The sequence below is a fragment of the Anastrepha ludens genome, chromosome Y (genome assembly GCF_028408465.1).
Source record: "Anastrepha ludens isolate Willacy chromosome Y, idAnaLude1.1, whole genome shotgun sequence".
In the NCBI taxonomy this organism is placed as follows: Eukaryota; Metazoa; Arthropoda; class Insecta; order Diptera; family Tephritidae; genus Anastrepha; species Anastrepha ludens.
This window is the reverse complement of record NC_071504.1, coordinates 5893342-5965430: the sequence shown is the minus strand read 5'-3', so window position 1 is coordinate 5965430 and position 72089 is coordinate 5893342. Positions and strand designations below refer to the sequence as shown.

Below are 72089 nucleotides of genomic sequence, written 5' to 3'. Positions count from 1 at the left end.
TGGTAGGGAGCGAGAAATTCTATCGTTTCTAAAAGAGAGGAACATTCAATTTCCTAATTGATCTAATCTCTAATTGTTTTGGATTAATTAGAAGTAGGCGGGATTTGTATGGTGGGGCAGGGTCAGAGAAATTTAGGGAAGAGAGAGCATACTTTTGTACTCGTTTAAGTCTGTCTGTAGATAATTGGTGGAAAGGCCACCAAATAAAAACGGTATATTTCAATGTAGATCGAACAAATAAACTAAATAGCAACTTCTACCTATATACTCATCAAGTTGGTCTCCCTGCCGCAGGGAAGAGGCTTAAATGGTTTTACGTTTTATACCCATTTCGTAGGGGCTAACTCTCCACGAACTAATAATGAAGCTCACCATGCGGAGATTAACGTACCAATGTTCCTTTGTTACCTCCTATCAAGTATTCTCCTTGTCCTTCTATTACTTAACCAGGTGGTAGGTATAAAATGCTCTTTATACTTTCTCACATGTAGCGGCTAAACAAGGATTTGTCCACAAGAGGTAACCCACTTTGTTCTTTTTATAGAATATGTTCTTATTAATGAGCTTGAAGTGAGTGACATCATCAGAGCAGAACACTGTAACACGCGTTACATGCCGTTGATATCCAGGCATGCCCGTTATGATGCATACCAGATGGATCAAATTCGTGCAACTGTACTTTGGCACTATTATAAGCATTAAGTATTTTTATTATACTACGGAAAATTGGTTATATTACACTTCCAGGAGGAAGACAAAGATTTCTCTTTATTTCAAGCATTTCCCATTTTGGAAGCGAAACCTTTACTTGAAAACCTTTATTAATATATAATGCCAGGTTGAATCTTGTACAAAAACATTCTTCAGCGTCATCAACAGGTTTACTTGGACCTCGCACCCACCTTTCTTCGTTTACGCTTCAACTTTCGCATACACTTCTTATGCCAGTTAGCTCTCATTTTTATTTCTTCACGCGAGGACGATTTAAGAGAGATGAATCATTTGTATTGCTCTATGTAATTGGAGTTTGTAATTCTTTTATATACATATCCTAAATCCCTAAACACTACTCCTACGCGAGCGGGGCCACGGGTTAAAGCTAGTTACTCTTATATGTAAGAATTTACCTGTTATGCAAAAAAAAAACACACACTAGTAGCCATCGGAAGCAAAGCAGCACGGCAGTAGCAAACCACTTCATTTAGTATTTTTACAAAATTTTTACATTGGATTTTATTCGTTTTAGTCACATTTTATTAGCTTTTTGTAATCAGTAAAGAAAACTTTCTTTTGATCGTTGGCACTGTGACCCTGTTGTTTTTTCATTTTGATTTGTTTTTCTTGAACCTTGCCTGCGATTGAATTTTTTGATGTCCTCGAACCATTTTGTTGATATTTCTTTTGATAACATGTTTTAATTAATAAATTTTTACAACGTGGTTGTTCCACTTAACAATATTTATAAAATGCGATAATAGTTCGAAGAAACAGGACACTTTTATAACGCGGTATTTACTATTACGTTTTTGTTATATCCGGAATTATTTGCAATTCCATTTTTGTAATCAACTCCTCCTTCCGCGTTTGTGTTTTGCTGCATTTTAAACAAATTAAACATTTCTTAAGCACATTACGACGCTGACATGAGTCAAACGAGTCAGGAATTACGGAAAGTAGGTGGTAAAAAAATACCCTACAGGAATGATATAAAAGAATTAACAATTTCCAAGAATAGTTTGCGCAAAGTAACGCAAACTATGACGCTTTCAAACATCATGCACTCATGTATGCGTATGCTGCACGAAATATATTTATACTAGCGGACCCGACAGACTTCGTTCTGTCAAATAGATTTTGAATGTGGCAGTTTATATTTCGACCTTAAGATGTTTTTACTCTGCTGACCCTCACACACCGCCCTATGGTGATGTCTCGGGAGGCCAATCAAATATATAGCTCTTACATTTTTTGACTTTTCAATTTGGTCGGGTTCACGATATTATCACTTTTGTGTAAATGCATTAGATCCTCCAACGCGAACACGCACACACACGAAAGCGCAATATTTGTATGGGAAAAATAAGGAGGTCAAATTCTCTGTGATTATTTTCGAAGCACCGAACGATGTCATTTGAAAACAGGAACTATACGTTTGAATTTTTTTCAAAAAAATGCCTTGATAATGGTGTTGTTCCCGATACAAATGAACGTAATGGTTCAGGGGGAAGTTTTAATTCCGGTAGTTTAACTTTTCCACCGGAACAACAAAGACTATCGGTTTCATTTTGAAATTTCAGTGCCTTACAATGTTTGCAAACATTAGGCATGGTTCCAATTACAACAGAATTGTGCAAACTATAGTCATACAAATGATTATATGCAAACGCTGCTCTGTTGCGATTTTGTACAATTGACCTATGTCTCCTAATACGCTGATTCATGTTCGTATTTTGTTGACCTTGCACTGCACGATTTCTTCTCATTCTTTCACGATCATTATTATTACTTGTTTCCCGTTTTTCATTCGAATGAGCAGAACGTGATCTGTCCATACGTTGTCTACTTTGCTCATTATGCTGACTTCGTTGCTCTGCAGTCTCTTCATTTCGTTCGGCATTTTTAAAAATCGTCGAAAACCACACTTTCAAAATGTTCACCTGTTCGCTATAAGGAACATTAAAAAGCATCAATAAATACTATAATAACGAAAATATTGAATAGTACATTAATGTAATCTCACAAAGCAACAGCGAAGATAATTCACAGCAAATATGTATGTATTGTTGTCGATGCACACACTAATAAATTTTTGTTCAACGTGAATTCAATTCAACCTAAATGAAATGTCATATATTTTTGTGAAAATACAATAACGAAAAATTCAAAAAAAATTGTATACATAAAATGAATGTCGATTCGAAACTTACTATAATCTAAGAATCGAGCAAGTTTTGTTTTGTACAATATTTTGATTTTTTCTTTTTTTTATATGAAGAAAATATTTAAAAGAAATTTTTTTTTGCTAAAAACCTTCCCCTAGTGGATCCTTATAATATGAAAAAAGAACGAATAAAATTGGCCTCGTATCAGCCCAAAAAAATGCGTACAAACGAACATCATTTCATTTTTATATATATAGATATACATTTTTTATACATATATTTTTATAGAATATGTTCTATTAATGAGCTTGAAGTGAGTGGCATCATCAAAGCAGAACATTGTAACATGCGCTCTCCATAATAATATCTGCCGTTGATATCCAGGCATGCCCGTTATGATGCATACCAGATGGATCAAATTCGAGCAACTGTACTTTAGCACTATTATAAGCATTAAGTATTTTTATTACTACGGAAAATTGGTTATATTACACTTCTATCACAAATGAGGAATTACAATTTCACCACACCTGTCTACAACGGTTCTTATATTGTTTGTTTACCTTCTGTTAAGTGCTGACTTTTTGTGAAAGAACGTGGTTTAATATTATATTATATGTAGGAATCATAGCAACCCATGATTGTAAGAATCATAGCAAGCCATGTAGCTACATTTTGTTCAACCCTTATTCTTAGTTTTCATATGTATAGTTAGTTGAAATAAAGCAACCGTAGCAAATTCACGTGCGGATATATAAAGGTAACATAACCTTACGTTATATTGATAAAAATGTCCGAAATAAAAATCTTGAAAACAAATAAAAATAATGAAATGTTGGGTATTTCTATTATTTAGAAAGAATAACAAAACAAAGGACATATAATTGGCCCAAAAAAGTAAAATAATGCGGACTAGAAAAAATGTATTATATGCCCTTGAAGGCGAGTTTTTTGTCTTAGCAGATTGGGGACAAAATCTTCATTGGAAATGCTGAGTAGCAGTGACTGCTGGGCTGTTGATGGAACTTTCCATGTTGTTCCTCGCGTTATAAGGCAACTTTTTTCCATACATGGCAGAGTACATGGCGAAATCGTGCCTCTCGTTTTTTGTTTGATGAGCAAAAAAACGTTGAAGTCATATGTCACTGTTTTTAACGAGTTGCTGACGATTGCAGGTAACCATGAACTAAATTTATGCCCTCAGCGTATAATTTGCGATTTCGAAATGGGTATCATATCGGCAATTAAGCAATGTTTCCCAAATACTGATTTACGTGGCTGTTTGTTCCATTTTGGACAACTAATATGGCGAAAGGTTCAGAAGGAGAGGTAATTAAATCCTATTTTATGGTTGTGTATGTATATTAAGTAATAATATGTTCTTTTTATGTATAGATTGGCTCAAAAATATGGGACTTCGGTGGAATTCGCACTGCAAGTCCGAATGATTAAAAGCTTAGCTTTCGTACCGCCAAGCGAAATACCGAATTACTTTCAAACATTACTTAATAACTGCGATGATGAAAGTGTAAAAAATTTACTAGTTTGGTTTGATAAAAATTATATTAATATAAATAATAATAGGACTATGAATAAGTTCGTTACGGTTTTACAACAGATGGCGTAACTTGATTATTATTCCATCGATCCACATTTCCAAACATTCATTGGAGAGCTACTGTCGTAAGGCACAAACGTCAGTATAAGTTTTTTATTTGAAGCGTAAACAACAATATTTTTACCACACTTGAAAATGTCGAATTTCGTGCCAAATAATGTGTTTTTGCGGGGAATTCTTCTTCATTATTTTAATATGAAGAAAAAAGCAGCCGAAAGTCATCGTATCTTGGTGGAAGTTTATGGTGAGCATGCTCTATCTGAGCGAACGTGCCAGAAGTGGTTTGCACGCTTTAAAAGTGGTGATTTTGGCTTGGAAGACGAAGAACGCGAGGGTGCGCCGCCAAAGTTCATGGATACCGAATTGGAGGAATTGCTCGATCAAGATCCGGCTCAAACGCAAGAAGAGGTTGCAAAAACTTTGGGAGTTGATCAATCAACCATTTCCAAACGTTTAACAGCCATGGGAATGATCCGAAAGGTAGGCCATTGGGTGCCGTATGAATTGAAGCCAAGAGACGTTGAACGCCGTTTTATGGCATGCGAACAACTGCTTCAACGGCACAAAAGAAAGGGTTTTTTGCATCGAATTGTGACTGGCGATGAAAAGTGGGTCCATTACGACAATCCAAAACGTCGGGCAACGTATGGATACCCTGGCCATGCTTCAACATCGACGTCGGCGCAGAATATTCATGGCCTGAAGGTTATGCTGTGTATCTGGTGGGACCAGCTGGGTGTTGTGTATTATGAGCTACTGAAACCGAATGAAACGATTACGGGGGATGTCTACCGACGACAATTGATGCGTTTGAGCCGAGCACTGCGAGAAAAACGGCCGCAATACGCCGATAGACACGACAAAGTTATTTTGCAACATGACAATGCTCGGCCACATGTTGCACAAGTGGTCAAAACACACTTAGAAACGCTCAAATGGGATGTCCTACCCCACCCGCCGTATAGTCCAGACCTTGCGCCATCCGATTACTATCTCTTCCGATCGATGCAACATGGCCTGGCTGACCAGCACTTCCGTAATTACGATGAAGTCAAAAAATGGATCGATTCGTGGATTGCGGCAAAACCGACCGAATTTTTCACAAAGGGAATCCGTGAATTGCCAGAAAGATGGGAAAAAGTAGTAGTAAGCGATGGACAATATTTTGAATATTAAATTTGTAACCATTTTACGTCAATAAAGTTTCAAATTTCGAAAAAAAACCGCACGAACTTATTCATAGTCCTATTAATAATTCCAAATATTCTCCCGGGTTTTGGTCAGTGCATGACCATAATGCATCGCAAACAGAAACGTTTCCTAGAACACAAAACAATATTGAAGCGTGGCATCGCCGGTTGAAAGTTATTGTTGGAAGAAGAAACTCGCAATTTTACCATCTTGTGCTAAGTTTGCAAAAGGAACTTATTTTAGCGAAAACTCAAATATCAAGAAAAGAAAATGGAGAAAGAGTTAGAAGAAAAAGGAAAATAATTAAGAAAAAGAAACAGCTGCGAAGAATTATTAAGAAAAGATTAAGTCACATATAATTTAAAAAGAATTGCAAAAGATATTGTAATTGGCTAAACTAAAATATTGTTATCGCTTAAACATACCTATATGTATATTTATGAATTAAATGTTTAGTTTGTTACTTCTTGTATGACGAAAATCACAAAACTTGAATAAAGCAGAATTTTTCGCATTAAACATGCAGAATTTTGAAAAAGCAGAATTTTAGAAAGCAGAATTTTAAAAAAGCAGAATTTTATTGCAATTTACAGAATTTTGTCACCCAGAATTTTGTAATACAGAATAATGACACGCTCCCGTTCTGTATTCGTACATTTTTTTTTTTTTTTTGTTTTTTTTTTTTTATTGAAACGTTATAAAATTTGTATACATTTCATGGTATTACGCCTAGCATAAGCTAACAAGTAACATTATTCTATCCTTAACATTGAAATTTAAAAACAATTATAAATATTTTACAAACAATTTTACAGCGTTGGCGACTAAATCTCGTGGCTTAGTTCTTCGAAGTCTTCTTGTGCAGACTGTTTTGGTAAGCTCTGCGGCCTCCGGGTTTATGTGCTCTTTCAGCCTAGTTTCATGGTTACTTGCAAGAATTTGGATTATATCAGCGACTTTTTTCACCGACAGATCCTTGTGCAGGTCGTGATTTCGCACATACCAAGGTGCGTTGACCATGTCTCTGAGAATCTTATTCTGCAGGCGTTGTACAGCTTCAATGTTTGATTTAGTGGTACATCCCCATAATTGAATGCCGTATGTCCATACCGGCTTAACTACTTGGTTGTATATTAATAATTTATTCTGTATTGACAATGTAGACTTTCTGCCAATTAACCATTTCATTTTTTTAATTTTTAAGTTGATTTCAGTTGCTTTAATTTTGACATGTTCTTTCCATTTGAGCTTTGCATCCAAAGTCATACCCAAGTATTTTGCTGTATTACTATATGGAACAGTAGCAGATGATATTTTCACTGGGTTATAGGCTATTTTCTTGTTTGTAAAGTCTACGTGAACAGACTTGCTTTCATTTAGTTTGATTCTCCAGTTTTCAGTCCATGCGACAACTTCGTCTATCGATGCCTGTAACTTTCTAGTTGATTCATTTGCGTTATTTCCATAGGCTAAGATACACGTGCCATCAGCAAAAGTGGCTATCTTACTTGTATTTGAAACAGGTAGATCTGCAGTATAGAGCAAATACAGTACTGGCCCAAGAATGCTGCCTTGTGGTACACCAGCTTCAATTTTTTTAATGTTTGAGTATGCTTGTCTTTGTTTCACTCTAAAATATCTGTCTGTGAGATATGATTCCAATAGCAAAGTATATTGATATGGGAGCATCGCTCTGAGCTTACGGATTAGACCTTCGTGCCACACTTTATCAAACGCCTGTGCGATATCAAGGAATATTGCTGAACACACTTGATTGTTTTCTATGGCCTCTTCTATGATGTGTACTATACGATGTATCTGATCTATCGTTGAATGTTTTTCTCGAAATCCAAATTGGTGAGATGGTATTAATTGTTTATTAGAAATTATATAGTTTAATTGTTTGGAAAATAGTTTTTCAAATAGCTTTCCGATGGCTGGGAGTAATGCTATTGGGCGGTAAGATGTGACTTCGTTGGGATTTTTCCCTGGCTTTGGGATCATTTTAATTTCAGAAATTTTCCAATGCATTGGTATGTATTTAAATTCAATGCATGCATTCATTATTAAAGTGAGTTTGATTAGCGCTTTGTAAGATAAGTTCTTTAGCACTTCGGCTGTGATTAAGTCAAATCCTGGACTTTTCTTTTGTTTTAGTTTGGAGATCTCATTTGCTACCTCATCAGTGGTAAAACTTGTAATTTCAACAGATTCTTGCACAGTATGGGGAAACAAAGTGTAATTTATCGTTTCAAATGGCTTAAAAATTTTTTGGAGGTGTTGTGCAAATAACTCAGCTTTTTCCGAATCGGTTTTTGCCCAAGGTTGGTTGCTATTTGGCTGTTTAATTGGGGGATTATGTTGAATTGGTCTTTTCATATGTGCCGTAGTCCGCCATAGAGAGTAATCAGAGGTTTTATCTGCAGATAGGTTTTGTAGCTTTATATTTAAAGTTCTGTTTTTATTTTCTTGAATAGCATATTTCACTGTTTTGGTGAGGTTGTTTAATTGTGTTTTAAGTGATGGAGACCTAATCGACTGCCACTTTTTTCTGATTTTTCTTTTTTCCTTTATGAGTTCAATTATATTCGAAGGATATCTTTGGCGATTAATTTTTTGGACTCTTACAGGTGTACTTAACCAAGCAGCTTTTTGTATCTGTGCTGACAGCTTTATTGTTTCCTTCTCAATTTCGTCAACATTATCGATTTCATTTGTCGTGTTTACATATGTGTCTAGTTTAGTCTTGAAGTATTGCCAATCTGTATATTTATTTGAAAGGAGCAGGTTACTTTCATTGATTTTTGGTTCACCATCAAGAATCATGAATATAGGTGAATGATCTGAATTAAGATCTAAACCATCCTCCAGCGTTATGATGTTGTATGGTAGTTGTTTGACTACGAAAAAATCAATCAAATCTGGAGTCTTATTAATGTCTGTTGGCCAGTATGTTGGATTGCCAGTTGAGAATATTTCACAACCACATTGTTGTGCCGCTTTCCACAGTTCGCGACCTTTAGTTGTCGTTAGGCGAGATCCCCAGTTAATGTGCTTTGCATTGAAATCGCCTCCCATAACGAATCTTCCTTTATGTTTATTTAAAAGTTGTGTGTATTCTGTAGACTTTATGTTATGTCTCGGCGGACTATATACTGCTGTTACCGACAGTTGGTAATTGCAAAACTTGATTCCAACTGTTGTCGCTTGAAACTCAGTGGAGCTGATCTTTTCTTCTTCGAAATGTTCAATCGAATTCTTAATAATAATTGCGCTACATCCTCTTGCGTTGTTTAGAGGATGATTTGAGCAATACATTATAAATCCGTTGAATGTAGAGTCCATTTGGGTGGTCAAATGAGTTTCAGATACTAAACAAATATCAATTCTTTTTTGATTAAGTACAAGCTCAAGTTCATTTTTCTGCTTTAAGATTCCATTCGCGTTCCATGCCATTATCTTTAAACTTTTTCTTATTGTGTTTTTAGACATTTATAATTTGCTCAAGTTTTTCAACGCGATTCAGTAGATCCTGGTTTAAGGTTAACTGCTTTTCAATTTTAAGTAAAATTTGTGTCAATATATCTTTATCTGTCGTATTTTCCTTTTGGGCTGCTACGTCTGCATATGTTTGTTTACCCGGTATTAGTGTTGGTTTCTTAGTCGTTCTTGGTTCTACAGAGTGTTTTGGCATAGCTAATGCTTGACGTATTGCTGTTGGGGGTTTTTTGCCAGTTTCTTCTTTGTGTTTAACTCCGCTTTTGTTACGGAGCTTTTGCAACTCCTTGGCAACATGACATCCTCTGTAGCTTGCTGGGTGGTTTTGCCCGCAGTTGCAGCATTTTGGTGGTTCTTTGTCTGGTTTCTTGCATTCAAGAGTTGAATGATTACCAGCGCACTTAACACATTTTGGAGGCTTGCAACAATAGTTCTTGGTGTGCATAAAACCCTGGCAGGACTTGCATTGGGGAATTAAGCTAGATAATTTTAATGGCTCAATTTTTACGATTGTGTTGAGTATGTTTTTAATCTCATAGACCTTTTTTATGTCTTCATTTGGGTCAAAACAGAGATATTCGTACATAAAATTCCATTTCCATCTATATTTGCTGACAATGAATTTTCAAATGTTTTTGGAGGCGGAAAATCGTTCTTGAGTAAAGCGGAAGGTGTCTCTACTGTCGCTGTTAAACTAGTTGAAGGTATAGTTTTTGAAGAATACGCTGATCCAGTTGATATTAACGGTATTAAATCGGCCCCACCTGCCAATTGAAGATAAGTCTGCTGTTGGATTTGGATAAATGTCTTTAGTACTTTTCGAGTATTTAGTGGCCTTTTTTTGATTTTTTCGGATCCTGCGAATTAAAATTTAGATCGCTTGTTGAATCTTTCGCAGTGTCATTACACACTGGCAAAAATAAGTCCTCCACATGGGGAAAATTTAATGGAGGAGTTGTTAACTGATGTTGGTTTTGATTTAACTCTTTGGAAAGTAGTTCACTCGAAGTATTAAACACCGATCGTAGTGGATACTCGACGGAGTCGTCAGAGAGTTCAATTGGGTCATCATTATTTAGTATACGTACGGAAGCAGAAGATGCTGCTAAAGTTTTATTAGGTGATGCATTTTGAGAATATATGTCGCCGACCAAAGATGAGTTTTCAGTTTTTGGTTTAGGAGATTTAATACTATTTCTTTCATTTGATTTCTGACCTTCGCCTGGGTTCAACGACGAATGCATATCAGGTGTGCTCCAGTTATCAAAATTCTTTAATATCCTATCACCGATTGCAGATGGTTGCTGAAGTTTAAAAATATTTGAACTATCTCTTTCAAGTTTTCTGATACTGGCTTTAGACTCATGCGAAATTAGTTTCATTGATTCTGGCACAAAAGGAGGTACATTGCAGTAGCTACGTTCTCCGCTTGGTTGCGACAGAAGCAAATCTAGTGATTTTCTAGTGCTTTCTGACTCTATGGAATGCAAAGTTAAATTCGTTTGATAAATAAATCAATATAAATTCAATTAGAAATTAAAAGGTTGTTTTGTAATAATAACTTGAATTAGTTTGATTGGCAGGAGGCATCTGGGGAGCTGATCGCTTTTTGCTAGTAGGCGATTTGTATGTAGGTGCAAGTTTAGCAGGAATTACTTTACCAACTTCTTTATCCGTTTCCATCAAGGTTTCTTAAACGCTTCTAGCGGTTGTAAAACAATATCCATGCGCATCAGTTTCTTATTTATAGTGTTAACTTCTTCCTTTGTTGGAACTCCAGCTTCTTGTTTTAATATGTTTTTTTCACTCGTCGACATATTCAAGGATTGATTTTTCACTTTATTTTTTTTGCGCTCTTTTCGGTATTCTGTGACATTTGTGGACAAATTTCTGGGAACTATGCCTTCTACATGTGGTAAATTTAGAATATTATACTCTTTTCTAGTGCAGAGTTCCATTCTGTTAGGCATAAAATTCGCAGTTTCTAAATTCCCAAGCGGAAATGGATATGCGTATTTGGCAGATTTTATCCCTTTAATTTTCTTTAACTGCGCCATTTGACTTGGGTTATTAGGTGATACCACCGCTTGTTTCAGCGAATTTTTGCTTCCTGGCTTACGACCTCGCTTTTTAGGTTTATTAACTTCGTCAAGCTGCGGTGGTGAATTATTCAATACACAAGGCATCATAACCTCTCAGAAGCTACTACTATTAATATTGCTTGCCAAATATATAGCTCTACCATGATCGCAGTTAATAGGCATGTTTGGAGATTTTTCCAATCCCTCAGGAGAAACCGAATTTATCGCCAGACGTCAAGCGATTCAATAATGTTGGAGATGGCGTTATAGTGGTTCCGCAAGGCAAATTGATAAATTGGCTCTCATTCCCACCATAAAGCTGGGCCGAAGCCATGCAATTCGTATTTGGAGATAATGGTTTTTGAGGTTTCTGCTTAGAAATTTTCTTAAAGATATTTAGTTTATTTTTATCTAGTTCTGCTGACAATTTCATTCCTGGAAATGCTTTCTTATCATGACCCAGAGACACATTTACAGGTATTTGCACATTATCAAGAACGCCATCATGGATGAGATTGGAAACAGCATCAAAACGGTTATCTTTCATCAAAGTTTTCGGAAGGGCCACTGATGACATAAGTGCCAATTCTAGTTTTGATATACAAGTTTGAGCTTTGCAATTTGTAACTAGTGGCGGAGGTAAACATTCTTTCATAGATGGAGTAGCACTGTTGCTTTTAGAAGTCGATAATAATAAAGCTTGAAGATCTGGGCGATTAAATTTGGCTGCCAAAGGATTTGACAGGGGTTAACAAGGGGGTACTTTGTTAAGAATGTGTTGCTATTAGAGACACCGGGAATTGGTGGTTTACCAACATTGATGGGTACTTTTGCTGGGAGGAAAATATATTTAATATGCAAAAGGAGTAAATGAAGACCTTTTCTATATTACTGGAAAAATATAAATTTATTTATTAGCAGCGAATTGCGCAATTAAATTAGCTAATCATTCTCCTTGTCTTTTCATCATATCGTTAAGATGAAAATAATTAAACAAAGCAAAAACACCGAAATATTCCACCAAAATAATTTCTATGAAGAAAAACCTTTCACAACAGTATTGATAGCTGATTGTCAGTTTTGCAGGTATCCGCCATATGTGAACGGGTATATTAATTTTGTTGATTTATTGGTAACACTGGTTTACAGCCAAAATGCACCAGAGACGCCGTTATGAAATTCCTATGTAAAATCACCGTCTGATTCCGAAAATCAAGGTTATTTTTTATTCTATGGTAACGTTTTCGAGATATTTACGAATTACCGTTATTTCAAAAAAAAAAAAAATTCGGCCCACTTAATCATATATATCTCGAAAACGAATTGAGGGATTCCAAAACCGTTTAAAGCTTTTAAAAGGTAATAAAATTTGCTATAAACTGTGTGTAAAACACTTTTTGCTAAGCCCTGCAGATTCAAAGATAACGAACTATCATAACGGATTTTTTAAATTTTTTTTGTAAAAATATAAAAAAATTTGTACTTTGAGAGAAAGGATCTTTAAAACTTTTTATTTTTTCGTATAGTTTTTGTTTTCACTCTAAGCTCTGTTTTATTACAAAAAAAATAAACTTTGATTCAACAAAATCGATGTACTAGTACAAAAGTTACAAGCATTCAAGTAAATATATCCATATAGTAAAACTTAAGTTCCCTACAAATAATAGCATATGTACATATGATTCTGTCTTAACTCTATGATCTTATTTTATAATTGAAAAAGTTATATGTCTTGTTTTGACGTTTATTTATATAAGGATCGGTTTCTCTTATGAGAAACCAACAGTAGTCACCCATCATAGCGACATCCCAGAATCCTTGATACCGACTTTCAATCATTTTCATTTGCTGGTGAAACCTTTCGCCATGCTTGTCACTTTCGTCGCCAAGATTTTGCGCGAAAAAATTTAAATGGGAGTGCAGAAAATGAATTTTTAAAGACATATCTACTCCTGAAAGAAAATTAAAAAGGGAATTAGATAAATACATAAGTGACACATTAGCATATAATTTTCTTAGGCTGGATTAATCTTCCAATTCAGAACAAATTTTGGTCGTTCTTGTTTGTTCGGAGCAGGGCAATAAATTCAGATTAAGGGCTATATATTCTGCTTTCAAATTTTTTGTTTAGTTTTAAAGTTAACTGAGAAAACGGTCTTATATGTGTTTTTTATTTACCCATTTCCGCATAGTTTTTGATTAAATCGTTCACTATCAGCTCGAAGTTAGGACTTTTGTGTTTGCCTAAAAAAGAAGTAACGACCTTTTCAAAAGAGTCCCACGCCGCTGCCTCCACTGGTGACAATAGTTCTTTGAAATGGGTATTGCCCATTATTTTCCTTATTTGCGACCCCACAAAAATCCCTTCCTTTATTTTTGCTTCTGAAATCTGTGGAAAGATTGTTTTCAAATAATGAAAAGCTTCGTCTTCTTTGTCCAAAGCCTTGACAAATGAAACTGGAGCCGGAACTAAAGTTAAATTTGATTCTGGCAATGTAGCTTCGTTGAATTTAGTTCTGGTAATGACACTGTAGATACGCTCGCATAGGTTACTTTTCTTGACTTTCCAACCCCAAATACTTTTGTAGTACAAATATAGCAGCCCGTTGAATGGCAAGTTGGTTCCGTCCACTCCATTGGTGTAATAAATTTCATATGTCGCCTAAATAGATAGTTTAAGAAATTAGTCAGATATGCATTAAAAGAGAGAAAACTCCTAATTTTTACGATGTACCTTTTGGTTCCGATTGCCGAAAATATCAATTCGACTCGAGATGTGGTGCACACAGTATTCGGTGTCCATGGTTTTTCATTGTTTCTAGGCTCAATTCCATAACACTTATGGTATGCAAATTTCAAAGGATTTGAAAACACACGTCGCATCCTTTTAACGATAAATTCCCCGCAGATGAAACAAAACATATCTGGATCATTTTTACACTCAAACTCTCACGCCCTTTTATTCATATTATATTTTTAAGTAAATGACGGATTATAAACTGTAATTATAAAGTGAACAGTATCCGGCGATCCTTGCAGAAATTATGAAGGAACGAGGCACATGTACTATTATTTATACCTATGTAAGTATAATTCAGCTAAAAATGCAAGCCTACCTATACAAAAAGGTTCCCTAGTTATACATAGAAAACACTACCTGCCTTAAACATATGAACTTGCTTGAAATGTATCTGAGTTTGAGATAACGACACTAACAATTTTTTGTATCTAATAACCCTTCCAAAATCTACATGTGACTAACTGACATGCGAATACTAACACATATTACCAGTAGGGTACTTAAGTATTAAATGGATATATTTACTTGAATATTTGTAACTTTTGTATTAGTCAATCGATTTTATTGAATCAAAGTTTATTTTTTTTGTAATAAAACAGAGCTTAGAGTGAAAATAAAAAAAATACGAAAAAATAAAAAGTTTTAAAGATCCTTCCTCTCAAAGTACAAATTTTTTTATATTTTTACAAAAAAAATTTAAAAAATCCGTTATGATAGTTCGTTATCTTTGAATCTGCAGGGCCTAGCAAAAAGTGTTTTACACACAGTTTATAGCAAATTTTATTACCTTTTAAAAGCTTTAAACGGTTTTGGAATCCCTCAATTCGTTTTCGAGATATATATGATTAAGTGGGCCGAATTTTTTTTTTTTTTGAAATAACGGTAATTCGTAAATATCTCGAAAACGTTACCATAGAATAAAAAATAACCTTGATTTTCGAAATCAGACGGTGATTTTACATAGGAATTTCATAACGGCGTCTCTGGTGCAGAAAAAAAGTTGAAATTTGTGATCCAGTGTAATTAATGCATATGTGAACGTATTTTAAGCTCTCTGGAACCTTTCATTTTTAAATATCACAGTAATCGTTCTTAAGGAGTAAACTCCAGTCGCGTGTCGGAGCTGACACACACACCTCTTTTTTTTAAATAGACTTTTAATAAGTTCACATATAAGTAGATGATCTACTTTTTCGTGCTTTGCTCCCAATCCGTAATTAAAAATTTCTCTCCAAAATCTGAGATTATAAAATAATCCATACTGTGTTTTTTGTGGAATAGATCATTATTTCTACGAGTGTAAAGAAAAACGTTAAAGTAAAAATTGAATAAAATAGATGCCGGCATAGAAAATAGGTTTGTAGGCATAATTCTAATAAAATGTTTATTAAGTATTATTAACCGTACATTCATTTAACAGAAAAAAGCGTATGCCCATAAAGGTGAGTCCTCTTATTACTTACTATAAAATGTAATATCGAATTTTGAATGCGTATCCAACTGTTTATTATTACCAGCCAATTGCACAATTAAATTAACTATTCCTTCTCCTTGTAGTTTCTTCATATCGTTAATAATAATTAAACAAACCAAAAGCTCCCAAATATTCCACCAAAATAATTTCTATGAAGAAAAACCTTTCACAACAGTATTGACAGTCAATTGTATTGACAGGATTGTCAATTTTGCAGGTAATCTGCCATATGTGAACGGGTAGATTAATTTTGTGGATTTATTGCTAATTACTGCATATGTGAACGTAATTTTTGTTAGAGAACTACTGCAGTGGTAGAATTATATGAAAGAAATATAGTTTGAATTCATCGAAGAGCGTCTGACGTATTCATAAAAAGCTATAAGTTCTTCCATTTGTGGAACAACATCAAGAAGCACAAATAGGAGGACAAAGTCGGTCAAACACCTAACAGAAGTTTACGTGCCAATTATTTATTTATTTTTAATTAAATTTTTAAGTAAAAAATTTCACTTGGCCGTGATTAAATATATGATTTTAGTATTGAGCCACTAAGGCCTCTTCTTTTCGCCAAGAGTTAGCAAGTGGCGAATAGATAAGTAACTGGTATAAAAGAACATTTGCATACATATTGGGTACGCGGGAATAAAGCTACCTTAAATTACATGTGTTTGTAAGGTAGTGTGTTATACTAATCTAATGAGATATGACCATACTCGCTAACGGCGAATCATGCTCGATAACTTTGTTGTTGCTTTCGCATGGAAATTTTTCGTTAAGTTAATCGAGCTAGAGATAGCGATCGAGAAATTGGCGAATGACATAATGATCAGGAACGGTTAATTTTTCAACAGCTAAGTAATTGATGTGTGAAAATTAAAAAAAATACTCACTTAAGAAATAATATTTAACGTATGTTTTTAATTATTAAAACAAAATACTTTTGCAAAATTTTCTAAATATATCTTTATTATTAGACTCGTTTTTTACGTTGCAGAAAAGCTGAAAATATAACTATTTCCATACATTTGTTGAGGAACCACTAAGTGTGATGTCTTTTGGTTGATAAAGGTATTAATAGGATGTTAAAGGAAAATATCAAAAGAAGATATAACCGATCCGGATGGAAAATATTTTTATATTGTGTCATTAACATCCATCCGGCAACTTAAATTTAGTTACACTTTACAATATAAGCAATCACAATGTACAAAATTGAAAGTTAGTTCATGCCGCACTTGAAAATGTGAAATAAAACAATATTGGTTCAGCAAGTGAGGGTTGTTCCGTCATTTTGTTTATAAAAATAAAACTATGCAATTTGGTTTATAAACGAATTTATATTAAATTTATTTATTTAAACTAATCGTGCGGAAGGTAAAGCAAATACAAAAAATACGTGGCGACGGATATGATATGATAAGTACATTGTTTTTCTTAAAAGCTTTCCTAGTGTGAGCATAGAATGCAATGCGTAAAGGCCTTTGCTTTTGTTTCGATAGTGAAATTACTAACGGCCATGATAACGGTTAATGGGAGAAATGTTTTTGAGAGATGATGATCCACAAATGGAGGGACCTACAGTTTGAAGCCGACTTCGAACTGCAGATAGTTTTATTTTTTCTTCATTTTGGTGTTTCGCCGAGATTCGAACATACGTTTTCTCTGAATTCTAAATGGTAGTCACGCACCAACCCATTCTGTTACAGCGGCCGCCGGTTACTGACTACATACTACAAAAATATCGTTTTCCAAATCTAAATTACAATTTAATTGAGCAGATATAGCAAAATATAGTTTCGATAATGTAAAACCTAATACGAGAGAATTCGACATCTTATTGAGGCCATGCAGAGTGCGAGCTGTAGGAACATTGCAGGTATAATTGGTTCTGAACCTATTCAAATATAATGGATATTTATTGCCTAAAGACCTGGTAGGGAGCGAGAAATTCTATCGTTTCTAAAAGAGAGGAACATTCAATTTCCTAATTGATCTAATCTCTAATTGTTTTGGATTAATTAGAAGTAGGCGGGATTTGTATGGTGGGGCAGGGTCAGAGAAATTCAGGGAAGAGAGAGCATACTTTTGTACTCGTTTAAGTCTGTCTGTAGATAATTGGTGGAAAGGTCACCAAATAAAAACGGTATGTTTCAATGTAGATCGAACAAATGAACTAAATAGCAACTTCTACCTATATACTCATCAAGTTGGTCTCCCTGCCGCAGGGAAGAGGCTTAAATGGTTTTACGTTTTAGACCCATTTCGTAGGGGCTAACTCTCCACGAACTAATAATAAAGTTCACCATGCGGAGATTAACGTACCAATGTTCCTTTGTTATCTCCTATCAAGTCTTCTCCTTGTCCTTCTATTACTTAACCAGGTGGTAGGTATAAAATGCTCTTTATACTTTCTCACATGTAGCGGCTAAACAAGGATTTGTCCACACGAGGTAACCCACTTTGTTCTTTTTATAGAATACATATGTTCTTATTAATGAGCTTGAAGTGAGTGGCATCATTAAAGCAGAACATTGTAACACGCGTTACATGCCAGATGGATCAAATTCGTGCAACTGTACTTTGGCACTATTATAAGCATTAAGTATTTTTATTACTACGGAAAATTGGTTATATTACACTTCCAGGAGGAAGACAAAGATTTCTCTTTATTTCAAGCATTTCCCATTTTGGAAGCGAAACCTTTACTTGAAAACCTTTATTATAATGCCAGGTTGAATCTTGTACAAAAACATTCTTCAGCGTCATCAACAGGTTTACTTGGACCTCGCACCCACCTTTCTTCGCTTACGCTTCAACTTTCGCATACACTTCTTATGCCAGTTAGCTCTCATTTTTATTTCTTCACGCGAGGACGATTTAAGAGAGATGAATCATTTGTATTGCTCTATGTAATTGGAGTTTGTAATTCTTTTATATACATATCCTAAATCCCTAAAAACTACTCCTACGCGAGCGGGGCCACGGGTTAAAGCTAGTTACTCTTATATGTAAGAATTTACCTGTTATGCAAAAAAAAAAACACACTAGTAGCCATCGGAAGCAAAGCAGCACGGCAGTAGCAAACCACTTCATTTAGTATTTTTACAAAATTTTTACATTGGATTTTATTCGTTTTAGTCACATTTTATTAGCTTTTTGTAATCAGTAAAGAAAACTTTCTTTTGATCGTTGGCACTGTGACCCTGTTGCTTTTTCATTTTGATTTGTTTTTCTTGAACCTTGCCTGCGATTGAATTTTTTGATGTCCTCGAACCATTTTGTTAATATTTCTTTTGATAACATGTTTTAATTAATAAATTTTTACAACGTGGTTGTTCCACTTAACAATATTTATAAAATGCGATAATAGTTCGAAGAAACAGGGCACTTTTATAACGCGGTATTTACTATTACGTTTTTGTTATATCCGGAATTATTTGCAATTCCATTTTTGTAATCAACTCCTCCTTCCGCGTTTGTGTTTTGCTGCATTTTAAACAAATTAAACATTTCTTAAGCACATTATTTTTTCACCGAACCGACGCTGACATGAGTCAAACGAGTCAGGAATTACGGAGAGTAAGTGGTAAAAAAATACCCTACAGGAATGATATAAAAGAATTAACAATTTCCAAGAATAGTTTGCGCAAAGTAACGCAAACTATGACGCTTTCAAACATCATGCACTCATGTATGCGTATGCTGCACGAAATATATTTATATATACATTTTTTATACATATATTTTTATAGAATATGTTCTATTAATGAGCTTGAAGTGAGTGGCATCATCAAAGCAGAACATTGTAACATGCGCTCTCCATAATAATATCTGCCGTTGATATCCAGGCATGCCCGTTATGATGCATACCAGATGGATCAAATTCGAGCAACTGTACTTTAGCACTATTATAAGCATTAAGTATTTTTATTACTACGGAAAATTGGTTATATTACACTTCTATCACAAATGAGGAATTACAATTTCACCACACCTGTCTACAACGGTTCTTATATTGTTTGTTTACCTTCTGTTAAGTGCTGACTTTTTGTGAAAGAACGTGGTTTAATATTATATTATATGTAGGAATCATAGCAACCCATGATTGTAAGAATCATAGCAAGCCATGTAGCTACATTTTGTTCAACCCTTATTCTTAGTTTTCATATGTATAGTTAGTTGAAATAAAGCAACCGTAGCAAATTCACGTGCGGATATATAAAGGTAACATAACCTTACGTTATATTGATAAAAATGTCCGAAATAAAAATCTTGAAAACAAATAAAAATAATGAAATGTTGGGTATTTCTATTATTTAGAAAGAATAACAAAACAAAGGACATATAATTGGCCCAAAAAAGTAAAATAATGCGGACTAGAAAAAATGTATTATATGCCCTTGAAGGCGAGTTTTTTGTCTTAGCAGATTGGGGACAAAATCTTCATTGGAAATGCTGAGTAGCAGTGACTGCTGGGCTGTTGATGGAACTTTCCATGTTGTTCCTCGCGTTATAAGGCAACTTTTTTCCATACATGGCAGAGTACATGGCGAAATCGTGCCTCTCGTTTTTTGCTTGATGAGCAAAAAAACGTTGAAGTCATATGTCACTGTTTTTAACGAGTTGCTGACGATTGCAGGTAACCATGAACTAAATTTATGCCCTCAGCGTATAATTTGCGATTTCGAAATGGGTATCATATCGGCAATTAAGCAATGTTTCCCAAATACTGATTTACGCGGCTGTTTGTTCCATTTTGGACAACTAATATGGCGAAAGGTTCAGAAGAAGAGGTAATTAAAGCCTATTTTATGGTTGTGTATGTATACTAAGTAATAATATGTTCTTTTTATGTATAGATTGGCTCAAAAATATGGGACTTCGGTGGAATTCGCACAGCAAGTCCGAATGATTAAAAGCTTAGCTTTCGTACCGCCAAGCGAAATACCGAATTACTTTCAAACATTACTTAATAACTGCGATGATGAAAGTGTAAAAAATTTACTAGTTTGGTTTGATAAAAATTATATTAATATAATATAAATAATAATAATTCCAAATATTCTCCCGGGTTTTGGTCAGTGCATGACCATAATGCATCGCAAACAGAAACGTTTCCTAGAACACAAAACAATATTGAAGCGTGGCATCGCCGGCTGAAAGTTATTGTTGGAAGAAGAAACTCGCAATTTTACCATCTTGTGCTAAGTTTGCAAAAGGAACTTATTTTAGCGAAAACTCAAATATCAAGAAAAGAAAATGGAGAAAGAGTTAGAAGAAAAAGGAAAATAATTAAGAAAAAGAAACAGCTGCGAAGAATTATTAAGAAAAGATTAAGTCACATATAATTTAAAAAGAATTGCAAAAAATATTGTAATTGGCTAACCTAAAATATTGTTATCGCTTAAACATACCTATATGTATATTTATGAATTAAATGTTTAGTTTGTTACTTCTTGTATGACGAAAATCACAAAACTTGAGTAAAGCAGAATTTTTCGCATTAAACATGCAGAATTTTGAAAAAGCAGAATTTTAAAAAAGCAGAATTTTATTGCAATTTACAGAATTTTGTCACCCAGAATTTTGTAATACAGAATAATGACACGCTCCCGTTCTGTATTCGTACATAAAATTCCATTTCCATCTATATTTGCTGACAATGAATTTTCAAATGTTTTTGGAGGCGGAAAATCGTTCTTGAGTAAAGCGGAAGGTGTCTCTACTGTCGCTGTTAAACTAGTTGAAGGTATAGTTTTTGAAGAATACGCTGATCCAGTTGATATTAACGGTATTAAATCGGCCCCACCTGCCAATTGAAGATAAGTCTGCTGTTGGATTTGGATAAAAGTCTTTAGTATTTTTCGAGTATTTAGTGGCCTTTTTTGATTTTTTCGGATCCTGCGAATTAAAATTTAGATCGCTTGTTGAATCTTTCGCAGTGTCATTACACACTGGCAAAAATAAGTCCTCCACATGGGGAAAATTTAATGGAGGAGTTGTTAACTGATGTTGGTTTTGATTTAACTCTTTGGAAAGTAGTTCACTCGAAGTATTAAACACCGATCGTAGTGGATACTCGACGGAGTCGTCAGAGAGTTCAATTGGGTCATCATTATTTAGTATACGTACGGAAGCAGAAGGTGCTGCTAAAGTTTTATTAGGTGATGCATTTTGAGAATATATGTCGCCGACCAAAGATGAGTTTTCAGTTTTTGGTTTAGGAGATTTAATACTATTTCTTTCATTTGATTTCTGACCTTCGCCTGGGTTCAACGACGAATGCATATCAGGTGTGCTCCAGTTATCAAAATTCTTTAATATCCTATCACCGATTGCAGATGGTTGCTGAAGTTTAAAAATATTTGAACTGTCTCTTTCAAGTTTTCTGATACTGGCTTTAGACTCATGCGAAATTAGTTTCATTGATTCTGGCACAAAAGGAGGTACATTGCAGTAGCTACGTTCTCCGCTTGGTTGCGACAGAAGCAAATCTAGTGATTTTCTGGTGCTTTCTGACTCTATGGAATGCAAAGTTAAATTCGGTTGATAAATAAATCAATATAAATTCAATTAGAAATTAAAAGGTTGTTTTGTAATAATAACTTGAATTAGTTTGATTGGCAGGAGGCATCTGGGGAGCTGATCGCTTTTTGCTAGTAGGCGATTTGTATGTAGGTGCAAGTTTAGCAGCAATTACTTTACCAACTTCTTTATCCGTTTCCATCAAGGTTTCTTAAACGCTTCTAGCGGTTGTAAAACAATATCCATGCGCATCAGTTTCTTATTTATAGTGTTAACTTCTTCCTTTGTTGGAACTCCAGCTTCTTGTTTTAATATGTTTTTTTCACTCGTCGACATATTCAAGGATTGATTTTTCACTTTATTTTTTTTTGCGCTCTTTTCGGTATTCTGTGACATTTGTGGACAAATTTCTGGGAACTATGCCTTCTACATGTGGTAAATTTAGAATATTATACTCTTTTCTAGTGCAGAGTTCCATTCTGTTAGACATAAAATTCGCAGATTCTAAATTCCCAAGCGGAAATGGATATGCGTATTTGGCAGATTTTATCCCTTTAATTTTCTTTAACTGCGCCATTTGACTTGGGTTATTAGGTGATACCACCGCTTGTTTCAGCGAATTTTTGCTTCCTGGCTTACGACCTCGCTTTTTAGGTTTATTAACTTCGTCAAGCTGCGGTGGTGAATTATTCAATACACAAGGCATCATAACCTCTCAGAAGCTACTACTATTAATATTGCTTGCCAAATCTATAGCACTACCATGATCGCAGTTAATAGGCATGTTTGGAGATTTTTCCAATCCCTCAGGAGAAACCGAATTTATCGCCAGACGTCAAGCGATTCAATAATGTTGGAGATGGCGTTATAGTGGTTCCGCAAGGCAAATTGATAAATTGGCTCTCATTCCCACCATAAAGCTGGGCCGAAGCCATGCAATTCGTATTTGGAGATAATGGTTTTTGAGGTTTCTGCTTAGAAATTTTCTTAAAAATATTTAATTTATTTTTATCTAGTTCTGCTGACAATTTCATTCCTGGAAATGCTTTCTTATCATGACCCAGAGACACATTTACAGATATTTGCACATTATCAAGAACGCCATCATGGATGAGATTGGAAACAGCATCAAAACGGTTATCTTTCATCAAAGTTTTCGGAAGGGCCACTGATGAGATAAGTGCCAATTCTGGTTTTGATATACAAGTTTGAGCTGTGCAATTTGTAACTAGTGGCGGAGGTAAACATTCTTTCATAGATGGAGTAGCACTGTTGCTTTTAGAAGTCGATAATAATAAAGCTTGAAGATCTGGGCGATTAAATTTGGCTGCCAAAGGATTTGACAGGGGTTAACAAGGGGGTACTTTGTTAAGAATGTGTTGCTATTAGAGACACCGGGAATTGGTGGTTTACCAACATTGATGGGTACTTTTGCTATGAGGAAAATATATTTAATATGCAAAAGGAGTAAATGAAGACCTTTTCTATATTACTGGAAAAATATAAATTTATTTATTAGCAGCGAATTGCGCAATTAAATTAGCTAATCATTCTCCTTGTCTTTTCATCATATCGTTAAGATGAAAATAATTAAACAAAGCAAAAACACCGAAATATTCCACCAAAATAATTTCTATGAAGAAAAACCTTTCACAACAGTATTGATAGCTGATTGTCAGTTTTGCAGGTATCCGCCATATGTGAACGGGTATATTAATTTTGTTGATTTATTGGTAATTAATGCATATGTGAACGTATTTTAAGCTCTCTGGAACCTTTCATTTTTAAATATCACAGTAATCGTTCTTAAGGAGTAAACTCCAGTCGCGTTTCGGAGCTGACACACACAACTCTTTTTTTTAAATAGACTTTTAATAAGTTCACATATAAGTAGATGATCTACTTTTTCGTGCTTTGCTCCCAATCCGTAATTAAAAATTTCTCTCCAAAATCTGAGATTATAAAATAATCCATACTGTGTTTTTTGTGGAATAGATCATTATTTCTACGAGTGTAAAGAAAAACGTTAAAGTAAAAATTGAATAAAATAGATGCCGGCATAGAAAATAGGTTTGTAGGCATAATTCTAATAAAATGTTTATTAAGTATTATTAACCGTACATTCATTTAACAGAAAAAAGCGTATGTCCATAAAGGTGAGTCCTCTTATTACTTACTATAAAATGTAATATCGAATTTTGAATGCGTATCCAACTGTTTATTATTACCAGCCAATTGCACAATTAAATTAGCTATTCCTTCTCCTTGTAGTTTCTTCATATCGTTAATAATAATTAAACAAACCAAAAGCTCCCAAATATTCCACCAAAATAATTTCTATGAAGAAAAACCTTTCACAACAGTATTGACAGTCAATTGTATTGACAGGATTGTCAATTTTGCAGGTAACCTGCCATATGTGAACGGGTAGATTAATTTTGTGGATTTATTGCTAATTACTGCATATGTGAACGTAATTTTTGTTAGAGAACTACTGCAGTGGTAGAATTATATGAAAGAAATATAGTTTGAATTCATCGAAGAGCGTCTGACGTATTTATAAAAAGCTATAAGTTCTTCCATTTGTGGAACAACATCAAGAAGCACAAATAGGAGGACAAAGTCGGTCAAACACCTAACAGAAGTTTACGTGCCAATTATTTATTTATTTTTAATTAAATTTTTAAGTAAAAAATTTCACTTGGCCGTGATTAAATATATGATTTTAGTATTGAGCCACTAAGGCCTCTTCTTTTCGCCAAGAGTTAGCAAGTGGCGAATAGATAAGTAACTGGTATAAAAGAACATTTGTATACATATTGGGTACGCGGGAATAAAGCTACCGTAAATTACATGTGTTTGTAAGGTAGTGAGTTATACTAATCTAATGAGATATGACCATACTCGCTAACGGCGAATCATGCTCGATAACTTTGTTGTTGCTTTCGCATGCAAATTTTTCGTTAAGTTAATCGAGCTAGAGATAGCGATCGAGAAATTGGCGAATGACATAATGATCAGGAACGGTTAATTTTTCAACAGCTAAGTAATTGATGTGTGAAAATTAAAAAAAATACTCACTTAAGAAATAATATTTAACGTATGTTTTTAATTATTAAAACAAAATACTTTTGCAAAATTTTCTAAATATATCTTTATTATTAGACTCGTTTTTTACGTTGCAGAAAAGCTGAAAATATAACTATTTCCATACATTTGTTGAGGAACCACTAAGTGTGATGTCTTTTGGTTGATAAAGGTATTAATAGGATGTTAAAGGAAAATATCAAAAGAAGATATAACCGATCCGGATGGAAAATATTTTAATATTGTGTCATTAACATCCATCCGGCAACTTAAATTTAGTTACACTTTACAATATAAGCAATCACAATGTACAAAATTGAAAGTTAGTTCATGCCGCACTTGAAAATGTGAAATAAAACAATATTGGTTCAGCAAGTGAGGGTTTTCCCGTCATTTTGTTTATAAAAATAAAACTATGTAATTTGGTTTATAAACGAATTTATATTAAATTTATTTATTTAAACTAATCGTGCGGAAGGTAAAGCAAATACAAAAAATACGTGGCGACGGATATGATATGATAAGTACATTGTTTTTCTTAAAAGCTTTCCTAGTGTGAGCATAGAATGCAATGCGTAAAGGCCTTTGTTTTTGTTTCGATAGTGAAATTACTAGCGGCCATGATAACGGTTAATGGGAGAAATGTTTTTGAGAGATGATGATCCACAAATGGAGGGACCTACAGTTTGAAGCCGACTTCGAACTGCAGATAGTTTTATTTTTTCTTCATTTTGGTGTTTCGCCGAGATTCGAACATACGTTTTCTCTGAATTCTAAATGGTAGTCACGCACCAACCCATTCTGTTACAGCGGCCGCCGGTTACTGACTACATACTACAAAAATATCGTTTTCCAAATCTAAATTACAATTTAATTGAGCAGATATAGCAAAATATAGTTTCGATAATGTAAAACCTAATACGAGAGAATTCGACATCTTATTGAGGCCATGCAGAGTGCGAGCTGTAGGAACATTGCAGGTATAATTGGTTCTGAACCTATTCAAATATAATGGATATTTATTGCCTAAAGACCTGGTAGGGAGCGGGAAATTCTATCGTTTCTAAAAGAGAGGAACATTCAATTTCCTAATTGATCTAATCTCTAATTGTTTTGGATTAATTAGAAGTAGGCGGGATTTGTATGGTGGGGCAGGGTCAGAGAAATTCAGGGAAGAGAGAGCATACTTTTGTACTCGTTTAAGTCTGTCTGTAGATAATTGGTGGAAAGGCCACCAAATAAAAACGGTATATTTCAATGTAGATCGAACAAATGAACTAAATAGCAACTTCTACCTACATATATACTCATCAAGTTGGTCTCCCTGCCGCGGGGAAGAGGCTTAAATGGTTTTACGTTTTAGACCCATTTCGTAGGGGCTAACTCTCCACGAACTAATAATAAAGTTCACCATGCGGAGATTAACGTACCAATGTTCCTTTGTTATCTCCTATCAAGTCTTCTCCTTGTCCTTCTATTACTTAACCAGGTGGTAGGTATAAAATGCTCTTTATACTTTCTCACATGTAGCGGCTAAACAAGGATTTGTCCACACGAGGTAACCCACTTTGTTCTTTTTATAGAATACATATGTTCTTATTAATGAGCTTGAAGTGAGTGGCATCATCAAAGCAGAACATTGTAACACGCGTTACATGCCGTTGATATCCAGGCATGCCCGTTATGATGCCTACCAAATGGATCAAATTCGTGCAACTGTACTTTGGCACTATTATAAGCATTAAGTATTTTTATTACTACGGAAAATTGGTTATATTACACTTCCAGGAGGAAGACAAAGATTTCTCTTTATTTCAAGCATTTCCCATTTTGGAAGCGAAACCTTTACTTGAAAACCTTTATTATAATGCCAGGTTGAATCTTGTACAAAAACATTCTTCAGCGTCATCAACAGGTTTACTTGGACCTCGCACCCACCTTTCTTCGTTTACGCTTCAACTTTCGCATACACTTCTTATGCCAGTTAGCTCTCATTTTTATTTCTTCACGCGAGGACGATTTAAGAGAGATGAATCAATAGGCTTTCCATTTGTATTGCTCTATGTTTAATGGAGTTTGTAATTCCTTTATATACATATCCTAAATCCCTAAAAACTACTCCTACGCGAGCGGGGCCACGGGTTAAAGCTAGTTACTCTTATATGTAAGAATTTACCTGTAATGCAAAAAAAAAAACACACTAGTAGCCATCGGAAGCAAAGTAGCACGGCAGTAGCAAACCACTTCATTTAGTATTTTTACAAAATTTTTACATTGGATTTTATTCGTTTTGGTCACATTTTATTAGCTTTTTTTAATCAGTAAAGAAAACTTTCTTTTGATCGTTGGCACTGTGACCCTGTTGCTCTTTCATTTTGATTTGTTTTTCTTGAACCTTCCCTGCGATTGAATTTTTTGATGTCCTCGAACCATTTTGTTGATATTTCTTTTGATAACATGTTTTAATTAATAAATTTTTACAACGTGGTTGTTCCACTTAACAATATTTATAAAATGCGATAATAGTTCGAAGAAACAGGACACTTTTATAACGCGGTATTTGCTATTACGTTTTTGTTATATCCGGAATTATTTGCAATTCCATTTTTGTAATCAACCCCTCCTTCCGCAGTGTTTTGCTGCATTTTAAACAAATTAAACATTTCTTAAGCACATTATTTTTTCACCGAACCGACGCTGACATGAGTCAAACGAGTCAGGAATTACGGAAAGTAGGTGGTAAAAAAATACCCTACAGGAATGATATAAAAGAATTAACAATTTCCAAGAATGATGACACGCTCCCGTTCTGTATTCGTACATAAAATTCCATTTCCATCTATATTTGCTGACAATGAATTTTCAAATGTTTTTAGAGGCGGAAAATCGTTCTTGAGTAAAGCGGAAGGTGTCTCTACTGTCGCTGTTAAACTAGTTGAAGGTATAGTTTTTGAAGAATACGCTGATCCAGTTGATATTAACGGTATTAAATCGGCCCCACCTGCCAATTGAAGATAAGTCTGCTGTTGGATTTGGATAAATGTCTTTAGTACTTTTCGAGTATTTAGTGACCTTTTCTGATTTTTTCGGATCCTGCGAATTAAAATTTAGATCGCTTGTTGAATCTTTCGCAGTGTCATTACACACTGGCAAAAATAAGTCCTCCACATGGGGAAAATTTAATGGAGGAGTTGTTAACTGATGTTGGTTTTGATTTAACTCTTTGGAAAGTAGTTCACTCGAAGTATTAAACACCGATCGTAGTGGATACTCGACGGAGTCGTCAGAGAGTTCAATTGGGTCATCATTATTTAGTATACGTACGGAAGCAGAAGATGCTGCTAAAGTTTTATTAGGTGATGCATTTTGAGAATATATGTCGCCGACCAAAGATGAGTTTTCAGTTTTTGGTTTAGGAGATTTAATACTATTTCTTTCATTTGATTTCTGACCTTCGCCTGGGTTCAACGACGAATGCATATCAGGTGTGCTCCAGTTATCAAAATTCTTTAATATCCTATCACCGATTGCAGATGGTTGCTGAGGTTTAAAAATATTTGGACTATCTCTTTCAAGTTTTGTGATACTGGCTTTAGACTCATGCGACATTAGTTTCATTGATTCTGGCACAAAAGGAGGTACATTGCAGTAGCTACGTTCTCCGCTTGGTTGCGACAGAAGCAAATCTAGTGATTTTCTGGTGCTTTCCGACTCTATGGAATGCAAAGTTAAATTCGTTTGATAAATAAATCAATATAAATTCAATTAGAAATTAAAAGGTTGTTTTGTAATAATAACTTGAATTAGTTTGATTGGCAGGAGGCATCTGGGGAGCTGATCGCTTTTTGCTAGTAGGCGATTTGTATGTAGCTGCAAGTTTAGCAGCAATTACTTTACCAACTTCTTTATCCGTTTCCATCAAGGTTTCTTAAACGCTTCTAGCGGTTGTAAAACAATATCCATGCGCATCAGTTTCTTATTTATAGTGTTAACTTCTTCCTTTGTTGGAACTCCAGCTTCTTGTTTTAATATGTTTTTTTCACTCGTCGACATATTCAAGGATTGATTTTTCACTTTATTTTTTTTGCGCTCTTTTCGGTATTCTGTGACATTTGTGGACAAATTTCTGGGAACTATGCCTTCTACATGTGGTAAATTTAGAATATTATACTCTTTTCTAGTGCAGAGTTCCATTCTGTTAGACATAAAATTCGCAGTTTCTAAATTCCCAAGCGGAAATGGATATGCGTATTTGGCAGATTTTATCCCTTTAATTTTCTTTAACTGCGCCATTTGACTTGGGTTATTAGGTGATACCACCGCTTGTTTCAGCGAATTTTTGCTTCCTGGCTTACGACCTCGCTTTTTAGGTTTATTAACTTCGTCAAGCTGCGGTGGTGAATTATTCAATACACAAGGCATCATAACCTCTCAGAAGCTACTACTATTAATATTGCTTGCCAAATCTATAGCACTACCATGATCGCAGTTAATAGGCATGTTTGGAGATTTTTCCAATCCCTCAGGAGAAACCGAATTTATCGCCAGACGTCAAGCGATTCAATAATGTTGGAGATGGCGTTATAGTGGTTCCGCAAGGCAAATTGATAAATTGGCTCTCATTCCCACCATAAAGCTGGGCCGAAGCCATGCAATTCGTATTTGGAGATAATGGTTTTTGAGGTTTCTGCTTAGAAATTTTCTTAAAAATATTTAATTTATTTTTATCTATATTAGTTCTGCTGGCAATTTCATTCCTGGAAATGCTTTCTTATCATGACCCAGAGACACATTTACAGATATTTGCACATTATCAAGAACGCCATCATGGATGAGATTGGAAACAGCATTTTCGGAAGGGCCACTGATGAGATAAGTGCCAATTCTGGTTTTGATATACAAGTTTGAGCTTTGCAATTTGTAACTAGTGGCGGAGGTAAACATTTTTTCATAGATGGAGTAGCACTGTTGCTTTTAGAAGTCGATAATAATAAAGCGTGAAGATCTGGGCGATTAAATTTGGCTGCCAAAGGATTTGACAGGGGTTAACAAGGGGGTACTTTGTTAAGAATGTGTTGCTATTAGAGACACCGGGAATTGGTGGTTTACCAACATTGATGGGTACTTTTGCTGGGAGGAAAATATATTTAATATGCAAAAGGAGTAAATGAAGACCTTTTCTATATTACTGGAAAAATATAAATTTATTTATTAGCAGCGAATTGCGCAATTAAATTATATTAGCTAATCATTCTCCTTGTCTTTTCATCATATCGTTAAGATGAAAATAACTAAACAAAGCAAAAACACCGAAATATTCCACCAAAATAATTTCTATGAAGAAAAACCTTTCACAACAGTATTGATAGCTGATTGTCAGTTTTGCAGGTATCCGCCATATGTGAACGGGTATATTAATTTTGTTGATTTATTGGTAATTAATGCATATGTGAACGTATTTTAAGCTCTCTGGAACCTTTCATTTTTAAATATCACGGTAATCGTTCTTAAGGAGTAAACTCCAGTCGCGTGTCGGAGCTGACACACACAACTCTTTTTTTAAATAGACTTTTAATACGTTCACATATAAGTAGATGATCTACTTTTTCGTGCTTTGCTCCCAATCCGTAATTAAAAATTTCTCTCCAAAATCTGAGATTATAAAATAATCCTGGATAATAACCATACTGTGTTTTTTGTGGAATAGATCATTATTTCTACGAGTGTAAAGAAAAACGTTAAAGTAAAAATTGAATAAAATAGATGCCGGCATAGAAAATAGGTTTGTAGACATAATTCTAATAAAATGTTTATTAAGTATTATTAACCGTACATTCATTTAACAGAAAAAAGCGTATGTCCATAAAGGTGAGTCCTCTTATTACTTACTATAAAATGTAATATCGAATTTTGAATGCGTATCCAACTGTTTATTATTACCAGCCAATTGCACAATTAAATTAACTATTCCTTCTCCTTGTAGTTTCTTCATATCGTTAATAATAATTAAACAAACCAAAAGCTCCCAAATATTCCACCAAAATAATTTCTATGAAGAAAAACCTTTCACAACAGTATTGACAGTCAATTGTATTGACAGGATTGTCAATTTTGCAGGTAACCTGCCATATGTGAACGGGTAGATTAATTTTGTGGATTTATTGCTAATTACTGCATATGTGAACGTAATTTTTGTTAGAGAACTACTGCAGTGGTAGAATTATATGAAAGAAATATAGTTTGAATTCATCGAAGAGCGTCTGACGTATTCATAAAAAGCTATAAGTTCTTCCATTTGTGGAACAACATCAAGAAGAACAAATAGGAGGACAAAGTCGGTCAAACACCTAACAGAAGTTTACGTGCCAATTATTTATTTATTTTTAATTAAATTTTTAAGTAAAAAATTTCACTTGGCCGTAATTAAATTGTAGTATGTTCACTTATCGAATGCTCACTGTACTCAGTTGAATGCATAAATATTATTACAAACACATTGTAGCACTTGACTACAATATTCATATAAACAATGTGCAAGCACTTGTGGTAATACGATCCCTTGGACATTGCCCTGCATGGACATTGCCGCTTCGGCATATTTGACATGCGCCGACGGTTCAACAACCAAGTGAACATATTACCTCCTCCCCGCCGTTGCGACCCGCCTCAGCCCTTAGACGTTCTTATGTAAACAATACATAAAGAATTATACATAAGCTGACCGCGCCTCTGCCGGCGTCCCTGACAGCGCAGCCACGCTGTCTTTAGCTGTAAGAACCAAATTGTAACAACTGAAGATTGATTCAATAAAACACACTCGTAGCAACGAGTCGGGATGATCAATACATGGCGACCGTGACAGGACCGAGAAAATAAGCCCTGGAGTCAAGCGGCAGGAGGAAAGAAAGCTATGCCAACCACATCTACAAAGTATTGAAGCAGCTGGACGCTGGACAACTTTACATCATAAAAGGCTGGACAACTTTACATCGCAAAAAGGCAAAGAGCAGGAACAGCGTTGGATGTAGTTTCCAGTAGTTTCTTGGCTGAGTGAGTAGAGGTTCAATGAATGCAGTAATCAAAAAGAAAAAAGCCGGAAGAAGCGGCATACGAGTACGCCTCCAAAAGAGGAAGGCGGAAATTCTCAAACTATTGTTTGCCACCAACCCACCATTACGTTGGGAGGCAACAATAGCACTACAAGCCGAGCTAGATCAGATTGATCAAGCCCAGAAGGCAAACCATAAGCATTCAACCTCTACCACACCACACAAAGACATATAAAAACAATTGATAACACTATTCCCAAATTAAACCAGCCAGGAGCAATAAAAGCCCAGCTCAGTAAACCAGCCAAGAAGTGCCCAGACGACTGCGAGGGACCATTGGACAGTGCGTTCTGCCAATACACGTGCGAGCACTGCACGGCAGCGGATCCGAACACCAAGACGAACAGCAACTAGATACATCAAACGCGAGAGGCACCCCGCCGCTTGCGTCAACGAGGGAGCGCCAGCGAGCCAGATCCGGCGAAGACCAGCTGGTGCAGATGGACGATCAACAGCAGCAGAATTTAGATATATTTATATAATACATAAGAAAAAAAAAAATATTGTAATTAATTTAAGACAAATATAGTAAGCGGAAGCGATAACTGCATTGCCCGCTAGAGTATGGCCCGTGAAGCCATACAAACCACTAGGTAGGAGATCGCTGTTGATCGAATCAGGAAAAACTAATTAAATTAAAATTGAGTCCTAAATGAACATTAACATTAGAAATAACAAAACTAAAATAAATGAGCAGAAACAGTATAAGTAAATCTGACGATATATATATAATAACACCCAGAATGGGGTTAATTGATACCAAAACAGTGGACTCCACTGCAAATGTAATAAATAAAATAGAATCGCCAAATACTGATATGAAAATAACAAACATATTGTTACTGATAATCGTTATTATTATGTGTGCATATATTATTTACAAAGCTTACATCCTACATAATAAATGTATAAAAAAGAGAGCCTTAAGCCAAGCTAACGATCTTGATAAGATCTGAAAATAATATACAAGCACACACGATTCTCATGGTAATGTGTTTATATATACAAAAAAAAAAAAAACATGAATTTGATAAATAAAGAAAAAAAAATCAAATATGAATACGGAGAAATGCATTAGAATAGTAATGACAAATGAACCCGATTTCCAGAACAGGGTATTGTCTATACTAAAAAAAAACAGAGTAGAACCCATACTTATCTATGATTTAGAAAGTGAATACATGGAAAAGTATAACTTAGACTTTTCCCCCCTTTACCATTGTACTAGCACCCTAAGGGAATAGTATTGACTACGGTAAAGAATTGCAGGGTATTTTCAGAGATAGATAAGCACGAAATATTGGGACAAATAAATGTCATAAAAGTTATGTATAAAGAATAAAAAAAAAAAAAAAAAAAAAAAAAAAATTGTATATATATATACATATACATAATGAATCCCAGGCATGGAATGGGAGCAACTAACCCTAAATATCCGTGAACTAAAAGAAAAATTTGATAAATCTTACAAATGTGTAAGCCAGAATAGGTCAATACAAAAGGATACTTTAAATAAACATGCGAAAATTCTTGTAGAAACATTTAATGATGCAAGAATATTAGTGCATGATAATAGACGTATAATAAATAAAACTAACTGGTCAAAAATATCAAAATTGTTGATCAAATTACGTTCAAATTTATATAACGTCAAAGAAAAGTATCAGCTAGATATTTTCATTCCAACAGTGTTAAATTCACCATTAACACTACATGGAGAAGAAGATCAGAAATCAGTTGAAACAGATTTAGATTCAGATCCTGAATCAAACGAAGAAACTGATATAAAAGAAAACGACCTAAAAGATCTTACAATTCCTGCACAAATCACTTTATCTGAAGAAGATAATGAGATGGAACAGGAAGAAGGATTGAATTCTAGCACAAGCTCAGTAGACACAAAAGAAAACATCATGACGGATGCAAGCGCCCAAAGGGCATACATAAAGGACATATCGAATGCCATTCCAGAATTCAATGGACAGAAAATACATCTTCAAAGATTTGTAACAGCTTTGAAGTTAATAAATCTGACAAAAGGCACATTCGAAGAAATAGCTGTTGAGGTCATTAAGTCAAAAATTGTTGGCTCAACTCTATACAAAGTCCAAAATGAAACGACAATTAATACAATAATCAAAAAATTGCAAGATACTATAGTTGGTGAAACATCCGACGTAGTAAAAGCCAAATTGTCTAAAACAATGCAAAAAGGGAAAACTGCCGAAAAATTCACGACAGAAATTGACAATTTACGAAAGCTTTTGGAAGCTTCGTATATTGACGAAGGCCTATCAGCCGAACATGCTGACAAATTCAGCACTAAAGGAGCCATTAACGCAATGGTTAAAAATTGTGAACACGGAAAGTTAAAAACAATCCTCGAGGCAGGCAATTTCAAAACAATGGATGAAGCCGTCACAAAGTATATACAATGTAGTACCGAAATGACAGGCAATCCCAATTCAATATTGCTCGCCAAAAGGGGCCGTGGTAATTATAACAACAGGAATAATTATCGCGGTAGAGGCAATGGTAGAGGCAATGGTCGAGGTTATTATAATAATAATAATTATAATAACAACAACCGCAATAATGGCCAGAATAATAATTACCAATATAATAATTATAGAGGTAATAATAGAGGAAACAACAGAGGAAACCATAGAGGAAATAACCACCAAAATGGAGGTTATAACCAAAACAGTAACAATAATGTAAGGGTGACCCAAAACGCTTCGGGAAACTCCCAACAGCCTTTAGATACTCAGCAGTAAATAATAAAATTCATACCATCAATCTCAGCCAAAACATATACGTAACCTTCACAAATATAAACACAGGAAAAGAACTAGTATTCTTGATAGACACAGGTGCAGATATATCTATATTAAAAGAAAATTCAGATGTTTTTCAATACATTCAAACTGATCATATAATAAATATACAGGGAATAAGTCAAGAAGTAACCAAATCTAAAGGACTTACTTCCATTGAAATCCAAACCACAAATTACATAATACCCCACGATTTTCACATTGTAAATTTACAATTCGCTATTCCATGTGATGGAATACTAGGAATAGATTTCATTAAAAAATACAACTGTCAATTAGATTTCAAGCCGTCTGAAGACTGGCTTATAATCAGACCAACTAACTTAAAATACCCAATTTATGTTCCGATAACATACAGTCCTGGCAACAATTCCATAGTTCTGCCAGCAAGATCACAAGTGGTCCGAAAAATTACAATAAACTCAGTAGAAGACAATGTATTTATTCCAAACCAAGAAATTCTGCATGGTATCTACATAGCCAATACCATAGCAACAACCCAAAATGCATTCATAAGAATGCTTAATACAACAAATGAAGATCAGTTAATCAACATAAATAAATTAGAATATGAACCACTTTCAAGCTACGAAGTAGTTAAAACAATTCCAGAGAATAGAGAGAAATCTGTACTAAAACAGCTATCAAAGAATTTCCCACCACAATTTCATAATCAACTAACAACAATCTGTAAACAATACAGCGATGTATTCGGACTAGAAACCGAACCAATAACCACAAATAATTTTTATAAACAAAAACTGAGATTGAAGGATGATGAAGAAATATACATTAAAAATTATAGAAATCCTCACAGTCACAAAGACGAAATTCAGAAACAAGTCCAAAAACTAATTGACGACAAAATAGTCGAACCATCTGTATCTGCTTATAATAGCCCTTTGTTATTAGTACCCAAAAAGTCACTTCCAAATTCGGAAACAAAAAAATGGCGATTAGTAATTGACTATCGTCAAATTAATAAAAAACTGTTGTCTGATAAATATCCGCTCCCTAGAATTGATGATATTTTGGATCAACTAGGTAGAGCAAAGTACTTCTCATGCCTGGACTTAATGTCAGGTTTTCATCAAATTGAACTTGAAGAAAAATCAAGAGATATTACTTCTTTTTCAACAAACAATGGTTCATATCGCTTCACGCGATTACCATTCGGCTTAAAAATAGCGCCAAATTCGTTTCAGAGAATGATGACTATAGCTTTCTCTGGACTTGAACCTTCACAAGCATTCCTTTATATGGATGACTTAATAGTCATTGGTTGATCTGAAAAACAGATGCTCAAAAACTTAACCGATGTTTTTGACAAATGTAGACAACACAATCTAAAGTTACATCCCGAAAAATGCTCATTTTTCATGCATGAAGTCACTTTCCTAGGACATAAATGCACAGACAAAGGAATCTTGCCCGACGACAAAAAATACGACGTCATCCAAAATTATCCAGTCCCACACGATGCGGACAGCGCTAGAAGATTTGTTGCATTTTGTAACTATTACAGAAGATTCATAAAAAATTTTGCTGATTATTCCCGTCACATAACGAGATTATGTAAAAAGAATGTAAAATTCGAATGGACAGCTAATTGCCAAAACGCCTTCGAACATCTAAAATCAGCACTAATGAATCCAACACTCCTACAATATCCAGATTTCAGCAAAGAATTCTGTATTATCACAGATGCTAGTAAACAAGCATGTGGAGCAGTTCTAACTCAGAACAAAAACGGACTCCAACTCCCAGTTGCATACGCATCAAGAGCATTCACAAAAGGTGAAAGCAACAAAAGCACAACAGAACAGGAATTAGCAGCTATTCATTGGGCAATAATATATTTCAGACCATATATTTATGGTAGACACTTCACTGTCAAAACAGATCACAGAACACTTACTTACCTATTCTCAATGGTAAATCCAAGTTCGAAACTTACTCGAATGAGACTTGAATTAGAGGAATATAATTTCACAGTAGAATATCTAAAGGGCAAAGATAATTTTGTAGCCGATGCGCTATCAAGAATTACAATAAAGGACTTAAAAAATATACAAATAAGTAATAAAATTCTGAAAGTCACTACCAGAAATCAAAGTAAACAGTTAAATTCCTGCGCAGGAAAAGAAAAAGAAAAAGAGGATTTGCGAAAGCAAACTCTAAATGCTTCTCAGCCCAACGTATACGAAGTCATTGCAAATGACGAGGTACGAAAAGTAGTGACCTTGCGAATAACAGACTCTCTATGCTTACTAAAACATGGAAATAAAGTTATAGCAAGAATTGATGTTAGCAATATGTACACCAATGAAATTCTTGACTTAGGTCAGTTCTTTCAAAGGCTTGAAACAGAAGCCGGTATACTTAATATTAGCCAACTCAAAGTGGCACCGAGCGAAAAGATCTTTGAATTAATTTCAATAGATACTTTTAAAAAAATGGGCAATGAAATATTGAAATCATTAAGAGTAGCGCTACTCCAGCCGGTGACCCTAATACAAAAAGATAAAGAAAAAGAAGCAATACTGTTTACATTCCATGATGATCCAATACAAGGAGGTCATACAGGAATAGCTAGAACAATAGCTAAAATAAAAATACACTACTATTGGAAAAATATGGCTCGTCATATCAAAGAGTACATACGTAGATGTCCAAAATGCCAAATGTCAAAGACGACATTACACACAAAGACCCCAATGACTTTAACTGAAACTCCAATATATGCTTTCGACAGAGTGATAGTAGATACAATTGGTCCACTACCACGCACGGAAAATGGAAATGAATACGCAGTCACTTTAATATGTGATCTGACAAAGTATTTAGTAGCAATTCCAGTTGCAAACAAAAGTGCAACAACTGTCGCAAAAGCTATATTCGAATCTTTTATTCTGAAGTACGGTCCAATGAAGACGTTCATTACGGACATGGGAACAGAATATAAAAATTCAATTATATCTGACTTGTGCAAATACTTAAAGATAGACAACATAACGTCTACTGCACACCACCATCAGACCGTTGGAACAGTAGAAAGAAGCCACAGAACATTCAATGAATATATCCGTTCTTACATATCTGTTGACAAAACAGATTGGGACGTATGGCTACAATATTTCGTATACTGTTTCAACACGACACCCTCTATGGCACATAATTATTGTCCATATGAGCTAGTTTTCGGCAAACAGAGTAACTTGCCAAAATATTTTACAAATATAGATAAAATAGAACCTATTTATAATATAGATGATTACTCTAAAGAAGTTAAGTTTAGATTAGAATCAGCCTATAAAAGGGCTAGATTACTATTAGAAAAACATAAAAATAGAAATAAAGAATATTACGATAGGAATATTATAGATAGTAACATAAAAATAGATGACCTAGTTCTATTAAAAAATGAAACAGGTCATAAGCTAGATAAAACATATTTAGGCCCTTATACTGTAGTAAAAATAGAAGATAACGATAATATAATAATTAAAGACAGTAAAAATAAGAAACAAAAAGTACATAAAGATAGGTTAAAGATTTTCATTTCTTGATATATTAAATACATGTTACTTCATAATCAGTTGACTACTATTATAAAGTAAAGTATGGCCATACCTATAATAAGTAATTAATACCATTTATATATATATCATCAAATCTATTAATTAATTAGTATTAAAATTCATAAAATAAAAAAAATAAATATATATAAATTTTAAACATATATAAGTAATAACACTAAGAAAATAACTTCATGTAATTACGTTATTTTTCTAAAGGAGGGAGATGTAGTATGTTCACTTATCGAATGCTCACTGTACTCAGTTGAATGCATAAATATTATTACAAACACATTGTAGCACTTGACTACAATATTCATATAAACAATGTGCAAGCACTTGTGGTAATACGATCCCTTGGACATTGCCCTGCATGGACATTGCCGCGTCGGCATATTTGACATGCGCCGACGGTTCAACAACCAAGTGAACATATTACCTCCTCCCCGCCGTTGCGACCCGCGTCAGCCCTTAGACGTTCTTATGTAAACAATACATAAAGAATTATACATAAGCTGACCGCGCCTCTGCCGGCGTCCCTGACAGCGCAGCCACGCTGTCTTTAGCTGTAAGAACCAAATTGTAACAACTGAAGATTGATTCAATAAAACACACTCGTAGCAACGAGTCGGGATGATCAATACAAAATATATGATTTTAGTATTGAGCCACTAAGGCCTCTTCTTTTCGCCAAGAGTTAGCAAGTGGCGAATAGATAAGCAACTGGTATAAAAGAACATTTGTATACATATTGGGTACGCGGGAATAAAGCTACCTTAAATTACATGTGTTTGTAAGGCAGTGAGTTATACTAATGTAATAAGGTATGACCATACTCGTTAACGGCGAATCATGCTCGATAACTTTGTTGTTGCTTTCCCATGCAAATTTTTCGTTAATTGGCGAATGACATAATGATCAGGAACGGTTAATTTTTCAACAGCTAAGTAATTGATGTGTGAAAATTAAAAAAAATTCTCACTTAAGAAATAATATTTAACGTATGTTTTTAATTATTAAAACAAAATACTTTTGCAAAATTTTCTAAATATATCTTTATTATTAGACTCGTTTTTTACGTTGCAGAAAAGCTGAAAATATAACTATTTCCATACATTTGTTGAGGAACCACTAAGTGTGATGTCTTTTGGTTGATAAAGGTATTAATAGGATGTTAAAGGAAAATATCAAAAGAAGATATAACCGATCCGGATGGAAAACATTTTTATATTGTGTCATTAACATCCATCCGGCAACTTAAATTTAGTTACACTTTACAATATAAGCAATCACAATGTACAAAATTGAAAGTTAGTTCATGCCGCACTTGAAAATGTGAAATAAAACAATATTGGTTCAGCAAGTGAGGGGTTTTCCGTCATTTTGTTTATAAAAATAAAACTATGCAATTTGGTTTATAAACGAATTTATATTAAATTTATTTATTTAAACAAAACGTGCGGAAGGTAAAGCAAATACAAAAAATACGTGGCGACGGATATGATATGATAAGTACATTGTTTTTCTTAAAAGCTTTTCTAGTGTGAGCATAGAATGCAATGCGTAAAGGCCTTTGTTTTTGTTTCGATAGTGAAATTACTAGCGGCCATGATAACGGTTAATGGGAGAAATGTTTTTGAGAGATGATGATCCACAAATGGAGGGACCTACAGTTTGAAGCCGACTTCGAACTGCAGATAGTTTTATTTTTTCTTCATTTTGGTGTTTCGCCGAGATTCGAACATACGTTTTCTCTGAATTCTAAATGGTAGTCACGCACCAACCCATTCTGTTACAGCGGCCGCCGGTTACTGACTACATACTACAAAAATATCGTTTTCCAAATCTAAATTACAATTTAATTGAGCAGATATAGCAAAATATAGTTTCGATAATGTAAAACCTAATACGAGAGAATTCGACATCTTATTGAGGCCATGCAGAGTGCGAGCTGTAGGAACATTGCAGGTATAATTGGTTCTGAACCTATTCAAATATAATGGATATTTATTGCCTAAAGACCTGGTAGGGAGCGAGAAATTCTATCGTTTCTAAAAGAGAGGAACATTCAATTTCCTAATTGATCTAATCTCTAATTGTTTTGGATTAATTAGAAGTAGGCGGGATTTGTATGGTGGGGCAGGGTCAGAGAAATTCAGGGAAGAGAGAGCATACTTTTGTACTCGTTTAAGTCTGTCTGTAGATAATTGGTCGAAAGGCCACCAAATAAAAACGGTATATTTCAATGTATGTAGATCGAACAAATGAACTAAATAGCAACTTCTACCTACATATATACTCATCATGTTGGTCTCCCTGCCGCGGGGAAGAGGCTTAAATGGTTTTACGTTTTAGACCCATTTCGTAGGGGCTAACTCTCCACGAACTAATAATAAAGTTCACCATGCGGAGATTAACGTACCAATGATCCTTTGTTATCTCCTATCAAGTCTTCTCCTTGTCCTTCTATTACTTAACCAGGTAGGTAGGTAGGTAGGGTGGTTGTCGCAAGACACACTTAGACCTTCGGCAGGTCCATTGTGATACCACTGGAGCTTATCCTTACTCTACGTGTTCCCTTTCAAACCATCCGGTTGCTTTAATAAACGAGCAGAGCTTCGTTAGTTTTAGATGGGCTATATCCGCTACATCGGTTAGAAATGCTGTATCGAGGGTGCGCAGCCTTCTCCTAGCTAGGCTTTCACACTCACATAAAAGGTGTCTGACTGTTTCCTCTTCTTCTGTATTTAGACAGCTTCTACAGAAATCGAAGTATGGGAGTCCTAACCTTCTAGCGTGGCTGCCTATTAAACAATGACCTGTTAATACACCTATCATTTTTCTTATAGATTCCCTGTTGAATCTTAGCAAGATCTTCGATCGACCGCTGTTCCAGTTCGGCCATGTCTGTCTGCTTAGTTCGCATGTTGTGAGGTTTTGCCAGATTGTATTTACCTTTTTGATGGTTTCCCTGTCTATAAGTAATTTACAAGTGGCTATAGGCATGGGTAACAGCGCCTTATCCGGTTCGAGATCGAGCGTTGTACCGGCTCTTGCAAGTTCATCCGCCTTACAATTTCCTGGAATGTCCCTGTGGCCTGGTACCCAGATAAGGTGCACCTTGTAGCACTTAGATACGTCATCTAGTAGTTTAAAACATTCTAGAACTGTTTTTGACGAGTGTGTCTTTGATTCCAGCGCTTTTATTGCTGCTTGACTGTCCGAGTAAATGAAGACTTCATTTGTGGATAATACTCTCGTTTTTATTTCTTTAAGCCCCTCTTTTATGGCAGTGACTTCCGCCTGAAACACACTGCAATGATCAGGTAAGCGGAATGATTGGCATACTCCGAGTTTGTCGGAGTAGACCCCTCCCCCTACTTTGTTATCCAGTTTTGAGCCATCTGTGTAGATGTTTACTTCATTTATCTTAACAATGAGCCCGTTATCCCATTCCTCTTTGGAAGGAAATACTGTGACGAAGGATTTATACAAATTGATGTCATTGGTCCTACAGAAATCCGTTGTGTGGGGAATGCAGGGAAATTGTGCTAAAATTGAGGAGTGTCCTCTTTGGTTCGTTCTGAGTAGGCCGATTTCTCTTAGCCTGAGAGTTGCTTTGGCAGCTGTTTGCTTACCGTACTGCTCTATTGGTAAAATGTTAAGCATGATATTTAGTGCATCTGTGGGTGTGGTTCTGAGGGCCCCGCAGATGCAAAGACTGGCCATTCTTTGTACGTGTGCCATGGTTCTTTTAATGTACAATTTATCTAAAGCTGGCCACCATACTAATATGCCGTATGTTAGGATAGGTCTGACAATTGCCGTGTAAAGCCAGTATACGATAGATGGGGAGAGACCCCAACTTAGTCCTATCAGCTGTTTACAAGAGTATAGTGCTATTGTCGCCCTTTTTACTCTATCTTCGACATTTGCCTTCCATGTTAGCTTTCGGTCTAGTATTAGACCTAAGTAGCGGGCCTCATCACTAAATGACAGTGCCGTTCCTCCTAGAGTCGGAGGAGTTATATTCGGTATTTTGTGTTTCCTGGTAAATAGGATTAGTTCAGTTTTATTGGGGTTGACGCTTAGCCCATTTGCTTTTGACTAGTTTTCAACCATATTTAGTAAATCCTGCATGACTTCTATGAGTGTATTGGGGAATTTCCCCCTTACTACCATTGCAACATCGTCCGCATATGCTACTACGTGTTGTCCTCTCTCCTCTAGGCTCTTTAGCAATGAGTTAAGTGCCAGCACCCATAGGAGAGGGGACAGCACGCCGCCTTGAGGTGTTCCTCTGCTAACTTTTTTCTTGATCTCTGAGGCCCCTAGGGTTGCGATCACAAATCTGCTTAAGAGCATGTTTTTGATGAACTCAACCAGAGCGCCAGAGATCCCGAAATCCGTCAGTGCCTTTATTATGGTATCCGGTAGGATGTTGTTGAATGCGCCCTCGATATCTAGGAAGGCTACCAGTGTGAATTCTTTGTTATACATTGACTTCTCGATTTCTGTAACAAGTGAGTTAAGTGCTGTTTCAGTTGATTTCCCTTTACAGTACGCATGTTGTGAGATGCTGAGCTTATTAGGGCTGATGTTAGCCCTAATATGTTCTTCTAAAATTCTTTCAAATGTCTTTAGCAGAAAGGAGGATAGGCTTATTGGTCTGAAATCCTTAGGTGTTGTGTGTGAACTTTTTCCCGCTTTAGGGATAAAGACCACTTTTACCTCTTTCCATGTTGATGGGACACTTTTCAGTTTCAGAGCGGCCTTAAATATGGCCGTCAACCACTCCATGATGTAGTTGAGTGAATGTTGTATTTGGGCCGGGAATAATCCATCTGGGCCCGGTGATTTAAATGGTTTGAACGTGTTCACTGCCCAAGTTATCCTAGTTTCAGTGATTATTTCTTCAATGTCAGATTTTGATCTTTCTGTACCATTGTCGATTACTACGTTAGATAATTCGTTGCAGGGAAAGTGTGTGTCCACTAGCAACTTCAAAGTTTCGTCACTCGAAGTAGTCCAACTCCTGTCCGGTTTTTGGAGGTATCCGGTGGGATTGTGTTTTTTTGAGAGGATTTTGCGCAGTCTGGAAGCCTCTGTGGTTCCTTCGATTTCTCCACAGAACGTTCTCCAACCAGACCTTTTCGCTTTCCTAACTTCTTTTTTGTAAATTTTTAGTTTACTGTAGTAGCAGTCCCAGTCTTTACTCTCTCGTGTCGCTTTCGCTCTATTAAACTGTTTTCTGCTGTCGTTTCTTAATGTAGACAGGTCTTCTGACCACCAGGGCGGCTTTTTCTTCCCCTTATACCTAATTAAAGGGCAAGCCTTGTTTAGCGCAGTTCTACAGACCTCAGTAAGGGTTTGTACGTGTTCGTTCAATGATTCTCTGTCTTCAATGGTAATATTTTGGGAATTTGGAAGTCTTTCCTTAAGTTCCCGTTTATATATATGCCAGTTGGTCTTTTTCAAGTTCCTGTTGGCGGGTGGAGCCCGTGGGTTGTTTCCCCCAAATTTTATTTCTATGTAGCGATGATCGGAGTAAGAGTGTTCATTCAGAACCCTCCACTGCGTCATCTTTCCGTAAAGGGTTTGACTTGCTAGCGTAATATCAAGAACTTCTTGTCTATTGCGCGTAATAAATGTAGGTTCGTTGCCTTTGTTACACACTAAAAGCTTACTACATATAATAATATATAATTAAAGAGAGACTCACCTCGTTCGTTTGTATCCGAGCTCCCCCATATGGTATGGTGGGCATTGGCATCACCTCCTAGTACTAGTTTGCGGTTGTGAGCTTTGCAGTCTTCCACAAGGCTTCTTATTAGCGGCGACGGCAGTGGACCTGTGTCGTCTCCGGCAAAATAGAACGAGGTTAGCCAGGTGTTGCTTCCGCTCACTTCCCAGCTAACCGTCGTAGTATCTGCGTTACTGAAATTTGGAATCATAAATATATTAAGATGTACTTTTGCCATTATGCATGCTCTTTTAGTACCTTCACAATTAGTCTTATATACTTTATAATCTGATGTCCTCAGACCGCAGATTTCGCCATTCCGTACCCAGGGTTCCTGGATGAGGACTACATCCGGCTGATCTTCTGCCAGACGATCCAGGAGGGCAAGGCAGGCTTCTTTACAGTGGTGTAGGTTTATCTGAAGAAGATGCATTAGCTGTTAACGTTACGTCTGGGTCTTCTTTGCTTTCGCATAAAAGTTCCCTTTCGGAATACTTACGCTGTTGTGTGGGATACTTACCCTCCCGTTCGAAGTACAACCTCCCTAAGCCCATTTCTGAGCCTGAAGAGGCGTATTCTTCTTCGGTGGGCTGGTCGTCTTCGCTCATTGGCTCGGTTTCGCTCATGGGTTCCAGTTCCCTCATGGGCTTTTCGCTTTCCTTCGTGGCGAGGAACTCAATCGCATCCGTGTCGGTTTTGTAAATGTGGAGCTTCACCTTTACAAAACCGTATCTAAGTTGCCCATCGCATTTCGCTAACGGTTCAATTGAGTTCTCTGTGAGGAGCAGGAGAGCCTGCATGGTGGCGCGCTTCTGCTCTTTCGATTCATCCGCGCTGTTTTGGTTGGTAATAGTTTTGACGTACCTCCACTCCTGCGTTGGGATGTCCGGATTGCAGACCCGGATGAGCTTCATAATCTCCACCGGGTCTTCGACGGTTGAAGGTAACCAAACCCTTGCTCGCGGCCTGGACGGAATATCCTTCCTGTCCACGACCACTAGCTTGGCATTTGGGTACACTTCTCCGACTTTGGAGATGGCCTCTTTGTACAGCTGAACCGATCTCTCATCGTCGCACGCTATTATTTTTATCTGGCCTTGGTGCCAGCCTAAGTCTTCGCACGCAGGAGGGGGGCCGGGGTTCTCCAGAATGACCTTCAGTGCCACTTTCGTTAGCTCGGCCTCGATCCATTTCCATTGGGCCTTAGGGATCATACCTTCAGGATGGTTCTCGTCCAGGACCCCTATGATAAAGCGGTCTTTTGCAACCTCCGCAAATGATCTTCTGGGCGTCACGCCCATTGGTTTGTGCCTTTTTGCGCTTGGCTTATTATCCTCCAAGGACCGCTGTCGTTTCGGAGCCGGTTGTACTGGTTTGAAGTCGGGGTTGAAATTAGGAATGATCGCTTTCGCTCTTTCAATCGCCTCTTTCAACTCCTGAGACAATTCACCTTCTTTTGGGTGAGTTTCGTGCACCCTCCTTAGGAGCCTGGCTGCATTTCTGCGATCCTGGTAGCTCGCTTTCGCTGGGTCTACCACCCTCACAAGCGGCCATCCTTCGGTACCGGAGCTAGCAGTAGCCGTGCTTCCGGTCGGGACCGTTTTTGGGGGCTGAATCACAGTTGACTGCCGGGCTAGTGCACCCCTACTTGTGCTTGGACCTGTGTCCAGCTCTGGTTGTGTGGCAACTGGCCTCTCTTTCGCTGAGGCTGTCGCTATGTGTTTCGATCGACTTATTTGGCCGATGGATGGAGTTCTCTTTGAGCTCGGTGCGACCGTTGCTCTTATTGCGGAACTGTTTGTTCCTGTCGGTCTTTTCGAAGGAGGACCGATCTCCTTTTTTTTATTAATTTTTGAAAAATCCGATTGCATTTTTGGACCCACGAGTGTCGGAGAAAGGATGTCCGCCCGTGCATAGCTCCGAACTACACGGGTAAGGCTAGTTATTACGGAGGGCGCCAGGTATCCGTAAGCTCCGTTCGAGACTTGGTTATTTGTTAGAAGGGCCCCAAGCCTGACAGATTCTCGGCACGGGTCGCATCACACCTTAATCCAGCCCTTCACCCCCGACCACGTTAAAAGCACTTTGGGTAGTGCTGTACTATTGAGGAGTATCGAGCCCAACCCATAGTACCCTTAACTTAGCTAAGTACCTCCTGTAAATAGGAAAATTGTGGTACTTATTACCAGCTGGCACCCTCGGGGAGGGTTCAGTGGAGGATTTTCGCCAGCCACTTAACCAGGTGGTAGGTATAAAATGCTCTTTATACTTTCTCATATGTAGCGGCTAAACAAGGATTTGTCCACACGAGGTAACCCACTTTGTTCTTTTTATAGAATACATATGTTCTTATTAATGAGCTTGAAGTGAGTGGCATCATCAAAGCAGAACATTGTAACACGCGTTACATGCCGTTGATATCCAGGCATGCCCGTTATGATGCCTACCAAATGGATCAAATTCGTGCAACTGTACTTTGGCACTATTATAAGCATTAAGTATTTTTATTACTACGGAAAATTGGTTATATTACACTTCCAGGAGGAAGACAAAGATTTCTCTTTATTTCAAGCATTTCCCATTTTGGAAGCGAAACCTTTACTTGAAAACCTTTATTATAATGCCAGGTTGAATCTTGTACAAAAACATTCTTCAGCGTCATCAACAGGTTTACTTGGACCTCGCACCCACCTTTCTTCGCTTACGCTTCAACTTTCGCATACACTTCTTATGCCAGTTAGCTCTCATTTTTATTTCTTCACGCGAGGACGATTTAAGAGAGATGAATCAATAAGCTTTCCATTTGTATTGCTCTATGTTTAATGGAGTTTGTAATTCCTTTATATACATATCCTAAATCCCTAAAAACTACTCCTACGCGAGCGGGGCCACGGGTTAAAGCTAGTTACTCTTATATGTAAGAATTTACCTGTAATGCAAAAAAAAAGCACACTAGTAGCCATCGGAAGGAAAGCAGCAAGGCAGTAGCAAACCACTTCTTTAGTATTTTTACAAAATTTGTACATTGGATTTTATTCGTTTTGGTCACATTTTATCAGCTTTTTTTAATCAGTAAAGAAAACTTTCTTTTGATCGTTGGCACTGTGACCCTGTTGCTTTTTCATTTTGATTTGTTTTTCTTGAACCTTTGCCTGCAATTGAATTTTTTGATGTCCTCGAACCATTTTGTTGATATTTCTTTTGATAACATGTTTTAATTAATAAATTTTTACAACGTGGTTGTTCCACTTAACAATATTTATAAAATGCGATAATAGTTCGAAGAAACAGGGCACTTTTATAACGCGGTATTTACTATTACGTTTTTGTTATATCCGGAATTATTTGCAATTCCATTTTTGTAATCAACTCCTCCTTCCGCGTTTGTGTTTTGCTGCATTTTAAACAAATTAAACATTTCTTAAGCACATTATTTTTTCACCGAACCGACGCTGACATGAGTCAAACGAGTCAGGAATTACGGAAAGTAGGTGGTAAAAAAATACCCTACAGGAATGATATAAAAGAATTAACAATTTCCAAGAATAGTTTGCGCAAAGTAACGCAAACTATGACGCTTTCAAACATCATGCACTCATGTATGCGTATGCTGCACGAAATATATTTATATATACATTTTTTATACATATATTTTTATAGAATATGTTCTATTAATGAGCTTGAAGTGAGTGGCATCATCAAAGCAGAACATTGTAACATGCGCTCTCCATAATAATATCTGCCGTTGATATCCAGACATGCCCGTTATGATGCATACCAGATGGATCAAATTCGAGCAACTGTACTTTAGCACTATTATAAGCATTAAGTATTTTTATTACTACGGAAAATTGGTTATATTACACTTCTATCACAAATGAGGAATTACAATTTCACCACATCTGTCTACAACGGTTCTTGTATTGTTTGTTTACCTTAAGTGCTGACTTTTTGTGAAAGAACGTGGTTTAATATTATATTATATGTAGGAATCATAGCAACCCATGATTGTAAGAATCATAGCAAGCCATGTAGCTACATTTTGTTCAACCGTTATTCTTAGTTTTCATATGTATAGTTAGTTGAAATAAAGCAACCGTAGCAAATTCACGTGCGGATATATAAAGGTAACATAACCTTACGTTATATTGATAAAAATGTCCGAAATAAAAATCTTGAAAACAAATAAAAATAATGAAATGTTGGGTATTTCTATTATTTAGAAAGAATAACAAAACAAAGGACATATAATTGGCCCAAAAAAGTAAAATAATGCGGACTAGAAAAAATGTATTATATGCCCTTGAAGGCGAGTTTTTTGTCTTAGCAGAAAACTGGGTCGATGATGAACTTTTTATAATATTGGGGACAAAATCTTCATTGGAAATGCTGAGTAGCAGTGACTGCTGGGCTGTTGATGGAACTTTCCATGTTGTTCCTCGCGTTATAAGGCAACTTTTTTCCATACATGGCAGAGTACATGGCGAAATCGTGCCTCTCGTTTTTTGCTTGATGAGCAAAAAAACGTTGAAGTCATATGTCGCTGTTTTTAACGAGTTGCTGACGATTGCAGGTAACCATGAACTAAATTTATGCCCTCAGCGTATAATTTGCGATTTCGAAATGGGTATCATATCGGCAATTAAGCAATGTTTCCCAAATACTGATTTACGCGGCTGTTTGTTCCATTTTGGACAACTAATATGGCGAAAGGTTCAGAAGGAGAGGTAATTAAATCCTATTTTATGGTTGTGTATGTATACTAAGTAATAAAATGTTCTTTTTATGTATAGATTGGCTCAAAAATATGGGACTTCGGTGGAATTCGCACTGCAAGTCCGAATGATTAGCTTTCGTACCGCCAAGCGAAATACCGAATTACTTTCAAACATTACTTAATAACTGCGATGATGAAATTGTAAAAAATTTACTAGTTTGGTTTGATAAAAATTATATTAATATAATATAAATAATAATAATTCCAAATATTCTCCCGAGTTTTGGTCAGTGCATGACCATAATGCATCGCAAACAGAAACGTTTCCTAGAACACAAAACAATATTGAAGCGTGGCATCGCCGGCTGAAAATTATTGTTGGAAGAAGAAACTCGCAATTTTACCATCTTGTGCTAAGTTTGCAAAAGGAACTTATTTTAGCGAAAACTCAAATATCAAGAAAAGAAAATGGAGAAAGAGTTAGAAAAAAAAGGAAAATAATTAAGAAAAACAAACAGCTGCGAAGAATTATTAAGAAAAGATTAAGTCACACTACATATTTAAAAAGAATTGCAAAAAATATTGTAATTGGCTAAACTAAAATATTGTTATCGCTTAAACATACCTATACATATGTATATTTATGAATTAAATGTTTAGTTTGTTACTTCTTGTGTGACGAAAATCACAAAACTTGAATAAAGCAGAATTTTTCGCATTTAACCATGCAGAATTTTGAAAAAGCAGAATTTTAGAAAGCAGAATTTTAAAAAAGCAGAATTTTAAAAAGCAAAATTTTAAAAAGGCAGAATGTTAAAAAGCAGAATTTTTTTGCAATTTACAGAATTTTGTAATACAGAATAATGACACTCTCCCGTTCTGTATTCGTACATAAAATTCCATTTCCATCTATATTTGCTGACAATGAATTTTCAAATGTTTTTGGAGGCGGAAAATATTTCTTGAGTAAAGCGAAAGGTGTCGCTACTGTCGCTGTAAACTAGTTGAAGGTATAGTTTTTGAAGAATACGCTGATTCAGTTGATATTAACGGTATTAAATCGGCCCCACCTGCCAATTTTCCGACTCCCTCTTTTTCAGTGTTAAAAAGCTCAATTGAAGATAAGTCTGCTGTTGGTTTTGGATAAATGTCTTTAGTACTTTTCGAGTATTTAGTGGCCTTTTTGATTTTGCGGATCCTGCGAATTAAAATTTAGATCGCTTGTTGAATCTTTCGCAGTGTCATTACACACTGGCAAAAATAAGTCCTCCACATGGGGAAAATTTAATGGAGGAGTTGTTAACTGATGTTGGTTTTGATTTAACTCTTTGGAAAGTAGTTCACTCGAAGTATTAAACACCGATCGTAGTGGATACTCGACGGAGTCGTCAGAGAGTTCAATTGGGTCATCATTATTTAGTATACGTACGGAAGCAGAAGATGCTGCTAAAGTTTTATTAGGTGATGCATTTTGAGAATATATGTCGCCGACCAAAGATGAGTTTTCAGTTTTTGGTTTAGGAGATTTAATGCTATTTCTTTCATTTGATTTCTGACCTTCGCCTGGGTTCAACGACGAATGCATATCAGGTGTGCTCCAGTTATCAAAATTCTTTAATATCCTATCACCGATTGCAGATGGTTGCTGAGGTTTAAAAATATTTGGACTATCTCTTTCAAGTTTTGTGATACTGGCTTTAGACTCATGCGAAATTAGTTTCATTGATTCTGGCACAAAAGGAGGTACATTGCAATAGCTACGTTCTCCGCTTGGTTGCGACAGAAGCAAATCTAGTGATTTTCTGGTGCTTTCCGACTCTATGGAATGCAAAGTTAAATTCGTTTGATAAATAAAACAATATAAATTCAATTAGAAATTAAAAGGTTGTTTTGTAATAATAACTGGAATTAGTTTGATTGGCAGGAGGCATCTGGGGAGCTGATCGCTTTTTGCTAGTAGGCGATTTGTATGTAGGTGCAAGTTTAGCAGCAATTACTTTACCAACTTCTTTATCCGTTTCCATCAAGGTTTCTTAAACGCTTCTAGCGGTTGTAAAACAATATCCATGCGCATCAGTTTCTTATTTATAGTGTTAACTTCTTCCTTTGTTGGAACTCCAGCTTCTTGTTTTAATATGTTTTTTTCACTCGTCGACATATTCAAGGATTGATTTTTCACTTTATTTTTTTTGCGCTCTTTTCGGTATTCTGTGACATTTGTGGACAAATTTCTGGGAACTATGCCTTCTAATATACATGTGGTAAATTTAGAATATTATACTCTTTTCTAGTGCAGAGTTCCATTCTGTTAGACATAAAATTCGCAGTTTCTAAATTCCCAAGCGGAAATGGATATGCGTATTTGGCAGATTTTATCCCTTTAATTTTCTTTAACTGCGCCATTTGACTTGGGTTATTAGGTGATACCACCGCTTGTTTCAGCGAATTTTTGCTTCCTGGCTTACGACCTCGCTTTTTAGGTTTATTAACTTCGTCAAGCTGCGGTGGTGAATTATTCAATACACAAGGCATCATAACCTCTCAGAAGCTACTACTATTAATATTGCTTGCCAAATCTATAGCACTACCATGATCGCAGTTAATAGGCATGTTTGGAGATTTTTCCAATCCCTCAGGAGAAACCGAATTTATCGCCAGACGTCAAGCGATTCAATAATGTTGGAGATGGCGTTATAGTGGTTCCGCAAGGCAAATTGATAAATTGGCTCTCATTCCCACCATAAAGCTGGGCCGAAGCCATGCAATTCGTATTTGGAGATAATGGTTTTTGAGGTTTCTGCTTAGAAATTTTCTTAAAAATATTTAATTTATTTTTATCTAGTTCTGCTGACAATTTCATTCCTGGAAATGCTTTCTTATCATGACCCAGAGACACATTTACAGATATTTGCACATTATCAAGAACGCCATCATGGATGAGATTGGAAACAGCATCAAAACGGTTATCTTTCATCAAAGTTTTCGGAAGGGCCACTGATGAGATAAGTGCCAATTCTGGTTTTGATATACAAGTTTGAGCTGTGCAATTTGTAACTAGTGGCGGAGGTAAACATTCTTTCATTGATGGAGTAGCACTGTTGCTTTTAGAAGTCGATAATAAAGGTAAACATAGCTTATTTTCATCCAGCTTTGCTAAGCCCTCTGGCTTATTTGACTGGACGTTGTTTTTGTGTCTATTCAATAATTTTTTCTGATACTTTGACTGTTTTTTAAGAAACTTTTCCATTTTTAGCCGCTGTTCTCATCGGAGTGCGACGCAATGGGCGGTTTGAAAAATGTGGGGCCTCCACGGTCGCTCCGATGATATATTTTATAAAAAATGAAAAGCACAGAGGCGTGCCAGTATATATTCGTTAATATTTATTTTGCAGTATATATCTTAACTAGCAACCCGCCCAGCTTCGCACGGGTATAAAATATATACCCTATGTCACTCACTGAAAAAATTAATATAGGACTATGAATAAGTTCGTGCGGTTTTACAACAGATGGCGTAACTTGATTATTATTCCATCGATCCACATTTCCAAACATTCATTGGAGAGCTACTGTCGTAAGGCACAAACGTCAGTATAAGTTTTTTATTTGAAGCGTAAACAACAATATTTTTACCACACTTGAAAATGTCGAATTTCGTGCCAAATAATGTGTTTTTGCGGGGAATTCTTCTTCATTATTTTAATATGAAGAAAAAAGCAGCCGAAAGTCATCGTATCTTGGTGGAAGTTTATGGTGAGCATGCTCTATCTGAGCGAACGTGCCAGAAGTGGTTTGCACGCTTTAAAAGTGGTGATTTTGGCTTGGAAGACGAAGAACGCGAGGGTGCGCCGCCAAAGTTCATGGATACCGAATTGGAGGAATTGCTCGATCAAGATCCGGCTCAAACGCAAGAAGAGGTTGCAAAAACTTTGGGAGTTGATCAATCAACCATTTCCAAACGTTTAAAAGCCATGGGAATGATCCGAAAGGTAGGCCATTGGGTGCCGTATGAATTGAAGCCAAGAGACGTTGAACGCCGTTTTATGGCATGCGAACAACTGCTTCAACGGCACAAAAGAAAGGGTTTTTTGCATCGAATTGTGACTGGCGATGAAAAGTGGGTCCATTACGACAATCCAAAACGTCGGGCAACGTATGGATACCCTGGCCATGCTTCAACATCGACGTCGGCGCAGAATATTCATGGACTGAAGGTTATGCTGTGTATCTGGTGGGACCAGCTGGGTGTTGTGTATTATGAGCTACTGAAACCGAATGAAACGATTACGGGGGATGTCTACCGACGACAATTGATGCGTTTGAGCCGAGCACTGCGAGAAAAACGGCCGCAATACGCCGATAGACACGACAAAGTTATTTTGCAACATGACAATGCTCGGCCACATGTTGCACAAGTGGTCAAAACATACTTAGAAACGCTCAAATGGGATGTCCTACCCCACCCGCCGTATAGTCCAGACCTTGCGCCATCCGATTACTATCTCTTCCGATCGATGCAACATGGCCTGGCTGACCAGCACTTCCGTAATTACGATGAAGTCAAAAAATGGATCGATTCGTGGATTGCGGCAAAACCGACCGAATTTTTCACAAAGGGAATCCGTGAATTGCCAGAAAGATGGGAAAAAGTAGTAGTAAGCGATGGACAATATTTTGAATATTAAATTTGTAACCATTTTACGTCAATAAAGTTTCAAATTTCGAAAAACAACCTCACGAACTTATTCATAGTCCTATTAAAATCGATCCAGTAGTTTTGGCTTATTCATTACTGCCCGTGGCCCGCACGCGTTAAATTTGGAGTAAAACAATTCTCCTTTCTTTATAGCATGAAGATTTCCTGCTATCTTTGGGATATCTAAATTCATACCCTACATTTTTGCATATTAACTTTTTGCATTTTTACATATGTATTTATTTTATTTTTACAACAATTACTATGGTATATTACAGAATGTCTTCATATACAACGTTCATAGCCTTCTTGTCATTAGACAATACAAACATGTTTTCTCTAGAGGTTACTCTTGAAAGAGCGACATACAGTTGGCCATGTGAAAAACAGTCAACACTCAAATCTAAGCCTGCAACGTTGAAGGTTTGACCCTGAGGTTTAATAATGGTCATTGCAAAAGATGTCTTTACCGGAAATTGTAAGCGTTTAAATTGGATCCGATGGTATCAGAGGGATTCGGGGAATCAATACATCTTCTCCGGTACCACATCCTGTGAGTATTGTGCACTCTATTATGAAAATTTTCAGTGATTTTAACAGCAAACGCGTGCTATTGCAAAGTTTAGGTGGACTTAGGTTTCTTAATAAAATAACAGGGCAACCTATTTTCAGCTTCATTTTGTGAGGAGGGAGTCCAGACGGGTTCAAAGAATTTAGAAATTCTGTAGGAAAATGAACAGCTTCTTCCAAATCGAGAACAGTATCGACCGAGTAGTATATTTTCGTCGGCGCATCAATCTTTGAAATAATCAAGTTATTTACTTTATCTACTTGTTCGTTAGTTGGTGACAGAATAGCTCTTTCTTTAAACCAAGATATTGTCTTATAACTTATGTTATCAATGTCAGGATAGACATTGTTGACTAACTCTTGGATGTTGTCTATCAAAACACAAAGGTTTTCTAGGTTAATCCTTCCCTCACTTTGTGTTAATTCTCCATTACCAACTTTTTACAGCATCTCTGGAAATAGCCTGTCCTCACATGAAGATGGCGTAACCCTCATATTAGTTTCAAGCTCTAATTTATTGACATACGACTAAAGGTGGGATCTTTTTAGCGAAGCATTTATTTCGTCAGCACGTGTTCCTCGAGTCACAACTGGTAGGATTGGACGGAAATCTCCTGAGAACAGAATTGTACATCCACCCATAGGTGAATTTTTGTTGCGCAAATCGCGCATTGTCCTATCCAGTGCTTCCACAGACGTCTTGTTTGACATGGTAGCTTCGTCTCAGACTATTAATGAGCAGTCACGCATTAATTTTCCTGTATTGCTCTGTCTAGAAACACTACAGACGCTGTTATCATCATCGGTTGCGATTTTCAGCGGGTGCTTGATTGTAGAGTGTGTGGTTCGGCCTCTTTCCAAAAGAGTAGCGGCAATGCCGGATGACGCAACAGCTAACGCAATTTTTCCGGTAGATCTCAATTACTAATTACTGATGTAATATCTTGATAAATATTGTTTTTAATTATATGCTGTAAAGAGCCATATACATAGATTTATATGAAAACAACAATGTATTTAAGGTATTTAATTGGATAAGGATTAATGTTGTACCTATTTGTCGTAAAAAGTAAATGACAAAAAATGTTATTGTATGGAATCGATAGCAAACTAAACGCGCTCCGAATCAATAAAAACTATTCAAAAACTGTATTTTAATTACATATGTGCGATTTACTAATATAGAACGTGAAAATAGCGTTTTATTTCGCTGTAAAATTGTATGTACATATAATAACATGGAATTCAGTACATACATAGATACATATGTACATACGTCCGAAATGAAATAATGCGAGCGATTCGTAAATACATACATACATACGTCACCATACGATGTAATTCAACATTAATGAGGTGTGGTGATATTATCGCTTAACGCCTGTTGCTTCATTCGGTTGGCAGCGAACAAACACACAAACAGCTTTTTTTTGGAAAAAGAGCTGCTTTTGTTTAAACAATTTTAGTTAAATAACAAATAAATCAATTATTTTTTTTGATGCAGAACGAAATTAAATATTTCAAAGTTAAACTTCAAGAAAGTTTAATTTTAATTGGTTGATTCGTTTATGATTTATGGCCGTGAAAACAAAAAATTTATGTTTTTTCGCCACATTTTGACCGATTGCCACGCCCCCTTTATATATTTCTTCACATTATATAGATATAAACCTTCCTCTTCAATCAATCTATCTTTAAAAAAAAACCGCATCAAAATCCGTTGCGTAGTTTTAAAGATTTAAGCGTCTAAGGGGACATAGGTTTTATAATATGTAGTGATATGCATGTCGATATAAAATATGTATTGCAATATGTAACAACTCGGTGTTATTTATTGTTAATATAAAATATAAATATATAATTTTATTTACCTCTGGCTGACACGTCCTGATCCTTTCCTTTAACAAATCGAAGTGAAAGTTATAATTAAAATTAAAGTGAAAGTAACGTCGCCGAAGAACGTTTAACACGGTAAACGTTTTAACTGTTCGGCGGGGAAATGCCAGGGTTAACGGCCTTCACGTTGCAGCGACTGGAAACGGTGGTTAGCAACAGTCGGAACGGTAGGCGCAGTTACCATTAGGGTGGCTAAAAATGTATATTTAATATTAGGGTGTGCCCTAAACATGCCGGCCCCCTTGCGATAAGCAATGATTGTTTTAGGACGGAGGTGTCAGCCAACGTTCGGTATATTGGTGAAACATCGGAGGCTGCTGGTGCCGTCTGAAATGCTGTAAAGATGAAATTTTATGTACGTGGATTTATTATTGCACACGAAAAGAAGTAAAATTTATTATTTCAAATTTATTGATTTGTAATTTGTATTATACAAAATGAAAAATGTTTAGTTTAACGGGCAGACCCCGGACAGTACCCAGCCAAATATAGAACTCTGCCATTAGGGTGGTGAGAGAGCGGGGTAGGGTCTCCTGCGTCATCACGCTGGAGTAAAGTTCCGCTCCTATCACTAGGCGGATAGGAGTGGATTCAAAGAATTTGGAGTCCGCCAGTCTCATATGCACGCCGCTATACCCAGGTCGACGCTTCGGAAGGGGGTGACGCGCTAAAATCCCGGTACCACTGCAGCATGTGTGACAACGCGCTTCGTATTGCCGTTCCTTCCGCGAATGGTGATCACGCATCCCCTTTGGCCTCCTACCTGGGTACTTAATAAGCCCAGGTCCCTTGCGAGGCCGCTTGCAATGATTGTGACTGGTAGGCACGCGTCGATGAGGGCGCGCACCAGTTGAAGGCGTCCCCCAGCCTCGATTTTAATGACGGCGGTCGGCATGATCGTCGCCACTGGGCGTAGCGCCTGGCCTGGAATTATGTCGCCGGCGCGGAATGCGGGTGGTAATGCTCGCTGGCGAGGCCTAGTCGCCAGTCGAGCATTGCGTCGTGGACGTTGGCGCACCAACGTCGTTCGCGTGCGTGGTCGAAAAGGCCTAGTTTCCGCTCTACGCTCGCGCCGACGTTCGTGCTGTAGCTGGAGTCGAAGAGGCCTGGTCTCCGATCCCCTGTTTACCCTGGTATGGAGACGCCTTGTTTCCGCTTCACGCTCGCGCCGACGTTCGTGCTGTAGCTGGGGTCGAAGAGGCCTGGTCTCCGATCCCCTGTCTATGGTAGTACGGCAAGGCCTGGTTCCCGCTGCGGCCACAACTGGGCGAAAAGGCCTAGTTTCCGCTCCAGCCGTGGTTTGATCGGGAATCGGTGTCTCCGAGAAATCGTCCGACGCATTAACTGACACCGCGTCGCTGTCTTCCTCAGCGACTTGCTGGCTCCACGAGCGTCGTTCCTCCGGAATATGCAGCATAGTGTGATGGTGGTCGCCGCATCGTCTGCACCTTCCCTCGCTTGTGCAATTGCGCGACTTGTGGGCCATCGATAAGCAATTGGCGCAATAGTGGTCCAGAAGCGCTTCCCGAAGCCGCTCAATCGTGCTGTTTCCCCGGAAGACGGGGCAGAGGCGTATTGGGTGCCTTGCGTCACACAAACGGCACGCTGTCGGGTATCGTTGGGGGTGGCGACTGGCCCTTTTCTTCATTACACTGTAGCGAGTCATTCTGTAAAGATATTATTATCGTAATCGGAGGGTGTCGAAATATTTTTAATTAGTTGTTTTTTTTTTTTTTTTTTTTTAAAAACGAAAATTTGTAGTGTGTACACGGCTTTATAATTGGTTGCTTAATTAGCTTTAGTGTACTATATTTGTAGTGGTGCATTTGGCTGGTCAGTGCAGTGCTGATCACAGCGAAGGAGAAGACAAAGGAAAGTAATATATATATTTTTGTTAATTAAATATGCACTAGGCATTTTAGTTTTTTTTTTTGTTATTTGGCTATGAGGAATTTTCATAGCCCTATGAGACACCCTGCCACCCAACAAAAAATGTACCTAATTGGGTACAATCACATATTAATGTCATTTTAATATGTATGTTCACCGCGAGGGGGTGGGTACATACTAATGGACATTGCAATATTCCCCGCATAAAAGGATCGTGTCTTGGCTATGTGTGGATCGTAACCAAGTACAAGGTGTCCTGCCGTGGTGTGCATGATATATTTTTTTTTCCTTTTGTTCTTATTATATTTTGGCTATAATAAGAATAAAATGATAAGCAAAAGAAGAAAAGAAAAAAAAAATTATATACATATATAGATATAAGTTTTCGTAGCATTTGCATATATAAGTGCATGATGTTAGAAAAAACTAAAGTAACGCAAACTATCCCTGGAATGTGGAACCCATTTATATCATTCCTGTAGGGTATTTTTGTTTTTGTTTCTTAATCAGTGTTCGGACTTTTTTGTTCGTTTAGTGGTAGAATTTAAAAAAAATAGTGGTAGATTTATGAAAAAAGTGGTAGATTTAGGGTAAAACTTAATATGCTTTATTTATTTAATAACAAACATAAATATAATATTTCACATAAGATTTCATCAACGTAAATGGCAGAGAATGTTGCACACAGTACATAACCATCGCAAGTTCCTTAGATTGGTGTGTAGTTTCTGAATTTTTTTCAACACTTTCCGAAATGGTGATTTGCTTCAGCCGGGCCTGGTCTTTTGTGTTCACTGCGTTCATATGCTTTTTAGTATTAGCATGCCGGTCTAATAATGTTACATCATTTGCAAGAAACGTTTTGCAATATTTACAGAATGCATTTTCTGCATTTTCTAGCCATTCCCGACCATCTTCCCATTCCTGCTTGTATTTTTGATTGTACTTAGATTTCTTTTTTGTCGGCTTATTATTATTTGACGACTCAGTCGTTGCAGGCACGTTTTCTGCAGTATATATTCTAAAGAAGTTTGTATTTTATATTTCTGTACACAAATCTCAATATTAAAAAAGTTTACCTTTTTAGGAATTTCTCCATCTTCAACAAATACGAAAACGCAACAATATTAAATGAGTGGCGCAAAATTATGTGTCAAACGTCACTGTTGCCAACATCATTCATTGCGCAAAGTATTTGACGATATATTAAAGTGCTGCCAGCCTGTTTCTTTTTTTAGTAGAATAAAAGTTCTAATATAATATTGTAATTCATAACATATAATAATATTTTAGAAAATAGTGTGTGAAAAAGATTGACTTCTTCAAAAGTTGAAAAAAGTGGTAGATTTTTAAGCTTGCGTGGTAGAAGTGGTAGAAATTCAAATTTTCGGAAAAAATTTCGACCATTTCCTTTTCACATGTGTAGACGGCGAATCGGGTACGGCTTTTTTTGTGTGACAAACGTGAGTGAAAATAGTGAATTCGTCAAAAAAAAATAATAAGTGACAAATAGTGTGAGTGAAAAATAAAGGAAAAAGAACTGTCGCGCTAAAAAAGTTCAGATCGAGCGTTATATTAAAAGTGTTAAGTGGCAATTTGTTGGCCTTTCGGTTTTGCGTGTGAATAAAGGCTAGATAAAAAGTGCGTAGAAAGTCCACAGGTGCGCGTTACCAATGACGGCAATTTAGTGAATCGACCACCCACAAGAAATCCATGGACCACGGCAAAGAAGGAGCACCATCAGAATTTACGTATGGAGCTCGCATTGGGATCATCATGGGGCGAGGGCGAAATATAATATTTTAATTAAATTTGTATTTATATTAAAGGTGAGTTTATTATAAAGTGTGAGTTTTTTACTTTGAATAATATGAATATTGAACATTTGTGATTGAAAAAGATCTAAAAGAATTAAATCTTTAAAAAATATATAAGTACAAATATGTTCAGTTTAGCAAAAATTAGCAATTGTGCAATTTCAACACCATCAATAAAAAGATATTTGGCAGAATAACGAGCGCCGCCCTCAGGTAGTGATCATAGCGTAAGCGCAGCATTATGATCTGAATATTCGTAAGTATGCAACTCTGTTTTTCATGCATTTCGCAAAATATTCTACAGCAACAAGTGGGCGAAAATATAAAGGTAAGATTTTAAAATATATGATTGTATATAATTAGTGCTTAATGAATTTTATGGCTGAGCTTTCCTTTTCTACCACGATATATTTGGTTATAATGTCTAAGTGCGTGGACCGAATTTAAAAATTATAACACGCAAATGTAGTCACTATATCAGCCTTTTGATTTATATTCTTTTTATAAATTAAAATTAAGAATTAATAGCATTATTTAACGTTAAAAATGTATCTTTTTTTCATAAGCTTGAAAAAATGCCCCATTACAGAGGCTTATTTCACTTAAATACAAACACAGAAAAGTAACAAAATCACTTATAAAGATTCTTTATTACATTAAGATTCGATTTAAAGCTATTTTTACTAAATAATAGTCCAAACTCTATTAAAATTCTATTATTACAAATGTTCTTCTAACCGTTTGTAATACCGTGCAGAATAAATTTGAGGAGCGAACTGTCAAACGAACGATGAGAGAGAGAAGAACAAAGGGAAATAAGAAAAACCCAGTCAACCAAAAGGGAACAATTCTTTCATTATTATTTTTATTATTTAAAGGGGCGCTTTTTTTATTTCAAATATACATATATATTACAAAAACAAATATTTTTACAAATACTGAAAATTTGGAATAAAAATCGCGCGATTTTTAGTCCAAATTTTCGCCTGCGGCGCTTTTTTGATTTCAAATATACATATATATTACAAAAACAAATATTTTTACAAATACTGAAAATTTGGAATAAAAATCGCGCGATTTTTAGTCCAAATTTTCGCCTGCGGCGCTTTTTTTTATTTCAAATATACATATATATTACAAAAACAAATATTTTTACAAATACTGAAAATTTGGAATAAAAATCGCGCGATTTTTAGTCCAAATTTTCGCCTGCGGCGCTTTTTTGATTTCAAATATACATATATATTACAAAAACAAATATTTTTACAAATACTGAAAATTTGGAATAAAAATCGCGCGATTTTTAGTCCAAATTTTCGCCTGCGGCGCTTTTTTTTTATTTCAAATATACATATATACTAGCAAACCCGGCCCGCTTCGCTGGGCACACTGAAATAGAATAGCTATGGTTTAGAACAGAAAAGGTATGGTTTTCATATTATGTATTTCTTTATTCTCATACTATTTATTTATTTATTCAATACCACGTTTTGGTCTCTATCTCGAGACCCTAGTCACGGAGCGGCATGAAAAATACTCTGAACTAAAGCATTCACCAACAGCTTCCATTTGATACCCATATTGAACATACGCATCCGAAGGTTACCTGAGTCCACGTTTTGACCTATATCTCGAGACCCCTGTCACGGAGCGGCATGAAAAATACTCTGAACTAAAGCATTCACCAACAGCTTCAATTTGATATCCATATTGTACAAACACATTCTAGGCAACACGTTTTGACCTATATCTCGAGACCCCAGTCACGGAGCGGCATGAAAAATACTCTGAACTAAAGCATTCACCAACAGCTTCAATTTGATATCCATATTGTACAAATACATTCTAGGCTCCACGTTTTGGTCTCTATCTCGAGGCCCTAGTCACGGAACGGTATGAAAAATACTCTATACTATAGAAATCATCAACAGCTTCCATTTGCTACCCATATTGTACATATACGTCCGAAGGTTACCCGGGTCCACGTTTTGACCTATATCTCGAGACCCTATCTATCAATAGGTATTCAAACTATACGGAAACCATCTTCAATACCTACTTAACAATGTGTGTAAGTTTGGTTTAATTCGGTTCAAAGACACGGCGGGTCCACGTTTTGGCATATATTTCGAGACCCTAGTCATCAATAGGTATGAAAATTACCCCACATTAAAGCACTTATCGACAGATTTCATTTGATACCCATATTGTATATACACATCCGAAGGTTACCCGGGCCCACGTTTTGACCTATATCTCGAGACCCCAAGGAGACCAAATTGTGAATCTAAACCATTCTCGAATCCCATTGAACACACACAAAAAATTTCATCAAAATCGGTTCAGTCGTTTAGGAGGAGTTCAGTGACAAACACACGAACATAAGAAATATATACCTATATAAAGATTTCTTATGTTCGTGTGTTTGTCACTGAACTCCTCCTAAACGACTGAACCGATTTTGATGAAATTTTTTGTGTGTGTTCAATGGGATTCGAGAATGGTTTAGATTCACAATTTGGTCTCCTTGGGGTCTCGAGATATAGGTCAAAACGTGGGCCCGGGTAACCTTCGGATGTGTATATACAATATGGGTATCAAATGGAAGCTGTTGGTGAATGCTTTAGTTCAGAGTATTTTTCATGCCGCTCCATGACTAGGGTCCCGAGATAGAGACCAACACGTGGACCCTAGAATGTGTTTGTACAATATGGATATCAATTGAAAGCTGTTGGGGAATGCTTTAGTACAGAGTATTTCTCATGCCGCTCCGTGACTGGGGTCTCGAGATATAGGTCAAAACGTGGACCCGTGTAACCTTTGGTTGTGGATGTGCAATATGGGCATCAAATGAAATCTGTCGATAAGTGCTTTAATGTGGGGTAATTTTCATACCTATTGATGACTAGGGTCTCGAAATATATGCCAAAACGTGGACCCGCCGTGTCTTTAAACCGAATTAAACCAAACTTACACACATTGTTAAGTAGGTATTGAAGATGGTTTCCGTATAGTTTGAATACCTATTGATAGATAGGGTCTCGAGATATAGGTCAAAACGTGGACCCGGGTAACCTTCGGACGTATATGTACAATATGGGTAGCAAATGGAAGCTGTTGATGATTTCTATAGTATAGAGTATTTTTCATACCGTTCCGTGACTAGGGCCTCGAGATAGAGACCAAAACGTGGAGTCAAGAATGTGTTTGTACAATATGGATATCAAATGGAAGCTGTTAGTGAATGCTTTAGTTCACAGTACTTTTCATGCGGCTCTGTGACTAGGGCCTCGAGATAGAGACCAAAACGTGGAGCCTAGAATGTGTTTGTACAATATGGATATCAAATTGAAGCTGTTGGTGAATGCTTTAGTTCAGAGTATTTTCCATGCCGCTCCGTGACTAGGGCCTCGAGATAGAGACCAACACGTGGACCCTAGAATGTGTTTGTACAATATGGATATCATTTGGAAGCTGTTGGTGAATGCTTTAGTTCAGAGTATTTTTCATGCCGCTCCGTGACTAGGGCCTCGAGATAGAGACCAACACGTGGACCCTAGAATGTGTTTGTACAATATGGATATCAATTGGAAGCTGTTGGTGAATGCTTTAGTACAGAGTATTTTTCATGCCGCTCCGTGACTAGGGTCTCGAGAGATAGGTCAAAACGTGGACCCGGGTAACCTTCGGATGTGTATGTACAATATGGGTATCAAATGGAAGCTGTTGGTGAAAGCTTTAGTACAGAGTAGTTTTCATGCCGCTCCGTGTCTAGGGCCTCGAGATAGAGACCAACACGTGGACCCGGGTAACCTTCGGATGTGTATGTACAATATGGGTATCAAATGGAAGCTGTTGGTGAAGGCTTTAGTACAGAGTAGTTTTCATGCCGCTCCGTGACTAGGGCCTCGAGATAGAGACCAACACGTGGACCTTAGAATGTGTTTGTACAATATGGATATAAATTGGAAGCTGTTGGTGAATGCTTTAGTGCAGTGTATTTTTCATGCCGCTCCGTGACTAGGGTCTCGAGATATAGGTCAAAACGTGGACCCGGGTAACCTTCGGATGTGTATGTACAATATGGGTATCAAATGGAAGCTGTTAGTGAATGCTTTAGTTCAGAGTATTATTCATGCCGCTCCGTGACTAGGGTCTCGAGATAGAGACCAAAACATGGAGCCTAGAATGTGTTTGTACAATATGGATATCAAATTGAAGCTGTTGGTGAATGCTTTAGTTCAGAGTATTTTTCATGCCGCTCCGTGACAGGGGTCTCGAGATATAGGTCAAAACGTGGACTCAGGTAACCTTCGGATGTGTATGTTCAATATGGGTATCAAATGGAAGCTGTTGGTGAATGCTTTAGTTCAGAGTATTTTTCATGCCGCTCCGTGACTAGGGTCTCGAGATAGAGACCAAAACGTGGTATTGAATAAATAAATAAATAGTATGAGAATAAAGAAATACATAATATGAAAACCATACCTTTTCTGTTCTAAACCATATCTATTCTATTTCAGTGTGCCCAGCGAAGCGGGCCGGGTTTGCTAGTATATATATAAAGATTACAAAAACAAATATTTTTACAAATACTAAAAATTTGGAATAAAAATCGCGCGATTTTTAGTCCAACTTTTCGCCTGCGGCGCTTTTTTTGATTTCAAATATACATATATATTACAAAAACAAATATTTTTACAAATATTGAAAATTTCGCCTGCGCCGCTTTTTTGATTTCAAATTTACATGTATATTACAAAAACAAATATTTTTACAAAAAAAACATTTTATAAATAGTGAAATAATGCAAAATCGAACATTTTTTGCCCTAAATTTTCGCCATCGACACTCATAACTTTTACGATAAAACAACGGCCCCTATTATGAGCAACATTCGATCTTCGACTGTAGTCGAAAGTGCTGATCGAACGAATTTTCATTTGGTATTATGGTGCTCATTCGTTGAAGAATAGGACTATTGTGAATTTCGATCGCTCGACGCATTTACAATAGATAATTTTTTCTCAGCTGATACAGTAAATCAAAATAAAAGAAAAACCGATTGTGTTGAAATTCTTTGCTAACATTATTTTTAAAAGGCAAAAAAAGTATTTTTTGTGAAAATGAGTACAACGGAGTTGTGGTTCGACGATTCATCGGACGATGAAAGATTAGTGGAACTAGCTAGAAGTAGGAAACAGTTGAGGGACGCATCCTACCACCTAGAAATGGCTTCCACTGAGTAAATTTAGAGCTTTCAAAATGTGTTGACGTACTTAATATTACAGAAATTTCCTTACAGATTTTTAAAGAACTTTAGATTATCTAAAGAGCCGTTTGTGAACCTACTGTCCAGTACAGAAAACCAGTTGCAGCAGTGCACCCGAGCCAAATTGATTCCAAATATTTTAAAGCTAGCCACAGTTCTGCGAGTTTGTGCTCAGGGATCGTACCAATTGAGTATTGGTAATGAAGGTATGCTAGGACTTGCTCAACCCAATGTGTACGATGATGCTGAAGATATTGAAGTGGAGTCAAATAACGGAGAATTAGAAAACATAAGAAATGAAATTTTGAGATTATAGAAAAATCTAAAAAGTATTAAATAGAAACCTTTACACCACACTTTCTGTTTTATTTTTGTTATAAATTTTCTTTATTCAATTATTCGTCATTCGAAAAAAATATGAAAATGTATTTCTATAAACATCACAAAAAAAAACCATTATTAAGCTTAATCCATTTTGCTGCCGTTCTCACTGGTAGTCCCAAGCAATTCAGTTCCGTTGTAAATTCCTCCCATTTTTTTGCTGCTTGAAGTTTGGTGCAAATCCCTTTTGCGAATTGTGGATTCGCCTTTCTAATTGTTGTTTGGTACTCACGACTTTCTGCATAATATTAACAAAATTAGTATATATTTATTATTTGGTTACTATAAAACCATAAATAATCGCAAACAACTTACACTTTAACAAGTTTTCCCACTATACGCTACACGATCGAAAGCAAAATTGCATTCGACTCTAAATTCGGTAAACAACGAAAATTTCGATAGGGTTGCACCGCTCATAATACCAAATTGACATTCGATTTTCGATCTTCGACAACCAGCGAATATCGAAGATCGAATACAACTCATAATAGGGGCCAACGTTTTCATAAGTGCTATGAAATATAAAACCTAAGTTAAATGCTTGCTGGGTTGACGACTGCTGTATACTCTTCTCTTCAACTGTATTTCAGTACAAACTGCAAATGCGGTCGGAAAAAACCTAATTTTTAAACATCTCCTGGGAGTTCTATAGGGACACTAGGAGGTTGGGACTTTCACAGTTATAATGGTATAACCTTGCTCTTTCTAATGGGCGTGGTGGGTGGTGCCACGCCCCCTCCCTCTCCGCCCCCCATTCAAATATATCGTGGTAGTAAAGGAAAGTTTTTCCAATTTTATAATTAATTCTGTGTGTTATAGGTTCCGTTGTGGTGCAATCAATATCAACTAATTGTTCAATATGTTCGCATTGACACGTACTGCTTCAAACGCCCCAAAGCGGCTGTGCGTTGTAAGCAGGATTTGCCGAAGCGATTATGCCGCTTTGGAACCAATCATTTGCCGTGAAATCATGGAATTGCACAGAAAAGCTGATGTGACTACGACCATCCCATGTTGAAGCTATCTGGGATAGCGCCCACGGGAGGGTATCTATAATCCCTACGTTGCCGCTGCTAAGTGGTAAATATGTTAATACGTGAAAGTGAAAATGTAAATGTGAAAGTGAAAATGTGCCTTTTTAGATGTTTGTGTCATCTAAGCTTTAAGTGACCTAGAGAAGCCTATTCGAATTTGTGGGACGAATGTTGGGCAAAGCGGTGCTTACTCTAAAGGATAAATTGAAGGAGCTAAAAGTGCATTCGGTGCTAGAAATCAACATCAAGTTAGGGCGGCACAAAAGGCGGTCGCCCATGCATGCGCGATTCGTAGGGTATGACCAAATGCTATGTTTTTATTTTTATTTTATTTATTCTGATTTTTCCTTTCATTGAATAGAGAAATTCGCGTGTGCTATTTAACATAGAGTATTTATTTATTTATTTAATTTATTTATTTATTTATTTATTAAAGTCAAAACATACAACCATAGGTTAGTTTTACAATGATTGACCTTAAGAATAGTTTACATAAAAGGATTAACAGTAAAATCAAAACTAAAATTAGAATTAAAATTACAGATAGTAGTAAAGAAGTATAAGTTGGAGAAAGTATTAAAAGGAAAGTAAGGTAAAAAATAGTAGTAGCAGGAGTAGGGATTAATGGGAAGAGATTTAAAGTACATTCAGTAATTTTCGGCAAGATAGCGAAGCAATTTATTTTTGAAACACGAGCTTTCTTTTATACGTTTAATTTTGTAAGGTAAGGTATTCCAAAGACGGACAGAGAACACAAAGTATTGACGTTCAGTCACCAAACAACTGTATTTCATCGGGACTATGTTTAACGAGCGGCAGGACTTTGAAGGCATAAGTCGATCTTTGAGGTATCTGGGTTTTTGAGTGTTTATGATCTTGTGGAGTAAAACTAAACATTTAAACCTAAGCAAGTCGTTAAAGGATACGGAAGCAATTTTTTTCGCAAATACTGAAATATGGTCATAACGTTTTTTACAGTACACGTACCTAGCAATGTTGTTATGCAAAACATTAAGCTTACTACGACACACACTATCACAAGGAGTATATAACTCGCAACCATACAGTAACGTTGGTAACAAATACGTTTTAGCTAGTAGCAGTCGAGTGTTTACTGGTGTAAAATATTGAGTTGTCCATAAATTTCGGAGCATACCATAAACTTTGCCTATGACAGTAAAAATGTGGTTGCTCCATGTCAAAGTTCTATTAAATGTAACCCCTAGATTTTTAACATTGTCCACATATTTAATCTCAGCGCCATTTAGTTTGACTTGTGTATAGCCATCGAGCTTGATATATTTTTGTAAATAACGATGCATTGGGACTTATCAGGATTAAGAATTAACCCATTTTCAGAAGCCCACTTGCTTGTGAGGCTCAAGTCAGAATTCATATTGCTTATGCAAATATCAATGCAGCTAATGGGACAACTAACATATAATTGAACGTCATCAGCATATACATGGACATCACTATATTTAATCACACCGAACAAATCGTTAATGTACAAGACAAATAAAAGAGGGCCAAGGATAGAGCCTTGAGGTACACCTCTGGTTACAGGGAGAAAGTTTGACATGGTATTATCACTACATACGGCTTGTAATCGGTCACTAAGATACGTTTCTATAAGAGTCAAGGCCGACGTTGAAAAGCTAAATAAGTTTTTAAGCTTCAGAATTAAGAGCTTATGGTCTACGGAGTCAAATGCCTTTGAATGGTCAAGTAGAGTTAGAAAGGTCACATGCCTTTTGTCAATGTTGAGCCTTATATCATCAGACACTTTTAGGAGTGCTGTGGTGCAGCTCCTACTACATCTAAACCCCGACTGCAATGTGTTCACCAAGGCGTTGCTATTCAAAAACGTGTTTATTTGGCGATGCATAATACGCTCAAGAACTTTGGATAAGAACGGCAGTATTGCAATCGGGCGGTAGTCTCCATTCGCTTTCTTATATTAATAGGTATGATTTTGGCTTTCTTCCAAGAGTTGGAAAAGATTGACGTGGTTAAGACGGTATTCAGAGCATAGGTAAGATATTTTAAGATCTTTGGTAACAGGCATTTTATAAATTTTGGATGAATTCCATCCAGACCGGCCGCATTCGACTTGACACTAAGTATGGACTGTACTACCTCACAATCATCGACACATTCAAAACAAAAACTGGACATCACAACGTTAAGATTAGAATTGTAATTGTCATAACATATATTATTAACAGAGCCGGGCAAGCACACAAAATTCTCATTTAGTACATTTACATTAACATCACATAAATCTAGCATAGGTTGATTTTTGTTCCCAATCCCGATCGCACGAATTTTGTTCCACGTCTGCTTCGAACCCACTGCAGTACTAAACTGCTGCTCATAGTATTTTAGTTTACTCAATCTAATTGATTTGTTAACATCTCGTCTGCAAGCCTTAAAGATGTTATAAGTTTCCGAGGTTCTGAAGCTCTTCCATTTGCGATACGCTTTGTTGCGTTTGCAAATCAAGTGTTTAATATGGTTGCTGAACCATGGCCGGTTTTTATCAATTACTGGTTTGTGTGTAAGTGGTACGAAGCGGTGAAAGAGCGAGCTAATGTTTTCTTCAATGAAGCTAATTTGCTCATTACTAGATATTAAGTTATGAATACATTCCCAGTCAATTTCCTCCACAGCCCCTTCAAGAAGCTCATAATCTATGCGTAGAAAATCACGGTATGAATAGTATTTAGTGTCATGGGTCAGTTGGAAGTTAAATGTCATGAAAATTAGATCGTGCTTAGAAAAGCCTGGCACAGAAAGCTGGTCAAATAGGAGAATTTTAGCGGTATCGTTGACAAAAAATATATCTAGCAAAGAGCTGCTAGTTTGCGTGAAATGTGTAGGCATAGAGCCGTTAACGGGGAACAAACCCAAGCTCCGCATGGCTAACACGAACTCATTTTCACATAGCAGGTCGCTGTTAAAATCTCCTGCTACAACGATATTATTATAATTAAGAGACAAATTTTCGATAAAATCAACAAATGATGCGTAGGCGATGTATTTGTTAGGTCTATATACACAGCCAATGAGGAGTTTGTCATACTTAGTTTTAATTTCAAGGAAAATATATTCTATTAGGTTCGTATTTTCCGAGATGCACTTGAGGGAGCAAGACAGACTATTTTTAACAAACACTGCAACACCGCCACCACGCTTGGCTCTATCTAAACGGAAAGTTTTATAGCCATTAACACAAAACGAATCGTCATTATGCCACGTAGAGAACCATGTTTCAGATACACACACAACATCTACATCAGATGACTCAAAGATATATCGAAATTCATCAATTTTAGATGGCAAACTCTGAGCGTTGAGATGACATATTTTCAGTCCAGACTTTAGCCTACTTAGTACGCGAATCATATTAAAAGTGGTATCTCTGCCCGTGTGAAACTGTTTATCCTTACCTATCATTGGCGAGGGAAGTAAAGAAGAGAACATTGCATATAAGACCCTTTGAAACCCGAATATTACCGAATATGACAGGAAGTATAGTTAAAACAGGAGTTAAGAGAAAGTTTAAATAGCGGAAATAGAGAATATGAGAGGAAGAGATAAATAAAAGGAGAAGGACACAATTTATTTTTATTGAACTAAGTAATAAGATGTTATTATAAGAACTGCACAGTTGCTTTGGTTGCTAATAGCTAATATTCTTTCGCCTTATTTCAACTTTGTTGAGGTATACCGGGCATCTCTTGCTCTGAGTTGGATGATTTACGTCTACGCCAAGATGTAACTTCTCATTAGCTCGTATGCAGTTTATACATTTCTGAATACTAGCTTTATTACAGTCCTTTGATCTGTGTTGCTCGAGGCACTTATAACATACTTCTTTGTTTTTGCATTCGACAGCTTTATGGTTAAACCCCTGACATTTAAAGCATCTCAAGATTTCTACGTCATCAAATACCTTACATCGCTCCCATCCAATATTAACTTTTTCGCAGTTTAAAACATAGGGGAAAGTCTCGGGATCAATTTCCAAAATAGCGTTGTAAAGAAGTCTACTCTCCTTTCTAACTTCATACATTTTTACTAATTTGATTTCACTATTTTCTTGAACTTTGTTTTGCTTCTTTAGATTCTCTACTAATGACTTTTCATCATGCTTATACCCCATTAGTGATACCATAAATCTTGGTCTTACTGATTTCGGTATTTGAATATCGTAGCTTTCACCAATGTTTTCTTCAATCGTTTTTTTAATTTTTTCCCTTTCGTTTGCATTTTCAGCTCCAATCACTATAACTCCGTTTCTTCTGGATTCAATATTTGAGATTTTCAAGTTTCCTGGATCAACTTTTGCAGTCAAGTCTAATTTTGTTTTTTCACTTTTTTGCTTCGATTTCGGTTTAATCACTAATGGTGCATCTTTCTTTAAGTCTGGCATCACTGTTTTGAGAGCAATGTTGTTTTTTAACACTGCTGCATACGGTACTTGGCCGTTATCATTTGCTATGTTTGCCTTTTTCGTTTCTTTGATTTCGTTGTATACCTTCGAATTTTCCTCTCTCGTTTTCTGCAGTTCTTTGCATATTTTGCCACTTTGTTCATTGAAGCTTGCAGTTATTTCGCGAATTTTGTGCATTTCACGCACACCTCGCTCGCATACTTCTTGCGCTTTTTGCATACCACTTATTCTTTCGCTGAACTTTTTCTCTATAACCTCAAGTAAGCTTTTTATTTCTTTTTCGTGAGTTTTGAGTGCACTTTCAAATTCATACTTGTAATCAAGCAACCGGGAACCGTTCTTCTCGACTACATTCTGAACCTCCTTAATTGCGAGGTCAACGTTGCTGATATACACCACACATTCATCACACATGTAGCGAAGTTTGGGAAATTCGTCTAATTTTCCTAAAGTATATTGGTCTATTCCCGAGCATTTAGATTGCGAATGATACGTTTTGCCACATACACCCGCACACCTTATTCCCGTCTCTCCACGTATTTGTAGTTTGCACCTTTTGCAATCCATGGATTGCGTATATTGTTTGGATACAGTTAATATTTAAAACTTTTATTTTAACTCTTCCTTAGGGAAAATGGGAGAGAAAAGGGCAGAAAACTTCAAAAATCCACTTCACCACTGATATAGAGTCACTGTCTCAATAGGAACATCAAATGTGTCCTGATTTGAATATTTGAAAACAATTTTTGAAGAGCGGTCCAAAACACGTCCGTTACGCTTGAACTTTGAACACATTAAGTATTGAGAGTATGACACGTCGCATCATCAAACTAAACTACTACAACCAAAACGCGCCGAAAAATGAAAAAAACAAGCTAAAATTAATCTGGCGAAACATAATTACTTGTGTTGCAAGGTAATACAAATT

At 36.3% G+C, this 72089-nt stretch overlaps 3 protein-coding genes across 3 annotated transcripts; 2 read left to right on the top strand and 1 right to left on the bottom strand.

The window, feature by feature from the left end:
* Positions 1 to 33674: 33674 nt before the first annotated feature.
* On the top strand, positions 33675 to 35045 carry LOC128870605 (basic-leucine zipper transcription factor A-like). Its single transcript, XM_054113258.1, has one exon. The coding sequence runs from the start codon at positions 33675 to 33677 to the stop codon at positions 35043 to 35045; it is 1371 nt and encodes a 456-aa protein (XP_053969233.1).
* A 22849-nt stretch (positions 35046 to 57894) lies between these two features.
* On the bottom strand, positions 57895 to 59437 carry LOC128870604 (uncharacterized). Its single transcript, XM_054113257.1, has 3 exons — positions 59275 to 59437; positions 58823 to 59216; positions 57895 to 57972 (listed from the first exon to the last, which is right to left on the bottom strand). The coding sequence occupies exons 1-3, from the start codon at positions 59292 to 59294 to the stop codon at positions 57895 to 57897; spliced, it is 492 nt and encodes a 163-aa protein (XP_053969232.1). The 5' UTR covers positions 59295 to 59437.
* Positions 59438 to 65131: 5694 nt separating this feature from the next.
* On the top strand, positions 65132 to 65671 carry LOC128870608 (uncharacterized). Its single transcript, XM_054113261.1, has 2 exons — positions 65132 to 65257; positions 65318 to 65671. The coding sequence occupies exons 1-2, from the start codon at positions 65139 to 65141 to the stop codon at positions 65598 to 65600; spliced, it is 402 nt and encodes a 133-aa protein (XP_053969236.1). The 5' UTR covers positions 65132 to 65138; the 3' UTR covers positions 65601 to 65671.
* Positions 65672 to 72089: the final 6418 nt, after the last annotated feature.

Excerpts from the sequence above, each read along its gene's own strand:
- LOC128870605 (XM_054113258.1), top strand. The coding sequence starts at position 33,675 with ATGGAATGGGAGCAACTAACCCTAAATATCCGTGAACTAAAAGAAAAA.
- LOC128870604 (XM_054113257.1), bottom strand. The coding sequence starts at position 59,294 with ATGGAGAAATTCCTAAAAAG. Across the intron at positions 59,217-59,274 it reads ATGGAGAAATTCCTAAAAAG|AATATATACTGCAGAAAACG; the intron begins GTAAACTTTTTT and ends AAACTTCTTTAG. Across the intron at positions 57,973-58,822 it reads ATGTGAAATATTATATTTAT|AATGACTCGCTACAGTGTAA; the intron begins GTTTGTTATTAA and ends ATATCTTTACAG.
- LOC128870608 (XM_054113261.1), top strand. The coding sequence starts at position 65,139 with ATGAGTACAACGGAGTTGTGGTTCGACGATTCATCGGACGATGAAAGA. Across the intron at positions 65,258-65,317 it reads CTAGAAATGGCTTCCACTGA|ATTTTTAAAGAACTTTAGAT; the intron begins GTAAATTTAGAG and ends ATTTCCTTACAG.